At 39.6% G+C, this 72089-nt stretch overlaps 1 protein-coding gene and 1 long non-coding RNA gene across 2 annotated transcripts in view; both read right to left on the bottom strand.

The window, feature by feature from the left end:
- Positions 1–30768: 30768 nt before the first annotated feature.
- Positions 30769–37283, bottom strand: LOC139472870 (uncharacterized). Its single transcript, XR_011653907.1, has 5 exons — positions 37107–37283; positions 33157–33198; positions 32739–32768; positions 32255–32348; positions 30769–31928 (listed from the first exon to the last, which is right to left on the bottom strand). It is a non-coding gene; the product is annotated as an uncharacterized lncRNA (long non-coding RNA).
- Positions 37284–71983: 34700 nt separating this feature from the next.
- LOC139472864 (uncharacterized) overlaps positions 71984–72089 on the bottom strand; it is a 5223-nt gene continuing 5117 nt past the window's right edge. Inside the window, exon 4 of the mRNA XM_071255331.1 lies at positions 71984–72089. This exon is cut by the window's right edge and continues 2676 nt beyond it. The gene's annotated coding sequence lies outside the window, so the exon portion shown is untranslated.

Genomic DNA, 72089 nt, shown 5'->3' on the forward strand with positions numbered 1-72089 from the left:
AGACCTTGATTACTCAGTGAAACCTGTTACTTTCCTTCACATCATGGTGAGACCTTGACTACTCAGTGAAACCTGTTACTTCCCTTCACATCATGGTGAGACCTTGACTACTCAGTGAAACCTGTTATTTCCCTTCACATCATGGTTAGACCTTGACTACTCATTGAAACCTGTTACTTCCCTTCACATCATGGTGAGACCTTGACTACTCAGTGAAACCTAAAACTTCCCTACACATCATGGTGAGACCTTGACTACTCATTGAAACCTGTTACTTCCCTACACATCATGGTGAGACTTTGAGTACTCAGTGAAGCCTAATACTTCCCTACACATCATGGTGAGATATTCACTACTCAGTGAAACCTGTACCTTCCCTTCACATCATGGTTAGACCTTGACTACTCAGTAAAGCCTAAAACTTCCCTACACATCATGGTGAGACCTTGACTACTCATTGAAACCTAATACTTCCTTACACATCATGGTGAGATATTCACTACTCAGTGAAACCTGTTACTTCCCTTTATATCATGGTGAGACCTTGACTACTCAGTGAAACCTAAAACTTCCCTACAAATCATGGTGAGATATTCACTACTCAGTGAAACCTGATACTTCCCTTCACATCATGGTGAGACCTTGACTACTCAGTGCAGCCTAAAACCTATCTACACATCATGGTGAGACCTTGACTACTCATTGAAACCTGTTACTTTCCTTCACATCATGGTGAGACCTTGACTACTCAGTGAAACCTGTTCCTTCCCCAGACATCATGGTGAGACCTTGACTACTCAGTGAAACATGTTATTTCCCTACACATCATGGTGAGACCTTGACTACTCTGTGAAACCTGTTATTTCCCTTCACATCATGGTGAGACCTTGAATACTCATTGCAACCTAATACTTCCCTACACATCATGGTGAGATATTCACTACTCAGTGAAACCTGTACCTTCCTTTCACGTCATAGTAAGACCCTGTCTGCTCAGTGAAACCTGTTACTTCCCTTCACATCATGGTGAGACCTTGACTACTCAGTGAAACCTGTTATTTCCCTACACATCATGGTGAGACCTTGACTACTCATTGAAACCTGTTACTTTCCTTCACATCATGGTGAGACCTTGACAACTCAGTGAAACCTATTACTTCCCTTCACATCATGGTGAGACCTTGACTTCTCAGTGAAACCTGTTACTTCCCTACACATCATGGTGAGACCATGAGTACTCATTGAAACCTGTTACTTTCCTTCACATCATGGTGAGACCTTGACTACTCAGTGAAACCTATTACTTCCCTTCACATCATGGTGAGACCTTGACTTCTCAGTGAAACCTGTTACTTCCCTACACATCATGGTGAGACCATGATTACTCATTGAAACCTGTTACTTTCCTTCACATCATGGTTAGACCTTGACTACTCAGTGAAACCTGTTACTTTCCTTCACATCATGGTGAGACCTTGACTACTCAGTGAAACATATTACTTCCCTTCACATCATGGTGAGACCTTGACTTCTCAGTGAAACCTGTTACTTCCCTACACATCATGGTGAAACATTGACTACTCATTGAAACCTGTTACTTTCCTTCACATCATGGTGAGACCTTGACTACTCAGTGAAACCTATTACTTCCCTTCACATCATGGTGAGACCTTGACTACTCAGTGAAACCTGTTACTTCCCTTCACATCATGGTGAGACCTTGAATACTCAGTGAAACCTGTTACTTTCCTTCACATCATGGTCAGACCTTGACTACTCATTGAAACCTGTTACTTTCCTTCACATCATGGTGAGACCTTGACTACTCAGTGAAACCTATTACTTCCCTTCACATCAAGGTGAGACCTTGACTGCTCAGTGAAACCTGTTACTTCCCTACACATCATGGTGAGACCTTGAATACTCAGTGAAACCTGTTACTTTCCTTCACATCATGGTGAGACCTTGACTACTCATTGAAACCTGTTACTTTCCTTCACATCATGGTGAGACCTTGACTACTCAGTGAAACCTATTACTTCCCTTCACATCAATGTGAGACCTTGACTACTCAGTGAAACCTGTTACTTCCCTACACATCATGGTGAGACCTTGAGTACTCAGTGAAGCCTAAAACTTAACTACACATCATGGTGAGACCTTGACTACGCATTGCAACCTAATACTTCCCTACACATCATGGTGAGATATTCACTACTCAGTGAAACCTGTACCTTCCCTTCACATCATGGTTAGACTTTGACTACTCAGTGAAGCCTAAAACTTCCCTACACATCATGGTGAGACCTTGACTACTCATTGCAACCTAATACTTCCCTACACATCATGGTGAGATATTCACTACTCAGTGAAACCTGTTAATTCCCTTCACATCATGGTGAGACCTTGATTACTCATTGCAACCTAATACTTCCCTACAAATCATGGTGAGACCGCAACTACTCATTGAAACCTAATACTTCCATACACATCATGGTGAGATATTCACTACTCAGTGAAACCTGTTACTTCCCTTCACATCATGGTGAGACCTTGACTACTCAGTGCAGCCTAAAACTTATCTACACATCATGGTGAGACCTTGAGTACTCATTGAAACCTGTTACTTTCCTTCACATCATGGTGAGACCTTGACTACTCAGTGAAACCTGTTCCTTCCCCAGACATCATGGTGAGACCTTGACTACTCATTGCAACCTAATACTTCCCTACACATCATGGTGAGACCTTGACTACTCATTGCAACCTAATACTTCCCTACACATCATGGTGAGACCTTGACTATTCATTGCAACCTAATACTTCCCTTCACATCATGGTGAGATATTCACTACTCAGTGAAACCTGTACCTTCCCTTCACATCATGGTGAGACCTTGAGTACTCAGTGAAGCCTAAAACTTCCCTACACATCATGGTGAGACCTTGACTACTCATTGCAACCTAATACTTCCCTTCACATCATGGTGAGATATTCACTACTCAGTGAAACCTGTTAATTCCCTTCACATCATAGTGAGACCTTGATTACTCATTGCAACCTAATACTTCCCTACAAATCATGGTGAGACCGTAACTAGTCATTGAAACCTAATACTTCCCTTCACATCATGGTGAGATATTCACTACTCATTGAAACCTTTTACTTCCCTTCACATCATGGTGAGACCTTGACTACTCAGTGTAGCCTAAAACTTATCTACACATCATGGTGAGACCTTGACTACTCATTGAAACCTGTTACTTTCCTTCACATCATGGTGAGACCTTGACTACTCAGTGAAACCTGTTATTTCCCTACACATCATGGTGAGACCTTGACTACTCATTGAAACCTGTTACTTTCCTTCACATCATGGTGAGACCTTGACTACTCAGTGAAACCTGGTATTTCCCTACACATCATGGTGAAACCTTGACTACTCAGTGAAACCTGTTATTTCCCTACACATCATGGTGAGATATTCACTACTCAGTGAAACCTGTACCTTCCTTTCACGTCATAGTAAGACCCTGTCTGCTCAGTGAAACCTGTTACTTCCCTTCACATCATGGTGAGACCTTGACTACTCAGTGAAATCTGTTATTTCCCTACACATCATGGTGAGACCTTGACTACTCATTGAAACCTGTTACTTTCCTTCATATCATGGTGAGACCTTGACTACTCATTGAAACCTGTTACTTTCCTTCACATCATGGTGAGACCTTGACTACTCAGTGAAACCTATTACTTCCCTTCACATCATGGTGAGACCTTGACTACTCAGTGAAACCTGTTATTTCCCTTCACATCATCGTAAGACCTTGACTACTCAGTGAAACCTGTTACTTTCCTTCACATCATGGTGAGATATTCACTACTCAGTGAAACCTGTTACTTCCCTTCACATCATGGTGAAACCTTGACTACTCATTGAAACCTGTTATTTCCCTTCACATCATGGTTAGACCTTGACTACTCATTGAAACCTGTTACTTCCATTCACATCATTGTGAGACCTTGACTACTCAGTGAAACCTGTTAGTTCCCTACACATCATGGTGAGACCTTGACTACTCATTGAAACCCGTTACTTTCCTTCACATCATGGTGAGACCTTGACTACTCAGTGAAACCTGTTATTTCCCTACACATCATGGTGAGACCTTGATTAATCAGTGAAACATGTTAGTTCCCTTCACATCATGGTGAGACCTTGAGTGCATAGTGAAACTTAAAACTTCCCTACACATCATGATGACCTTGACTACTCATTGAAACCTGTTACTTCCCTACTCATCATGGTTAGACCTTGAGTACGGAGTGAAGCCTAAAACTTCACTAGACATCATGGTGAGACCTTGACTACTCATTGCAACCTAATACTTCCCTACACATCATGGTGAGATATTCACTACTCAGTGAAACCTGTACCTTCCCTTCACGTCATAGTAAGACCCTGTCTGCTCAGTGAAACCTGTTACTTCCCTTCACATCATGGTGAGACCTTGACTACTCAGTGAAACCTGTTATTTCCCTTCACATTATGGTGAGACCTTGACTACTCAGTGAAACCTGTTACTTCCCTTCACATCATGGTTAGACCTTGACTACTCATTGAAACCTGTTACTTTCCTTCACATCATGGTGAGACCTTGACTACTCATTGAAACCTAATACTTCCCTTCACATCATGGTAGGATATTTACTACTCAGTGAAACCTGTTACTTCCCTTTAAATCATGGTGAGACCTTGACTACTCAGTCAAACCTAAAACTTCCCTACACATCATGGTGAGACTTTGGCAACTCATTAAAACCTATTACTTCCCTTCACATCATGGTGAGATATTTACTACTCAGTGAAACCTGTTACTTCCCTTCGCATCATGGTGAGACCTTGACTACTCAGTGAAACCTGTTATTTCCTTTCACATCATGGTTAGACCTTGACTACTCATTGAAACCTGTTACTTCCCTTCACATCATTGTGAGACCTTGACTACTCAGTCAAACCTGTTAGTTCCCAACACATCATGGTTAGACCTTGACTACTTAGTGAAACCTGTTACTTCCCTTCACATCATGGTGAGACCTTGACTACTCAGTGAAACCTGTTATTTCCCTTCACATCATGGTTAGACCTTGACTACTCATTTAAACCTGTTACTTCCCTTCACATCATTGTGAGACCTTGACTACTCAGTCAAACCTGTTAGTTCCCAACACATCATGGTGAGACCTTGACTACTCATTGAAACCTGTAACTTTCCTTCACATCATGGTGAGACCTTGACTACTCAGTGAAACCTGTTATCTCCCTACACATCATGGTGAGACCTTGACTAATCAGTGAAACATGTTACTTCCCTTCACATCATGGTGAGACCTTGAGTACTCAGTGAAACGTAAAACTTCCCTACACATCATGATGACCTTGACTACTCATTGAAACCTGTTACTTCCCTTCACATCATAGTGAGACCTTGAGTACTCAGTGAAGCCTAAAACTTCACTACACATCATGGTGAGACCTTGACTACTCAGTGAAACCTGTTATTTCCCTTCACATCATGGTGAGACCTGGACTACTCAGTGAAACCTAATACTTCCCTACACAACATGGTGAGATATTCACTACTCAGTGAAAACTGTACCTTCCCTTTACGTCATAGTAAGACCCTGTCTGCTCAGTGAAACCTGTTACTTCCCTTCACATCATGGTGAGACCTTGACTACTCAGTGAAACCTGTTATTTCCCTACACATCATGGTGAGACCTTGACTTCTCAGTGAAACCTGTTACTTCCCTTCACATCATGGTGAGACCTGGACTATTCAGTGAAAGATGTTACTTCCCTACACATCATGGTGAGACCTTGACTACTCAGTGAAACCTGTTAATTCCCTTCAAATCATGGTGAGACCTTGACTACTCAGTGAAACCTGTTACTTCCGTACACATCATGGTTTGACCTTGACTGCTCATTGAAAACTGTTACTTCCCTTCACATCATGGTGAGACCTTGACTACTCAGTGAAACCTGTTACTTCCCTTCACATCATGGTGAGACCTTGACTACTCATTGAAACCTGTTATTTCCCTTCACATCATGGTTAGACCTTGACTAATCAGTGAAACATGTTACTTCCCTTCACATCATGGTGAGACCTTGAGTACTCAGTGAAACTTAAAACTTCCCTGCACATCATGATGACCTTGACTACTCATTGAAACCTGTTACTTTCCTTCACATCATGGTGAGACCTTGACTACTTATTGAAACCTAATACTTCCCTTCACATCATGGTAAGATATTTACTACTCAGTGAAACCTGTTACTTCCGTTTACATCATGGTGAGACCTTGACTACTCAGTGAAACCTAAAACTTCCCTACACATCATGGTGAGACTTTGGCAACTCATTAAAACGTATTACTTCCCTTCACATCATGGTGAGATATTTACTACTCAGTGAAACCTGTTACTTCCCTTCGCATCATGGTGAGACCTTGACTACTCAGTGAAACCTGTTATTTCCTTTCACATCATGGTTAGACCTTGAATACTCATTGAAACCTGTTACTTCCCTTCACATCATTGTGAGACCTTGACTACTCAGTGAAACCTGTTAGTTCCCAACACATCATGGTTAGACCTTGATTACTCAGTGAAACCTGTTACTTCCCTTCACATCATGGTGAGACCTTGACTACTCATTTAAACCTGTTACTTCCCTTCACATCATTGTGAGACCTTGACTACTCAGTCAAACCTGTTAGTTCCCAACACATCATGGTGAGACCTTGACTACTCATTGAAACCTGTTACTTTCCTTCACATCATGGTGAGACCTTGACTACTCAGTGAAACCTGTTATCTCCCTACACATCATGGTGAGACCTTGACTAATCAGTGAAACATGTTACTTCCCTTCACATCATGGTGAGACCTTGAGTACTCAGTGAAACGTTAAACTTCCCTACATATCATGATGACCTTGACTACTCATTGAAACCTGTTACTTCCCTTCACATCATGGTGAGACCTGGACTACTCAGTGAAACCTAATACTTCCCTACACAACATGGTGAGATATTCACTACTCAGTGGAAACTGTACCTTCCCTTCACGTCATAGTAAGACCCTGTCTGCTCAGTGAAACCTGTTACTTCCCTTCACATCATGGTGAGACCTTGACTACTCAGTGAAACCTGTTATTTCCCTACACATCATGGTGAGACCTTGACTTCTCAGTGAAACCTGTTACTTCCCTTCACATCATGGTGAGACCTGGACTATTCAGTGAAACATGTTACTTCCCTACACATCATGGTGAGACCTTGACTACTCAGTGAAACCTGTTAATTCCCTTCAAATCATTGTGAGACCTTGACTACTCAGTGAAACCTGTTACTTCCCTACACATCATGGTTTGACCTTGACTACTCATTGAAACCTGTTACTTTCCTTCACATCATGGTGAGACCTTGACTACTCAGTGAAACCTATTACTTCCCTTCACATCATGGTGAGACCTTGACTTCTCAGTGAAACCTGTTACTTCCCTACACATCATGATGAGACCTTGAATACTCATTGAAACCTGTTACTTTCCCTACACATCATGGTAAGACCTTGATTACTCAGTGAAATCTGTTACTTTCCTTCACATCATGGTGAGACCTTGACTACTCAGTGAAACCTGTTACTTCCCTTCACATCATGGTGAGACCTTGACTACTCAGTGAAACCTGTTATTTCCCTTCACATCATGGTTAGACCTTGACTACTCATTGAAACCTATTACTTCCCTACACATCATGGTGAGACTTCGAGTACTCAGTGAAGCCTAAAACTTCACTACACATCATGGTGAGACCTTGACTGCTCATTGCAATCTAATACTTCCCTACACATCATGGTGAGATATTCACTACTCAGTGAGACCTGTACCTTCCCTTCACATCATGGTTAGACCTTGACTACTCAGTGAAGCCTAAAACTTCCCTACACATCATGGTGAGACCTTGACTACTCAGTGAAACCTGTTCCTTCCCCAGACATCATGGTGAGATATTCACTACTCAGTGAAACCTGTTACTTCCCTTCACATCATGGTGAGACCTTGACTACTCAGTGAAACCTAATATTTCCATTAACATCATGGTTAGACCTTGACTACTCAGTGAAACCTGTTACTTCCCTAAAAATCATGTTGAGACCGTAACTACTCATTGAAACCTAATACTTCCCTACACATCATGGTGAGATATTCACTACTCAGTAAAACCTGTTACTTCCCTTCACATCATGGTGAGACCTTGACTACTCAGTGTAGCTTAAAACTTATCTACACATCATGGTGAGACCTTGACTACTCAGTGAAACCTGTTCCTTCCCCAGACATCATGGTGAGACCTTGACTACTCATTGAAACCTGTTACTTCCCTTCACATCATGGTGGTACCTTGACTACTCATTGAAACATGTTACTTTCCTTCACATCATGGTGAGACCTTGACTACTCAGTGAAACCTGTTATTTCCCTACACATCATGGTGAGACCTTGACTACTCAGTGAAACCTGTTATTTCCCTTCACATTATGGTGAGACCTTGACTACTCAGTGAAACCTGTTACTTCACTTCACATCATGGTGAGACCTTGACTACTCATTGAAACCTGTTACTTTTCTTCACATCATGGTGAGACCTTGACTACTCATTGAAACCTAATACTTCCCTTCACATCATGGTATGATATTTACTACTCAGTGAAACCTGTTACTTCCCTTTATATCATGGTGAGACCTTGACTACTCAGTGAAACCTAAAACTTCCCTATACATCATGGTGAGACTTTGGCAACTCATTAAAACCTATTACTTCCCTTCACATCATGGTGAGACCTTGACTACTCGTTGAAACCCAATGCCTATATACACATCATGGTGAGACCTTGACTACTCAGTGAAACCTGTTAATTCCCTTCAAATCATTGTGAGACCTTGACTACTCAGTGAAACCTGTTACTTCCCTACACATCATGGTTTGACCTTGACTACTCATTGAAACCTGTTACTTTCATTCACATCATGGTGAGACCTTGACTACTCAGTGAAACCTGTTAATTCCCTTCAAATCATTGTGAGACCTTGACTACTCAGTGAAACCTGTTACTTCCCTACACATCATGGTTTGACCTTGACTACTCATTGAAACCTGTTACTTTCCTTCACATCATGGTGAGACCTTGACTACTCAGTGAAACCTATTACTTCCCTTCACATCATGGTGAGACCTTGACTTCTCAGTGAAACCTGTTACTTCCCTACACATCATGATGAGACCTTGACTACTCATTGAAACCTGTTACTTTCCCTACACATCATGGTAAGACCTTGATTACTCAGTGAAATCTGTTACTTTCCTTCACATCATGGTGAGACCTTGACTACTCAGTGAAACCTGTTACTTCCCTTCACATCATGGTGAGACCTTGACTACTCAGTGAAACCTGTTATTTCCCTTCACATCATGGTTAGACCTTGACTACTCATTGAAACCTATTACTTCCCTACACATCATGGTGAGACTTTGAGTACTCAGTGAAGCCTAAAACTTCACTACACATCATGGTGAGACCTTGACTACTCATTGCAATCTAATACTTCCCTACACATCATGGTGAGATATTCACTACTCAGTGAGACCTGTACCTTCCCTTCACATCATGGTTAGACCTTGACTACTCAGTGAAGCCTAAAACTTCCCTACACATCATGGTGAGACCTTGACTACTCAGTGAAACCTGTTCCTTCCCCAGACATCATGGTGAGATATTCACTACTCAGTGAAACCTGTTACTTCCCTTCACATCATGGTGAGACCTTGACTACTCAGTGAAACCTAATATTTCCATTCACATCATGGTTAGACCTTGACTACTCTGTGAAACCTGTTACTTCCCTAAAATCATGTTGAGACCGTAACTACTCATTGAAACCTAATACTTCCCTACACATCATGGTGAGATATTCACTACTCAGTAAAACCTGTTACTTCCCTTCACATCATGGTGAGACCTTGACTACTCAGTGTAGCTTAAAACTTATCTACACATCATGGTGAGACCTTGACTACTCAGTGAAACCTGTTCCTTCCCCAGACATCATGGTGAGACCTTGACTACTGATTGAAACCTGTTACTTCCCTTCACATCATGGTGGTACCTTGACTACTCATTGAAACATGTTACTTTCCTTCACATCATGGTGAGACCTTGACTACTCAGTGAAACCTGTTATTTCCCTACACATCATGGTGAGACCTTGACTACTCAGTGAAACCTGTTATTTCCCTTCACATTATGGTGAGACCTTGACTACTCATTGAAACCTGTTACTTTTCTTCACATCATGGTGAGACCTTGACTACTCATTGAAACCTAATACTTCCCTTCACATCATGGTATGATATTTACTACTCAGTGAAACCTGTTACTTCCCTTTATATCATGGTGAGACCTTGACTACTCAGTGAAACCTAAAACTTCCCTATACATCATGGTGAGACTTTGGCAACTCATTAAAACCTATTACTTCCCTTCACATCATGGTGAGACCTTGACTACTCGTTGAAACCCAATGCCTATATACACATCATGGTGAGACCTTGACTACTCAGTGCAACCTAATACTTCTCTACACATCATGGTGAGACCTTGACTACTCATTGAAACCCAGTACTTATATACACATCATGGTGAGACCTTGACTACACTTTGAAACCCAATGCCTATATACACATCATGGTGAGACCTTGACTACTCAGTGAAACCTATTACTTCCCTTCACATCATGGTGAGACCTTGACTTCTCAGTGAAACCTGTTACTTCCCTTCACATCATGGTGAGACCTTGACTACTCAGTGAAACATGTTACTTTCCTTCACATCATGGTGAGACCTTGACTACTCATTGAAACCTGTTACTTTTCTTCACATCATGGTGAGACCTTGACTACTCATTGAAACCTAATACTTCCCTTCACATCATGGTATGATATTTACTACTCAGTGAAACCTGTTACTTCCCTTTATATCATGGTGAGACCTTGACTACTCAGTGAAACCTAAAACTTCCCTATACATCATGGTGAGACTTTGGCAACTCATTAAAACCTATTACTTCCCTTCACATCATGGTGAGACCTTGACTACTCGTTGAAACCCAATGCCTATATACACATCATGGTGAGACCTTGACTACTCAGTGAAACCTGTTAATTCCCTTCAAATCATTGTGAGACCTTGACTACTCAGTGAAACCTGTTACTTCCCTACACATCATGGTTTGACCTTGACTACTCATTGAAACCTGTTACTTTCCTTCACATCATGGTGAGACCTTGACTACTCAGTGAAACCTGTTAATTCCCTTCAAATCATTGTGAGACCTTGACTACTCAGTGAAACCTGTTACTTCCCTACACATCATGGTTTGACCTTGACTACTCATTGAAACCTGTTACTTTCCTTCACATCATGGTGAGACCTTGACTACTCAGTGAAACCTATTACTTCCCTTCACATCATGGTGAGACCTTGACTTCTCAGTGAAACCTGTTACTTCCCTACACATCATGATGAGACCTTGACTACTCATTGAAACCTGTTACTTTCCCTACACATCATGGTAAGACCTTGATTACTCAGTGAAATCTGTTACTTTCCTTCACATCATGGTGAGACCTTGACTACTCAGTGAAACCTGTTACTTCCCTTCACATCATGGTGAGACCTTGACTACTCAGTGAAACCTGTTATTTCCCTTCACATCATGGTTAGACCTTGACTACTCATTGAAACCTATTACTCCCCTACACATCATGGTGAGACTTTGAGTACTCAGTGAAGCCTAAAACTTCACTACACATCATGGTGAGACCTTGACTACTCATTGCAATCTAATACTTCCCTACACATCATGGTGAGATATTCACTACTCAGTGAGACCTGTACCTTCCCTTCACATCATGGTTAGACCTTGACTACTCAGTGAAGCCTAAAACTTCCCTACACATCATGGTGAGACCTTGACTACTCAGTGAAACCTGTTCCTTCCCCAGACATCATGGTGAGATATTCACTACTCAGTGAAACCTGTTACTTCCCTTCACATCATGGTGAGACCTTGACTACTCAGTGAAACCTAATATTTCCATTCACATCATGGTTAGACCTTGACTACTCTGTGAAACCTGTTACTTCCCTAAAAATCATGTTGAGACCGTAACTACTCATTGAAACCTAATACTTCCCTACACATCATGGTGAGATATTCACTACTCAGTAAAACCTGTTACTTCCCTTCACATCATGGTGAGACCTTGACTACTCAGTGTAGCTTAAAACTTATCTACACATCATGGTGAGACCTTGACTACTCAGTGAAACCTGTTCCTTCCCCAGACATCATGGTGAGACCTTGACTACTGATTGAAACCTGTTACTTCCCTTCACATCATGGTGGTACCTTGACTACTCATTGAAACATGTTACTTTCCTTCACATCATGGTGAGACCTTGACTACTCAGTGAAACCTGTTATTTCCCTACACATCATGGTGAGACCTTGACTACTCAGTGAAACCTGTTATTTCCCTTCACATTATGGTGAGACCTTGACTACTCATTGAAACCTGTTACTTTTCTTCACATCATGGTGAGACCTTGACTACTCATTGAAACCTAATACTTCCCTTCACATCATGGTATGATATTTACTACTCAGTGAAACCTGTTACTTCCCTTTATATCATGGTGAGACCTTGACTACTCAGTGAAACCTAAAACTTCCCTATACATCATGGTGAGACTTTGGCAACTCATTAAAACCTATTACTTCCCTTCACATCATGGTGAGACCTTGACTACTCGTTGAAACCCAATGCCTATATACACATCATGGTGAGACCTTGACTACTCAGTGCAACCTAATACTTCTCTACACATCATGGTGAGACCTTGACTACTCATTGAAACCCAGTACTTATATACACATCATGGTGAGACCTTGACTACACTTTGAAACCCAATGCCTATATACACATCATGGTGAGACCTTGACTACTCAGTGAAACCTATTACTTCCCTTCACATCATGGTGAGACCTTGACTTCTCAGTGAAACCTGTTACTTCCCTTCACATCATGGTGAGACCTTGACTACTCAGTGAAACATGTTACTTTCCTTCACATCATGGTGAGACCTTGACTACTCATTGAAACCTGTTACTTTCCCTACACATCATGGTAAGACCTTGATTACTCAGTGAAATCTGTTACTTTCCTTCACATCATGGTGAGACCTTGACTACTCAGTGAAACCTGTTACTTCCCTTCACATCATGGTGAGACCTTGACTACTCAGTGAAACCTGTTATTTCCCTTCACATCATGGTTAGACCTTGACTACTCATTGAAACCTATTACTTCCCTACACATCATGGTGAGACTTTGAGTACTCAGTGAAGCCTAAAACTTCACTACACATCATGGTGAGACCTTGACTACTCATTGCAATCTAATACTTCCCTACACATCATGGTGAGATATTCACTACTCAGTGAGACCTGTACCTTCCCTTCACATCATGGTTAGACCTTGACTACTCAGTGAAGCCTAAAACTTCCCTACACATCATGGTGAGACCTTGACTACTCAGTGAAACCTGTTCCTTCCCCAGACATCATGGTGAGATATTCACTACTCAGTGAAACCTGTTACTTCCCTTCACATCATGGTGAGACCTTGACTACTCAGTGAAACCTAATATTTCCATTCACATCATGGTTAGACCTTGACTACTCTGTGAAACCTGTTACTTCCCTAAAAATCATGTTGAGACCGTAACTACTCATTGAAACCTAATACTTCCCTACACATCATGGTGAGATATTCACTACTCAGTAAAACCTGTTACTTCCCTTCACATCATGGTGAGACCTTGACTACTCAGTGTAGCTTAAAACTTATCTACACATCATGGTGAGACCTTGACTACTCAGTGAAACCTGTTCCTTCCCCAGACATCATGGTGAGACCTTGACTACTCATTGAAACCTGTTACTTCCCTTCACATCATGGTGGTACCTTGACTACTCATTGAAACATGTTACTTTCCTTCACATCATGGTGAGACCTTGACTACTCAGTGAAACCTGTTATTTCCCTACACATCATGGTGAGACCTTGACTACTCAGTGAAACCTGTTATTTCCCTTCACATTATGGTGAGACCTTGACTACTCATTGAAACCTAATACTTCCCTTCACATCATGGTGAGACTTTGGCAACTCATTAAAACCTATTACTTCCCTTCACATCATGGTGAGACCTTGACTACTCGTTGAAACCCAATGCCTATATACACATCATGGTGAGACCTTGACTACTCAGTGCAACCTAATACTTCTCTACACATCATGGTGAGACCTTGACTACTCATTGAAACCCAGTACTTATATACACATCATGGTGAGACCTTGACTACACTTTGAAACCCAATGCCTATATACACATCATGGTGAGACCTTGACTACTCAGTGAAACCTATTACTTCCCTTCACATCATGGTGAGACCTTGACTTCTCAGTGAAACCTGTTACTTCCCTTCACATCATGGTGAGACCTTGACTACTCAGTGAAACATGTTACTTTCCTTCACATCATGGTGAGACCTTGACTACTCATTGAAACCTGTTACTTCCCTTTACATCATGGTGAGACCTTGACTACTCAGTGAAACATGTTATTTCCCTTCACATCATGGTTAGACCTTGACTACTCATTGAAACCTGTTACTTCCCTTCACATCATGGTGAGACCTTGACTACTCATTGCAACCTAAAACTTCTCTACACATCATGGTGAGACCTTGACTACTCATTGAAACCCAATACTTATATACACATCATGGTGAGACCTTGACTACTCATTGAAACCCAATACTTATCTACACATCATGGTGAGACCTTGACTACTCTATGTCACTTAATACTTCCCTACACATCATCGTGAGACCTTGTCTACTCAGTGAAACCTGTTACTTCCCCAAACATCATGGTAAGACCCTGACTGCTCAGTGAAACCTGTTACTTCCCTTCACATCATGGTGAGACCTTGACTACTCAGTGAAACCTAATACTTCCGTACACATCATGGTGAAACCTTGCCTACTCAGTGAAACATGTTACTTCCCTACACATCATGGTGAGACCTTGATTACTTGGTGAAACTTGTTACTTCCCTTCACTTCATGGTGAGACCTTGACTACTCAGTGAAACCTGTTTTTTTCCTTCACATTATGGTGAGACCTTGACTACTCAGTGAAAGCTGTTATTTCCCTACACATCATGGTGAGACCTTGACTACTCATTGAAACCTCTTACTTCCCTACACATCATGGTGAGACCTTGAGTACTCAGTGAAACCTGTTAGTTCCCTACAAATCATGGTGAGACCTTGACTACTCATTGAAACCTAATACTTCCCTACACATCATGGTGAGATATTCACTACTCAGTGAAGCCTAAAACTTCACTACACATCATGGTGAGACCTTGACTACTCATTGCAACCTAATACTTCCCTACACATCATGGTGAGATATTCACTACTCAGTGAAACCTGTACCTTCCCTTCACATCATGGTTAGACCTTGACTACTCAGTGAAGCCTAAAACTTCCCTACACATCATGGTGAGACCTTGACTACTCATTGAAACCTAATACTTCCCTACACATCATGGTGAGATATTCACTACCCAGTGAAACCTGTTACTTCCCTTCACATCATGGTGAGTCCTTGATTACTTGGTGAAACCTGTTACTCCCCTTCACATCATGGTGAGACCTTGACTACTCAGTAAAGCCTAAAACTTATCTACACATCATGGTGAGACCTTGACTATTCTATGTCACTTAATACTTCCCTACACATCATCGTGAGACCTTGTCTACTCAGTGAAACCTGTTACTTCCCCAAACATCATGGTAAGACCCTGACTGCTCAGTGAAACCTGTTACTTCCCTTCACATCATGGTGAGACCTTGACTACTCAGTGAAACCTAATACTTCCGTACACATCATGGTGAAACCTTGCCTACTCAGTGAAACATGTTACTTCCCTACACATCATGGTGAGACCTTGATTACTTGCTGAGACCTGTTACTTCCCTTCACATGATGGTGAGACCTTGACTACTCAGTGAAACATGTTACTTCCCTTCACATCATGGTGAGACCTTGACTAATCATTGAAACTTGTTACTTCCCTTCACTTCATGGTGAGACCTTGACTACTCAGTGAAACCTGTTTTTTTCCTTCACATTATGGTGAGACCTTGACTACTCAGTGAAACCTGTTATTTCCCTACACATCATGGTGAGACCTTGACTACTCAGTGAAACCTCTTACTTCCCTACACATCATGGTGAGACCTTGAGTACTCAGTGAAACCTGTTAGTTCCCTACAAATCATGGTGAGACCTTGACTACTCATTGAAACCTAATACTTCCCTACACATCATGGTGAGATATTCACTACTCAGTGAAACCTGTTACTTCCCTTCACATCATGGTGAGACCTTGATTACTTGGTGAAACCTGTTACTTCCCTTCACATCATGGTGAGACCTTGACTACTCAGTGAAACTTGTTACTTCTCTTCACATCATGGTGAGACCTTGACTACTCAGTGAAACCTGTTACTTCCCCAAACATCATGGTAAGACCCTGACTGCTCAGTGAAACCTGTTACTTCCCTTCACATCATGGTGAGACCTTGACTACTCAGTGAAACCTAATACTTCTGTAATAGTCAGGCTCGGTCGAAAACGATCAAGACCTTCGGTTTTCGACCACGTTCCCGCGATCGTTTGAAGTTTTAATAGTTATTAAATATATGATTATTTATTATTACATACACGTCTTGTGTGTAAAAACTATGTATATTGTACGTATAAGATCAATTAAATGTTTCATAGTAATATTTAACAGTTATAGTTAGCTCCAGTGATCGGCTCAAATAGTCCCGCGATCTACTGGTGCTTACGTCATCAAAAGTTGGGTAGTTCATTCCGAAATTGTTTCATGCTCTAAATACACTAAAGTAAATATATTTATTCCAAAATACTTACGTAAACACCTTCCTGGACATGTTATTGAGTAGATTACATCCATCCTAGCTAATGTCACGTCGTATATTTGGTGTTTAATCGCATTCTTCTCCCTCTAACTTTTGGCGTCTTCTGCTACATGTATTTCCGGAAGTGACGTCACAACGAATATAATCTCGTTCCAAATCAGTTGTTGCAGAAATAACAGACTCAACGTAAGTTGTAGTTTTTGGCCAGCGAGTTTTTATAAATTTTATAATGATTCCATAGACTAGTTTACAGTTTTTTTAATAACAATTACCGTGCAGCATTATTGGCTCTGCCTTTGCGCATAGTAATTATTCTTTTTCGAGTCGATTAAATAGAATTTGTAGAAATTAATTATCTAGTATCTAACTGTCAAAACTGACAAGCGTTAAAACTAGAGTACGCCTTGCAGTTAGTTTATGTACAAATTGAAATTGTAACTATCATTATTAATAACAACAACAACAAGTAAAGATTTCAATTGACTTTTATTATTTGTTATAGTTTTCTTTTACATCCGTTTTAACAATATCTCTTTGGAAACTGACGGTTGGGATGGGACTGAAAACATCCTGACAACCACGTTTTCCCCACCCCCAACCCGTTACAACTTCCCTTCACATCATGGTGAGACTTTTGCCTACTCAGTGAAATATGTTAGTTCCCTACACATCATGGTGAGACCTTGATTACTTGGTGAAACCTGTTACTTCCCTTCACATCATGGTGAGACCTTGACTACTCAGTGAAACTTGTTACTTCTCTTCACATCATGGTGAGACCTTGACTACTCATTGAAACCTAATACTTCCCTACACATCATGGTGAGATATTCACTACCCAGTGAAACCTCTTACTTCCCTTCACATCATGGTGAGTCCTTGATTACTTGGTGAAACCTGTTACTTCCCTTCACATCAAGGTGAGACCTTGACTACTCATTGAAACCTAATACTTCCCTACACATCATGGTGAGATATTCACTACCCAGTGAAACCTGTTACTTCCCTTCACATCATGGTGAGTCCTTGATTACTTTGTGAAACCTGTTACTTCCCTTCACATCATGGTGAGACCTTGACTACTCTATGTCACTTAATACTTCCCTACACATCATCGTGAGACCTTGTCTACTCAGTGAAACCTGTTACTTCCCCAAACATCATGGTAAGACCCTGACTGCTCAGTGAAACCTGTTACTTCCCTTCACATCATGGTGAGACCTTGACTACTCAGTGAAACCTAATACTTCCGTACACATCATGGTGAAACCTTGCCTACTCAGTGAAACATGTTACTTCCCTACACATCATGGTGAGACCTTGATTACTTGGTGAAACTTGTTACTTCCCTTCACTTCATGGTGAGACCTTGACTACTCAGTGAAACCTGTTTTTTTCCTTCACATTATGGTGAGACCTTGACTACTCAGTGAAACCTGTTATTTCCCTACACATCATGGTGAGACCTTGACTACTCATTGAAACCTCTTACTTCCCTACACATCATGGTGAGACCTTGAGTACTCAGTGAAACCTGTTAGTTCCCTACAAATCATGGTGAGACCTTGACTACTCATTGAAACCTAATACTTCCCTACACATCATGGTGAGATATTCACTACTCAGTGAAGCCTAAAACTTCACTACACATCATGCTGAGACCTTGACTACTCATTGCAACCTAATACTTCCCTACACATCATGGTGAGATATTCACTACTCAGTGAAACCTGTACCTTCCCTTCACATCATGGTTAGACCTTGACTACTCAGTGAAGCCTAAAACTTCCCTACAAATCATGGTGAGACCTTGACTACTCATTGCAACCTAATACTTCCCTACACATCATGGTGAGATATTCACTACTCAGTGAAACCTGTTACTTCCCTTCACATCATGGTGAGACCTTAACTACTTAGTGAAACCTAATATTTCCATTCACATCATGGTTAGACCTTGACTACTCAGTGAAACCTGTTACTTCCCTACAAATCATGGTGAGACCGTAACTACTCAGTGAAACCTGCTACTTCCCTTCACATCATGGTGAGACCTTGACTACTCATTGAAACCTGTTACTTTCCTTCACATCATGGTGAGACCTTGACTACTCAGTGAAACCTGTTCCTTCCCCAGACATCATGGTGAGACCTTGACTACTCATTAAAACCTGTTACTTACCTACACATCATGGTGAGACCTTGACTACTCATTGAAACCTGTTACTTTCCTTCACATCATGGTGAAACATTGACTACTCAGTGAAACCTGTTACTTCCCTTCACATCATGGTTAGACCTTGACTACTCAGTGAAACTTGTTACTTCTCTTGACATCATGGTGAGACCTTGACTACTCATTGAAACCTAATACTTCCCTACACATCATGGTGAGATAATCACTACCCAGTGAAACCTGTTACTTCCCTTCACATCATGGTGAGTCCTTGATTACTTGGTGAAACCTGTTACTTCCCTTCACATCATGGTGAGACCTTGACTACTCAGTGAAGCCTAAAACTTATCTACCCATCATGGTGAGACCTTGACTATTCTATGTCACTTAATACTTCCCTACACATCATCGTGAGACCTTGTCTACTCAGTGAAACCTGTTACTTCCCCAAACATCATGGTAAGACCCTGACTGCTCAGTGAAACCTGTTACTTCCCTTCACATCATGGTGAGACCTTGACTACTCAGTGAAACCTAATACTTCCGTACACATCATGGTGAAACCTTGCCTACTCAGTGAAACATGTTACTTCCCTACACATCATGGTGAGACCTTGATTACTTGGTGAAACCTGTTACTTCCCTTCACATGATGGTGAGACCTTGACTACTCAGTGAAACATGTTACTTCCCTTCACATCATGGTGAGACCTTGACTAATCATTGAAACTTGTTACTTCCCTTCACTTCATGGTGAGACCTTGACTACTCAGTGAAACCTGTTTTTTTCCTTCACATTATGGTGAGACCTTGACTACTCAGTGAAACCTGTTATTTCCCTACACATCATGGTGAGACCTTGACTACTCATTGAAACCTCTTACTTCCCTACACATCATGGTGAGACCTTGAGTACTCAGTGAAACCTGTTAGTTCCCTACAAATCATGGTGAGACCTTGACTACTCATTGAAACCTAATACTTCCCTACACATCATGGTGAGATATTCACTACTCAGTGAAACCTGTTACTTCCCTTCACATCATGGTGAGACCTTGATTACTTGGTGAAACCTGTTACTTCCCTTCACATCATGGTGAGACCTTGACTACTCAGTGCAACTTGTTACTTCTCTTCACATCATGGTGAGACCTTGACTACTCAGTGAAACCTGTTACTTCCCCAAACATCATGGTAAGACCCTGACTGCTCAGTGAAACCTGTTACTTCCCTTCACATCATGGTGAGACCTTGACTACTCAGTGAAACCTAATACTTCCCTTCACATCATGGTGAGACTTTGCCTACTCAGTGAAATATGTTAGTTCCCTACACATCATGGTGAGACCTTGATTACTTGGTGAAACCTGTTACTTCCCTTCACATCATGGTGAGACCTTGACTACTCAGTGAAACTTGTTACTTCTCTTCACATCATGGTGAGACCTTGACTACTCATTGAAACCTAATACTTCCCTACACATCATGGTGAGATATTCACTACCCAGTGAAACCTGTTACTTCCCTTCACATCATGGTGAGTCCTTGATTACTTGGTGAAACCTGTTACTTCCCTTCACATCATGGTGAGACCTTGACTACTCAGTGAAGCCTAAAACTTATCTACACATCATGGTGAGACCTTGACTACTCTATGTCACTTAATACTTCCCTACACATCATCGTGAGACCTTGTCTACTCAGTGAAACCTGTTACTTCCCCAAACATCATGGTAAGACCCTGACTGCTCAGTGAAACCTGTTACTTCCCTTCACATCATGGTGAGACCTTGACTACTCAGTGAAACCTAATACTTCCGTACACATCATGGTGAAACCTTGCTTACTCAGTGAAACATGTTACTTCCCTTCACATCATGGTGAGACCTTGATTACTTGGTGAAACTTGTTACTTCCCTTCACTTCATGGTGAGACCTTGACTACTCAGTGAAACCTGTTTTTTTCCTTCACATTATGGTGAGACCTTGACTACTCAGTGAAACCTGTTATTTCCCTACACATCATGGTGAGACCTTGACTACTCATTGAAACCTCTTACTTCCCTACACATCATGGTGAGACCTTGAGTACTCAGTGAAACCTGTTAGTTCCCTACAAATCATGGTGAGACCTTGACTACTCATTGAAACCTAATACTTCCCTACACATCATGGTGAGATATTCACTACTCAGTGAAGCCTAAAACTTCACTACACATCATGGTGAGACCTTGACTACTCATTGCAACCTAATACTTCCCTACACATCATGGTGAGATATTCACTACTCAGTGAAACCTGTACCTTCCCTTCACATCATGGTTAGACCTTGACTACTCAGTGAAGCCTAAAACTTCCCTACACATCATGGTGAGACCTTGACTACTCATTGCAACCTAATACTTCCCTACACATCATGGTGAGATATTCACTACTCAGTGAAACCTGTTACTTCCCTTCACATCATGGTGAGACCTTAACTACTTAGTGAAACCTAATATTTCCATTCACATCATGGTTAGACCTTGACTACTCAGTGAAACCTGTTACTTCCCTACAAATCATGGTGAGACCGTAACTACTCAGTGAAACCTGCTACTTCCCTTCACATCATGGTGAGACCTTGACTACTCAGTGCAGCCTAAAACTTATCTACACATCATGGTGAGACCTTGACTACTCATTGAAACCTGTTACTTTCCTTCACATCATGGTGAGACCTTGACTACTCAGTGAAACCTGTTCCTTCCCCAGACATCATGGTGAGACCTTGACTACTCATTAAAACCTTTTACTTACCTACATATCATGGTGAGACCTTGACTACTCATTGAAACCTGTTACTTTCCTTCACATCATGGTGAGACCTTGACTACTCAGTGAAACCTGTTACTTCCCTTCACATCATGGTGAGACCTTGACTACTCAGTGAAACTTGTTACTTCTCTTCACATCATGGTGAGACCTTGACTACTCGTTGAAACCTAATACTTCCCTACACATCATGGTGAGATATTCACTACCCAGTGAAACCTGTTACTTCCCTTCACATCATGGTGAGTCCTTGATTACTTGGTGAAACCTGTTACTTCCCTTCACATCATGGTGAGACCTTGACTACTCAGTGAAGCCTAAAACTTATCTACACATCATGGTGAGACTTTGACTATTCTATGTCACTTAATACTTCCCTACACATCATCGTGAGACCTTGTCTACTCAGTGAAACCTGTTACTTCCCCAAACATCATGGGAAGACCCTGACTGCTCAGTGAAACCTGTTACTTCCCTTCACATCATGGTGAGACCTTGACTACTCAGTGAAACCTAATACTTCCGTACACATCATGGTGAAACCTTGCCTACTCAGTGAAACATGTTACTTCCCTACACATCATGGTGAGACCTTGATTACTTGGTGAAACCTGTTACTTCCCTTCACATGATGGTGAGACCTTGACTACTCAGTGAAACATGTTACTTCCCTTCACATCATGGTGAGACCTTGACTAATCATTGAAACTTGTTACTTCCCTTCACTTCATGGTGAGACCTTGACTACTCAGTGAAACCTGTTTTTTTCCTTCACATTATGGTGAGACCTTGACTACTCAGTGAAACCTGTTATTTCCCTACACATCATGGTGAGACCTTGACTACTCATTGAAACCTCTTACTTCCCTACACATCATGGTGAGACCTTGAGTTCTCAGTGAAACCTGTTAGTTCCCTACAAATCATGGTGAGACCTTGACTACTCATTGAAACCTAATACTTCCCTACACATCATGGTGAGATATTCACTACTCAGTGAAGCCTAAAACTTCACTACACATCATGGTGAGACCTTGACTACTCATTGCAACCTAATACTTCCCTACACATCATGGTGAGATATTCACTACTCAGTGAAACCTGTACCTTCCCTTCACATCATGGTTAGACCTTGACTACTCAGTGAAGCCTAAAACTTCCCTACACATCATGGTGAGACCTTGACTACTCATTGCAACCTAATACTTCCCTACACATCATGGTGAGATATTCACTACTCAGTGAAACCTGTTACTTCCCTTCACATCATGGTGAGACCTTAACTACTTAGTGAAACCTAATATTTCCATTCACATCATGGTTAGACCTTGACTACTCAGTGAAACCTGTTACTTCCCTACAAATCATGGTGAGACCGTAACTACTCAGTGAAACCTGCTACTTCCCTTCACATCATGGTGAGACCTTGACTACTCAGTGCAGCCTAAAACTTATCTACACATCATGGTGAGACCTTGACTACTCATTGAAACCTGTTACTTTCCTTCACATCATGGTGAGACCTTGACTACTCAGTGAAACCTGTTCCTTCCCCAGACATCATGGTGAGACCTTGACTACTCATTAAAACCTTTTACTTACCTACACATCATGGTGAGACCTTGACTACTCATTGAAACCTGTTACTTTCCTTCACATCATGGTGAGACCTTGACTACTCAGTGAAACCTGTTACTTCCCTTCACATCATGGTGAGACCTTGACTACTCAGTGAAACTTGTTACTTCTCTTCACATCATGGTGAGACCTTGACTACTCATTGAAACCTAATACTTCCCTACACATCATGGTGAGATATTCACTACCCAGTGAAACCTGTTACTTCCCTTCACATCATGGTGAGTCCTTGATTACTTGGTGAAACCTGTTACTTCCCTTCACATCATGGTGAGACCTTGACTACTCAGTGAAGCCTAAAACTTATCTACACATCATGGTGAGACCTTGACTATTCTATGTCACTTAATACTTCCCTACACATCACCGTGAGACCTTGTCTACTCAGTGAAACCTGTTACTTCCCCAAACATCATGGTAAGACCCTGACTGCTCAGTGAAACCTGTTACTTCCCTTCACATCATGGTGAGACCTTGACTACTCAGTGAAACCTAATACTTCCGTACACATCATGGTGAAACCTTGCCTACTCAGTGAAACATGTTACTTCCCTACACATCATGGTGAGACCTTGATTACTTGGTGAAACCTGTTACTTCCCTTCACATCATGGTGAGACCTTGACTACTCAGTGAAACATGTTACTTCCCTTCACATCATGGTGAGACCTTGACTAATCATTGAAACTTGTTACTTCCCTTCACTTCATGGTGAGACCTTGACTACTCAGTGAAACCTGTTTTTTTCCTTCACATTATGGTGAGACCTTGACTACTCAGTGAAACCTGTTATTTCCCTACACATCATGGTGAGACCTTGACTACTCATTGAAACCTCTTACTTCCCTACACATCATGGTGAGACCTTGAGTACTCAGTGAAACCTGTTATTTCCCTACACATCATGGTGAGACCTTGACTACTCATTGAAACCTCTTACTTCCCTACACATCATGGTGAGACCTTGAGTACTCAGTGAAACCTGTTAGTTCCCTACAAATCATGGTGAGACCTTGACTACTCATTGAAACCTAATACTTCCCTACACATCATGGTGAGATATTCACTACTCAGTGAAGCCTAAAACTTCACTACACATCATGGTGAGACCTTGACTACTCATTGCAACCTAATACTTCCCTACACATCATGGTGAGATATTCACTACTCAGTGAAACCTGTACCTTCCCTTCACATCATGGTTAGACCTTGACTACTCAGTGAAGCCTAAAACTTCCCTACACATCATGGTGAGACCTTAACTACTTAGTGAAACCTAATATTTCCATTCACATCATGGTTAGACCTTGACTACTCAGTGAAACCTGTTACTTCCCTACAAATCATGGTGAGACCGTAACTACTCAGTGAAACCTGCTACTTCCCTTCACATCATGGTGAGACCTTGACTACTCAGTGCAGCCTAAAACTTATCTACACATCATGGTGAGACCTTGACTACTCATTGAAACCTGTTACTTTCCTTCACATCATGGTGAGACCTTGACTACTCAGTGAAACCTGTTCCTTCCCCAGACATCATGGTGAGACCTTGACTACTCATTAAAACCTGTTACTTACCTACACATGGTGAGACCTTGACTACTCATTGAAACCTGTTACTTTCCTTCACATCATGGTGAGACCTTGACTACTCAGTGAAACCTGTTACTTCCCTTCACATCATGGTGAGACCTTGACTACTCAGTGAAACTTGTTACTTCTCTTCACATCATGGTGAGACCTTGACTACTCATTGAAACCTAATACTTCCCTACACATCATGGTGAGATATTCACTACCCAGTGAAACCTGTTACTTCCCTTCACATCATGGTTAGACCTTGACTACTCAGTGAAGCCTAAAACTTCCCTACACATCATGGTGAGACCTTGACTACTCATTGCAACCTAATACTTCCCTACACATCATGGTGAGATATTCACTACTCAGTGAAACCTGTTACTTCCCTTCACATCATGGTGAGACCTTAACTACTTAGTGAAACCTAATATTTCCATTCACATCATGGTTAGACCTTGACTACTCAGTGAAACCTGTTACTTCCCTACAAATCATGGTGAGACCGTAACTACTCAGTGAAACCTGCTACTTCCCTTCACATCATGGTGAGACCTTGACTACTCAGTGCAGCCTAAAACTTATCTACACATCATGGTGAGACCTTGACTACTCATTGAAACCTGTTACTTTCCTTCACATCATGGTGAGACCTTGACTACTGAGTGAAACCTGTTCCTTCCCCAGACATCATGGTGAGACCTTGACTACTCATTAAAACCTGTTACTTACCTACACATCATGGTGAGACCTTGACTACTCATTGAAACCTGTTACTTTCCTTCACATCATGGTGAGACCTTGACTACTCAGTGAAACCTGTTATTTCCCTACACATCATGGTGAGACCTTGACAACTTAGTGAAATCTGTTAATTCCCTTCACGTCATGGTGAGACCTTGACTACTCATTGCAACCTAATACTTCCCTACACATCATGGTGAGATATTCACTACTCAGTGAAACCTGTACCTTCCCTTCACGTCATAGTAAGACCCTGTCTGCACAGTGAAACCTGTTACTTCCCTTCACATCATGGTGAGACCTTGAATTCTCAGTGAAACCTGTTATTTCCCTACACATCATGGTGAGACCTTGACTACTCATTGAAACCTAATACTTCCCTATACATCATGGTGAGATATTCACTACTCAGTGAAACCTGTTACTTCCCTTCACATCATGGTGAGACCTTGACTACTCATTAAACCGTCGTGGCCAGGTACATAAGAATCAGAGCCCTTCGCACATCTACACATCAGGTTAGCATAACGTCATGAGCAGGTATATAAATGTAGGAGCTCTTCCTACATCTTGACACCGGGTTAACATAACGACATGAGCAGGTATATACGTACAGGAGCCCTTCCTACATCTACACATCAGGTTAGCATAACGTCATCAGCAGGTATATAAGTATAGGAGCCCTTCCTACATCTACACATCAGGTTAGCATAACGTCATCAGCAGGTATATAAGTATAGGAGCCCTTCCTACATCTACACATCAGGTTAGCATAACGTCATGAACAGGTATATACGTATCAGAGCCCTTCCTACATCTACACATCAGGTTAGCATAACGTCATCAGCAGGTATATAAGTATAGGAAACCTTCCTACATCTACACACCAGGTTAGGATAACGTCATCAGCAGGTATATAAGTATAGGTGCTCCTGCTACATTTACACATCAGGTTAGCATAACGTCATGAACAGGTATATACGTATCAGAGCCCTTCCTACATCTACACATCAGGTTAGGATGACGTCATCAGCAGGTATATACGCATAGTAGCCCTTCCTACATCTACACACCAGGTTAGCATAACGTCATAAGCAGGTATATACGTATAGGAGCCCTTCCTACATCTACATATCAGGTTAGCATAACGTCATCAGCAGGTATATACGTACAGGAAAACTTCCTACATCTACACACCAGGTTAGCATAACGTCATCAGCAGGTATATACGTACAGGAAAACTTCCTACATCTACACACCAGGTTAGCATAACGTCATGAGCAGGTATATAAGTATAGGAAACCTTCCTACATCTACACACCAGGTTAACATAACGTCATGAGCAGATATATACGTACAAGAAAACTTCCTACATCTACACATCAGATTAGCATAACGTTGTGGGCAGGTACATAAGAATCAGAGCCCTTCCTACATCTACACATCAGGTTAACATAACGTCATCAGCAGGTATATACGTACAGGAAAACTTCCTACATCTTCACACCAGGTTAGCATAACGTCATGAGCAGGTATATAAGTATAGGAAACCTTCCTACATCTACACACCAGGTTAACATAACGTCATGAGCAGATATATACGTACAGGAAAACTTCCTACATCTACACATCAGGTTAGCATAACGTCACGACCAGGTATATAAGTATAGGACAACTTCCTACATCTACACACCAGGTTAGCATAACGTCACGACCAGGTATATAAGTATAGGACAACTTCCTACATCTACACACCAGGTTAGCATACCGTCATGAACAGGTATATACATATAGGAGCCCTTCCTACATCTACACACCAGGTTAGCATAACGTCACTACCAGGTATATAGGTATAGGACAACGTCCTACATCAACACACCAGGTTAACATAACATCACGACCAGGTATATAAGTATAGGACAACGTCCTACATCTACACACCAGGTTAACATAACGTCATGACCAGGTATATAAGTATAGGACAAGTATAGAGCCCTTCCTACATTTACACACCAGGTAAGCATAACGTCATTAGCAGGTATATAAGTATAGGAGTTCTTCCTACATTTACACATCAGGTTAGCATAATGTCGTGGGCAGGTACATAAGAATCAGAGCCCTCCCTACATCTACACATAAGGTAAGCATAACGTCATGAGCAGGTACATAAGAATCAGAGCCGTTCCTTCATCTACACATAAGGTTAGCATAACGTCATGAGCAGGTACATAAGAATCAGAGCCCTTCCTTCATCTACACATAAGGTTAGCATAACGTCATGAGCAGGTATATAAGAATCGGAACCCTTCTTACATCTACACATTAGATTAGCATAACGTCATGAGCAGGTATATAAGTATAGGTGCTCTTGCTACATTTACACATCAGGTAAGCATAACGTCATGAGCAGGTATATACGTATAGGAGCCCTTCCTATATCTACACACCAGGTTAGCATAACGTCATGAGCAGGTATATAAGTATAGGAGCTCTTCCTACATCTACACACCAGGTTAACAAAACGTCATCAGCAGGTATATACGTACCAGAGCCCTTCCTACAACTACACATCATGTTAGCATAACGTCATTAGCAGGTATATAGGAGCTCTTCCTACATCTACACACCAGGTTAACATAACGTCATCAGCAGGTACATACGTATCAGAGCCCTTCCTACATCTACACATCAGGTCAGCATAACGTCATTAGCAGGTATATAAGTAAAGGAGCTCTTCCTATATCTACACACCAGGTTAGCATTTAGTCATCAGCAGGTATATAAGTATAGGTGCTCTTGCTACATCTACACATAAGGTTAGCATAACGCCATGAGCAGGCATATAAGTATAGGCGCTCTTCCTGCATCTACATATCAGGTTAGCATAACGTCATCAGCAGGTACATGGGTATCGGAGCCCTTCTTAGATCTACAGATCAGGTTTAGCATATTGTCATGAGCAGGTTAATAAAGATCGTAGCCGATCCTACATCTACACATCACGTTAACATAATGTCATGAGCAGGAATATGAGTGTATGAGCCCTGATTTCATCTACATATGTTAACATAACATCATGAGAAGGTGTATCAGTATATGAACCTCGTGTTCATGTAAACAATGTAGTCTGGACCAGAAAATCCAGTGATCATTATAATGAGCATTGATACACCTCATTGGGTTAAGCCATCACGCATGATTAGAGTAATATGTTAAGTAATATGTATAAAGCTCTGACAAGTGAAATGGGGCGGGGGGTAATTGACTGAAGGAAACTTCAGAGTGAATTATGTGTACTCTTCTATAATGTAAAGTATGTTGCTGCACATACCACATGAAATTCCACAATGAAACATGTAAATAGGCATGATGATTTTAAATCATGCTGTTACAGGGGTCATCCAGGGGCATATTTATTGATATTTAATTTAATCGATTGAAACATGGAACACGATGTGTTTGTGTTAAACTGCGTGTGAATAATGTTCTTGATAAATATAGGGTCAAAACATGATCATGAGAAAAGAATCCAGCAGGACATCTCATGACAGAGATTGTTCCAGAGAATTTGCAACGTCCATAAACGTCTGAACAGTAAGTGTAGATACACCTACGTATTTGTGTGTTAGGTAAACTATGCATGTGTTCTTGTATAACTATTACAACAGACAAAATAACAAAGAAACATTAGAAATCAGATATATTCAACATTTCATTGCACAGGAACATGGTGGGACATGGTCTTAGAATTATCACATGACCAAAATTAGTTTCCCAATTATTGCACAATGCAGACAGTGAACCAGTGAACATGTAAACCCTGAAACCAGTAAACAGTTTAATGTACAACAAACACAGCTAACATATAAATGACAAGGATAAGGTACAAGGAACATGTATATTCCTAAGTTACACTTTAGCAAACATAATACATCATAATCTTGACAACAGCATGTATAGAACACTCAATATTATTAAAGGCCAGAGATGATGAAATTTAAGTACAGAAAACACTAAAGTTCCTGTGACACCAATATTTTAGTGTATTTTTCAAACAAGTAAAGTTTGGTTTTCAATATTGTAGTACATGTATGGAATCAAGTCACAAAAAACGCAACTGCTACAGAAAAAGCATGCATTCCATGCAAAAGTTGACTTAATTCAAGCCCCATGCATTTCACTACCCAAGAATGGGTAAAAAAACATGTGCCTTAACAGAATTCCATATGCATTGTTTAGCATCGTGCTGACAACCACTCAGAAAAACAACAAAATTACGCAATTATTCAACATTACGAAATGCCATGCCTGTCCGACAATGAGCGTCTGCGAGCCATTGGTATGCTTGAAGCAGGATCGAGTCAATGTGATGTTGCAAGACAATTTAATGTCCACAGAAACACTATTTGGTGTTTATGGCAACGTTGGCAACAGACGAATGCAGTCAGAGACCATCCTCGGAGTGGCAGGCCACGCGTAACCAATAATTGACAAGACAACTGGATTCGAACAACACACCTACGAAATTGATTCCAGCCAGCAACAGTGACTGTAAGGAGCATCCCTGGCCTTCGACGAATATCTTCACCAACCGTATATCGCCGTCTCAGATGTGCAGGGATTGTCGCCAGAAGACTCGCCAGACGTCCCATTTTGACAGGAAACCACCGTCAAGCACATCTACAGTGGTGCAGACAGCGTCTACGCTGGACGGCCATGCAGTGGGGACAAGTTCTATTCACTGACGAGTCTCGTTTTCACATCAGCCATTCGATGGACGGATTTGAGTGTACCAACGTTGAGGTGAACGTTACGTCAATCATTGTGTCATGGAAGAAGATCGGTTCGGGGGCGGCAGCGTTATGGTATGGGGTGGGATTACAGCAAGACTGAGGACCTGTTTGATAGTGGTAGAGGGAAATCTCAATGGACAGCGCTACCGCGACGAGATCATCGGCCCTGTTGTTCTACCGTTTTTGCGTCATCATGGCCCTGGCATTACCTAACAACATGACAACGCCCGGCCTCATATTGCTCGACGTGTTCAGGAAAAGAACGTGGATGTCATCCCCTTGCCGGCTCGCTCCCCTGATCTCTCACCCATCGAGCACATGTGGGATGAGATGGATCGACGCCTTCGACGTCAACCACATGTTCCATCACCACTCCATTAACTTCGAAACATGCTCCAGCAGATATGGACAGATATCCCACAGGACTTTGTGCGACGCCTGGTCCATTCCATGAGACGAGATGTGTTGCTTGCATCGCAGGCAGAGGTGGACACACACGCTTATGATTTGTAAATTGACATTTTGGCATGTTCATGTTTTTTTTATGAATTTTCTGAAGTCAGTATGGCAAATTAAACCATTTGAACACTTACAGGAGTCTTTTATCTTTTGCAAACCGAAATTGTTTCAGATTTGGTGAAAAACATAACTTTGCATTACACAAATTATTAAACAATTATTCAATGTCACAGGAACTTTTGTTGTTCAGTATATTAAGCGTTCCATGCATGCACAAAGTTCTGAAAGCTCAAAGGGATGATTAGGTAGGATACACAAACAGGTACCATGGTAGACACATTGAAAATAAATATCATCTAGAAAGTACTTGAATGTCAGGATCATCACCACATTAAGAAAATATAATAACACAGAAAAACGCTTTCTTCAGATCACAGTTTCTCAGTTCAAGTCAGTAGCTTGTCTGCTTGCTTTATCTTATGTTGGGGTGTTCTGAGGACCAGCCTGGAAAACAAACACAGTAACGTTCATTGTTGAATATATATCGGACAATCAATTGGTATTCTTCTTGACAATGTGTTGCCATTTACACAATAAGATAATCAAGGAAATTGTAGCTGTAATGCGTAACAAAAACTGTCAAAGACGTTATGCACCCCCTAACAGATTACAGTTATTAGGGCAAGAAACATCTCACTAACAATCTTGGATTGTGATCAAGCAATTACGCATTGCTTCATAAATTCTTGTGAAAAAAATTGATAACTGACTCAGGGACATATACAAAGAACCCACTCAGAATTACACTGAAGTAACCAATTGTGGATTACCTCTTGTATCTCCAAAATATGCAGCAAAGAACAAGGACAATAATACCACACGGTATAAGAACTCCCAATACAATGGCTAAGGTGTTTGCACCCTCTGTAAATGAAAAAAAATAAATTATCGGACATAGAGTTCACATTTTAGATATTTAGATGAACACGAAGACAAAACCATCTGCGTCCTTTTGAATATATTTATACAATCACAAAAAATAGTAAATGTGTGTTTATGTTTTTGCTAATCAAAACTGACATTAGTCCTGAAGCATCTTGTTAAAATTGAAATAATAGCATAATCAGTTTTCCATGAGCACAATAAACGCTGTGCTTCCTTTTGTGCTTGTAAATTAGCAACGGAACTTAAACAGATGGTCATTAAAGAGAACATTTCATTTAGAAGTCTTTGACTGGTAGTGTTTGATAGTCATGAGGTGCATAATAAAACAGTACACAAAGTCATACAGCATATTGTGGAAAACAAACCTACCTGTGGGAGTTGGAGTGGTTGTTCTTTCCCCTAAAATAAGCAGAAAATCAGTATACGTCATGTAATATACGTCATTTGTTACAATTCACTGATGAAGTAAGGCAAAGCAACAACATGCCCATACTTGATTCATGCTAACTGCCATTGATTGTAATGTGTGGAGGCGTGAGTACATTTATGGTGGTGGCAGGCAAACCAAAAATGGCAATCAAGGCAAGATTTGAACCCTCGATCATTGGGTTCTCGCATGGATGAGGGACGTAACTCTGTACAGTCAGCTACTATGCTAGGTGTGTCCCAAATGTGTGAACAAAACACATTAGAAAACAAACTAAATGTGATGACTGCTCAGAATTGTTTTTGATTGTGGCATTAAACAACATTCACTCACTTATACAAGATAGATGTAACCACGTACCTGGATTAGCGATTCTCGTTGACGCATCCTGTGTGTTGCAAACTGAAAAATGAATATGCAACATGTAATTTATCAAAATATGATTTCATTTATATATTTTTAATTGTGCGTTAAACTGAGGAATACATCAATTATTACTCGTAACGTAAGTGACATTTACATTTCAAACATCAAACTCATGACTAGACTTTCTGCCGAGTGCCGTATATGAGAGTATATCATGTGAGAAACTGCAAAATTAATACCATAAAGAAACTAAACATAAATACATATACTGATACATTGCCATGGCAGTGGCCCTACATTTTGACTGTAATTTAACAAATATGCATTTCATTCTAGGTACCTTCACGTCCTATCAGGTAGTCAGGTTCAGTGACGAGAATGAAAGCAGTTCATTGCACCGATGACATGTATAATCTTCCATATGTATTGAGACTGGGTTATTTTGTGTATTTACTTGCTGAAGATTATCGTTTTAATATTTCAGTAATGCAGACTGACAAACTAAATATTAGTGACTTTTGGTTGTTAGGTTGTATATATACATTGGTTGAAAGATTCCTGATAATTTGCTGCAGTTTAACATTTAGTTTAATTACTGTAAATTGAGTCACGTTATAAACAATATTTCAGTTATATCAGTCCCTTACTATCATCATCAAACAATCAACTGTCATCTAAAACCAATACCGTGGCTGTACGTGGTCGTGTGCACAGCGCGTAGGTCACAAATCAGGCAAAGTTATACAACATTAGCTATGGAAAGTAATTGGATGGATGATGGCTACAATCCTGAGAGTTTCTTGGTCTTCGGTCCTGCCAGCACATGTGGTGTTAATGTGACTGTTAACTTTTTTCTGGTGCCTCAAAGGAAGCATAGGTTGTATACTCCCAAGGGAGCTGAGAATGAAATCATGTGACCGGTGTAATAATAATGTAATAGTAATCGCTTTGAACATGGCCCTGAGTAATGTAGAAATAGAGTGCAATTTTAATGGCCTATTAATAATACAAGCATAAAGGAATCTGAATCCATCTGAGTAGATATATTATTGTTAGGTTATTGTTTTAGTTTCCTAGACTGTGCAGGGTCTATGAAGCAAAAACTTACAGATTTTTCATTTCATATTTATTTTATTTAACATGCTGGATGCTGAGTTATATTTCTGACGCACATTTTCAAAATATCTGAAAAGTGAACGTTGTGTGAGAATTGTGCTCGCGCGGCACTGAATCTACTTCCGGTTATAAAATTACGCAGAAATGAAGAGTCTTAAATTCCCTTTCTGGTGGTGTCAATTTAACTGCAAATATTTAACCTGTTTTGAAAAAAAACCTGCTAAGCAGATTTCTCCATTTTTTATCATACACAAAACACTGACTACTATGTGAACGACATAGATATATAAAGGATGTGCTTATGTATACCACGAACAAAGAAAAGGGGACATATACATATGTAAAAGATATGCAAAATCAACATCAACAGGAGACAATGATCGTGTGTACTTTTATTCACCTCAAAGAAAATACCAAATACAGTTAAACTATGATATAACGCATACGCTTATAACAAACGAACTGGCTTTATGGTCCTGGCCATTTGCTGTATATATTCTAATAAGGAACTACAGTTATAACAAACTAAAATTAGTGGTCTCTTTGGAGTTCGTTATAACCGTAGTTTACTGTATATTTAGAAAATGGCGTGTCCACTGACATGAAGTACGCGGGATTTTACGAGGGGGCTATCGTTGATTCAGGGATGTATGTATATAGGTAATGTAATAGGCGTGTCAAAGCCGGAATTCAGCAGTTAACCGACGGACAATTGGGCGACGGGCGACGGACAATGCGCCATTCCAATGTTCACATTGACCTTCGGTGCGGGTGAGCCAAATATAACAAAGTAGGAACAGGCATCAATGGTATGGCTTGAGCCAGGAAGTAAAACTTTGCTCGCATTTAATACTGATAGTAGCGGATGACTTCTCTTTGGTTAACACTATTTCTGTCACAGTCGCTAATTTCCCTATGAACGTCAGTATGTCACGTAACGTTGACTACATATTCACACGAGCAGAAAAATACAGGGATAGGGTTAGTCTTGTAATCTGAACAAATAACTTCAGTTATCTATTTAACTCTGAAAAAAGTGACAGCTATAAACTGTAAATATCACCAGGACTTCTTTATTTCCGAATGGTGCCGCCAACATCGAGCGACATCTAGTGATTATTAACATCGTAACCATGGTTCACACTGGTTCAGGACGATGATAATGCTGTGAATAACATGTTTGGTGAATTTGACGTATAATATGTAGCATAGCAGCTAACGTTTAGTTCAGAGCTCCAGATAAGCTTTTGGTGTTGTGGGTATTTTACCCATGTATTTTAAAATCATTGGGTATCAGTAATTCTATCAGGGTATTCAAATTTCTGGTACCCACTTGTTTTTACACATGTGGGTATTTAAGTTAAATATTTAAAAACACTTTTTATCTAGTCCCTGCAAACTGGTGTCGTGTGGGTTCGAGAGCTTTATAAGACTCAAAAATACCACGATACTTCCACATGAGTGTGATGGCAAATGATCATGATGTAACTGTCATCGTGGAGTTTGGCAAAGTTGACGGAATGCCCGTTTATAATTTCAAAATAAGTTGCTGATTTGCTAATCGAATACGCAGGGCTACTTCACAATTTTGATGATATGCACAAGTTGTATTTTGTAGCGTATCTGTAATGTTCATTGCGTATTTGTATTTGATACGCTTGGATTTTATTTTACTGCGTATTTCTGCATTTCTGATGCGTATTTCACGCAGATACGCAGCTTATCTGGAGCTCTGTTAGTTTCAAATCATTTATGGCTGATATGTCGAGGTATTCATGTTGGTTGAAGCTGCTTAAGAGCTATATCTATTCAGGAAATGAATTCAAGGTGAGGTAGATACTGTCAGACTTAATTATATCGTAACAGGATACAATTTCCATTTCAACTCAAGAAGACAGCTTTTGCCGAAAATAAAGCAATCATTTTGTTACGTTTCAGTCTAAAAGAGTTCACCCACGATTGAATGTAAGGGACATCATAGACAAGGTGTGCTTCATGTAGTTCCCTTAATAGTTTAACAAAGCTTCAACAAATGCCGTTAAATGGAGTACTACGAGGGACATTCTCGCATTTCTTGCACATTTCACTTTTTGTCAAAGGGCGAGAATGCGAGAATGCTACATTAGGAAATGATGTAAAATCTCGCAATCTCGACTTGTCAAATCAGGCCACAAAAACACGAAATCGAGAGATCACATTCTCTCACTTTGGGAATATTTAGCTCGTTTCCAAAGGTCGAGATCGTTAGCATGCAAGATCGTACGATCGCAAGAATGTCCCTTACAGTATTCCATATGCTTAAGTAATGTTTGTGGTGCCATTTCAGTCACTGTTAATATGGTATTTACACATCATAATTTGTGCCCACGTTATCCACTTTTCATGAGCTGATGAACATCAACAAATGCCAGTATCAGAATTGATAGGAATATATCTCTAAGTTACTGTTATTACAAACATTCCCTGTCTTTGACGTCATCAAGCCTCGGGACACATTTGTTACTGGTGAGCAATACTCTGTATAACTGTAATTCACCCTGTGTTTTTTTTAGTTGGGGATTTATGTCTGTGTCACAAATGTTTAAGCTTCTTCTGGGCACTGGTTACCCCATCATATCTTTACAAAGCATTTTAAACTGGGTGCCTGATGTTCTTTGTGGGTTCTAAACAGTTACTGTTATTGCTATTCTAAATTGCCAGATTCTTCTGTATAAACGTATTGATGATATATTTTATCGTCGATTGATATATATTGGGGGATACAGTTGAGATATTAACTCACTCAATCAATCAATTCTCAAAAAAGTGTTGTTGAAAATCAACATTACCTTTAACTTGTAACTTCTTATTCAACACCTTCAAGATACCAGTGTCCCGCAAGGTCACAAGGCATTTGTAATCTCCTTCGTCTGCTTCCGTCACATTTATAATATCAAATCCAATGGCGCCGATCTTGTGCAGGCGAAAGCGACTGGTGTAATTGTCGTTGATATGGAGGACATTCTGTAAAAGGAAGGGTTGAAGTTATTTGAAACTCACATAAATCACCCAATGAAGGACTAAAATGGATTGCCCATGGGTTTATCAATACAGTCATGAGCGCAGTGAGAGAAATGCATTTTGATTCAGAACAGGTTCCCAGTCCTAAAAGTCGACGAAAGAGGTAACCACATGTGAGCTGGCTGATTTTGTGTAATAGTAACCATGACGATGTGGAACGTTTCTCTTGCTATTTATCAATGGTTTGCATGGGCCAGGCTGTTGTGTAGCTGGAACATTGCTGGTCTTAACAACTTAAATAATCCAAGCAGTGAACCTAATGCTTGTCACATGTTTGTTTAGTTTAAGGCTTTACATATTTCAGCTATATCACGGTGGCCTGTAAACAATAGAATTTGGTAAACGCAAACCAGTGGCTGATATTATGAGCATTATGCCAAGTCCTTAGGGTACGCGGACATTCAATAATCCAAGTGACAGAGCCTTTCAAACTGGTCCTAATGGATGAATATATGTTTAGAAACTACAAATTACATCATAGAATGTCTTTGCCTTGTTTACTTTGTCGCTAACAGAACAACATCGACGAGTACATAATAATTATTATGCAAACAAAACTGTTATTCAAATTTAATTATTCTGATAAGTACAGACCACTTTCTTCAGAACACCCATGTCTGACTGCATAAAACCAACCCAGATGAAATTAGATCTTTAACTCCGATACGATACCTCTCTGCATATCAATCTGACAATTTCTTGCTGTCGTGTCAGGTGAACTTTCTAATCAACCGAAAAGCATCGAGGCTTCGAGTGACACATTCAGAGCAGCATATCTTATTTCTGTATCTCAACAACTAACAAAAACGGGAAGTTCCGAATGAAAATAATACAGGCAGCACATTTTATAGGTTGTGGTCATTTTATACCCCCTGTCGTTTCTTAATGAAGGAATAACCCATGTCGACCAATATGAATGCAAGAATTTAATTGCCCTTATGATGAATGTATAACACCATTGCCTCTCTCTGGACCGATATTCTGGAGCACCACAGGCACGACCTTCCGTGCAAGACCAATTCCACCCCACACCATGATGCTCGGACCACCCCACGGGTCTCTCTCAACAACACAAGCATCCGAATAACGTTCCCACGGTGTCTCCAGACTCTCTCTCTGCCATCTGCTGTTGAGATACAGTAACGGCTCTCGTCTGAGAAGAGGACTCTTCTCCACTGCTGGTGGCGCCAATGTCGGTTCTCTGTTGACCACTGAAGGCGTCCCGACGATGATGTGGTGTCAGAATGGGTCCTCGATGTGGCCTGTGACAGTGGAGGTGTCTGTTCTTCAATACTCGATGCACAGTGTCCGCACGAATGTGCCGCTGGTGTGTCGAGCAGTTTCCGCAGCAGTAACAAAGCGATCTTAAAGATGCTGTCGCACAATCTGACAATTCTGACGTCGGGTGGTAACCCATGGTCTTCCACTACGTGGTCGGTCATCTGTAGTGTTTGTGGTCTGGTACCGTTGCTGGAGCCTGTATATGGTCCTTACGTGGACTTGAAATGCATTGCCTACTTGCCGGGCGGTTTGTCCAGCTTGCAAACGTCCAAGGGATTGGTGTCGCTGATTTCTTGTCAATCTTGACATGTGGTATCAATTCAATAACAAATCAATGTTTTATAGGGTAAGCATGTACATTTCAATTTGCACGGAACTCACGTGCATCGGGTTACCATGGCCATTGCCGTGATGCGTTTGGGTGATTGGTTTTATCAAATTTCATTTTTCCGGACAAGGTAATGCTAAATTTTAGAAACTTTGACAAAAGTTACCTAGATATTTAAATGACAATGCAATGTTACTTGGGGTGATGTTTCTTTTGCGGTTCAGAAAATAAGTTTTAGTTTTGTATATGTTGTTTTAAGTTGGTAACAGTCCAGTTTACATACCTGTGAAAATGATGACTTGGACATCTCTGCCATTTGTGTATCATTAACATACCATTCGATTACAAAGAATGGAAGAAGTTTATAGTCCCAGGTAAACGGAGCATTGACGCCTCGGCAAAATGTCACTTTCTCTGATTGGTTGCGAGAATCTGCAAGTTATGAAAATATATAATTACAAACTTTGACATTTATTTCAAATGTTACGTGACTTTAAACCATATGCAAATGTAGTTTTGTGCTGATAAATACCAAAAACATATATTGATATCAGTGAACTAGTTTACATATGAATCGAACTGTTTGAGTACGTGAGTGATTACTTGTTTACACTGCATCATCAATTTTGCAGCTATTACGACGAGATGTATTTGAAGGCATACTCCCTGTCGCCACATGTATTTTCACACCTCTTAGGAGTTATGCAATAACTATTTCCAACAAGACGTGTTTACTCCATGGTGTTCACGCTGAAGACCCGGGTTCGTTTGCCGACATGGGTACAATGTGTGAAGCCCATTTCTGGTGACCCCCACCATGACATAGCTGGAATATTGCTAAAAGCGGCGTAAAATGAAACTCACTCACTACTCCATGGTGTCGTGGATAGTGCGTCTGCCCAGACAGCAACACTTTAGCCTGTAGTGTATAAGATATCAGCCTGAAGGCCAACTTCTTAGGTTGGGATAGTGAATAGATCATCTGTCCGAATACCGACTCCGTGGAATGGCGGGTACAGTGTCTGCCTGGCGAGCGACTCCTTAGTATAGTGGATTAAGCATCAGCCTAAAGACAAGTTCGGTGGTGTAGTGGATAGAGTGTCTGTTCGAATACTGACTCCGTGGAGTAGTGAATAGAGCATCTGTCACTGAGTGCAGAAGATCTGTGGTTTGATCCCCTGGTTGCGTCACACCAAAAGACGTTAGAGACTGGTACTTCTTATTACTCTGCCTGGCGCTTGGCATTAATGGGATAAAACAAGGCCTCAGGTCTGAGTGGTGAATTGTTGTTAAGGTTGTTATAGTATCTTAGTGAGCTAGCATCATGACACCGGCATCAGTCCGGACAAGTATAAGCTGCCATCAAACACGTGGTACATCACTACATAGATGAAATTATCTTGATCGCGACGATTATCTCCACCTTGAGATCGCATATTTTTCTTTAGAGCAGATAAAGCAATGTTTTTTAATATGCAGTCTGCGGAGAGATGGGCGAGCGGAAATTTCACAAATTTAGGAGGAGTGCATTTCTTAATATGATATATTTGGAAATAATTAAAATTCACAATGTGTACACGGTACTACTGATATAAGAACTAGAATATATTATACACAATTGATTAGAGGAGAAATATAAATATAATTCATTTCGTGACACTAGAATACCTGTCTTAAAGCAGGAAGATAGATTGCGAATAAAAAGGCAACTACTATACAACGACCACTGACACCATTGTTTGGTTTTGTGATTAGTTGGTTGGAATTTGAACTTATAACCTATAATAAATTTATAAAGTTACACATATATGGTAGTCTGGATTGACGGGAAAAATACCCACATTAAATAGCAAAAACAAAACCACAGAACGTAGCTCACCTGTGTATGATGTAAGTAGGACCACAACCAGTATGACCCGCTTCCAATCTACAAATGATAATATAACAGAAATCAGGAAAGTCAATAATGCTATAAATAATAATGACTTTTCACATCGTTTGGTATTGATGTCTCACAAGATGTAATTTATGTACATGTAGAACCCAGAGAAAAACGTTTAATACACGAGACGATTTATTAAGACGAAGGTGTTGATTGCAAACTGCTTTTTTAATATTTGACTTTGAGGTGACACATCAGACCAGATGAATAAAAGAGTAATTGCAGCTGTGTCATCAGAGATAACTTCAACTTTTGTGGTCGTCATTTTCTAATCAATGCACTTACAACAAACTTTCATTACTTACTAATTGTGACTAGCTGCTTAATATATATTCCAGTATGTAGTAAAATAAATAAAATAAAAGAAAAAAAGGAACACAAAACAGATATTTTGGGCCATAAACGAAAAATTAGCGAACCAGGAGGTGCAAAATGACATGCAAACCATCAGCTGGTAAGCACGTACGATTCGGAAAAAAACACCTAGTGCATTAACGGTTTTTGATTGACTGGCATCTGCATCAATCAAACAGAGACAGTTTTTTTCCAATGTACCGATAACTGAGATGACTACAATCACCAAGTGTTCTCTCCACAACATTTTGGCTCAATAACTTGTACGGTTCCTCGTATAAATGTATTTTCCTACCTCACACAAATCTGGCTTTGCGTTTCTTTTTTCGAAGAGTATATATTGAAAAGATGAACAAAACGATATTATCTTTTACAAAGGTACCACATATAGGCTAGTAACACAAAACAAAGTCTCACAGAACCCCTGGGTATATAGTCAACAATTTAGAAATTGCTGCCAGTATGGATATTCAACTATTTTATAATAATACTAAAATCTAACACTAAATGTAATGATTTGAACATAATATTATGCCATCATGATGAGAAACATAGATGTCACAGTTCGTTTTCCTCAGTGTGAGATAAGATGCAGCTATGTTAACTGAGCTAAAAATGCATTTGGAGAGAATGTAAGAATATGGCCAGAAGTTCAAACCGTTCCAGAAGTTAAACCACGTCTAAAAGCTGATTGGCATCATGTGAGTAACTTGAAGTTTCAAACGGATGACCATTGATTACTTTCTCAGCAAATGATCAGCTCTCTTTACGAGTTGCACCAGACTCGCCTAAAAAATCTGACCCGACTCGCCTAAAAAATATATATAATATTTTGGTATAACTTATATATAACTTAGGTTAGGCCTAATGATCACATTTACTCGTATATTCATACACAAGTATGGAAATAATAAAAAAACGTATCATCCATAGATATAATGGTAAAGTGACAACTATTTGTTATCATAGTACAGTAATCCCGTGATGAACTCTGTTGAGTTTTCTCAGGTAATCCGCTCAACTTGAAACAACAACGTTAATAGATTGGTATTTATTTTTTATCGCCCAAACTAATCAATCAGTGATGTGATGTCCCCGAGAGTGACACCGATTGTATCAAAACAACGCCATGACATCGTTCACTCAATCAGTCAGAGCCCAGTCGGTTACACTATTGGGACCACAAACACAAACAGAAAATCAAGAACCAAAATTCCGTTATAACCAAGCTAACTGGGACCAATTTCAAGTGATCTGCAATCAGGCTAATTTAAACGAATTGGAAAATAATGATCCAGAAATCTACTGTAAAAACCTAACAGATTACATAATAAAAGCAGCCAAAACCTCCATCCCTTTTAAAACAACTGAAACAGGCAAACCTACAGTACAACGGTGGAACGAGGAAATAGAACAAACTAGACGTAAACCAGCCTACAATAAAGCCAAACCCGACTATAAACATCTAAAAATAGCTCACGAACTAAACCACCAAGTTCAAAGTCTAGTCCAAATATCTAAAACCAGTAACTGGAAAAAATTCTGTGAAGAAATAAATAACCGTACAGACGCAAGAACGGTCTGGCGCAAAATCCATGCCATTAGAGGCTTAAAACGTCATTCAACAAACCCCGCTAAAAAAGGCAAATAACCTCGCCAACCACTTTTCGGCCGTAAGCAGTAACAACAACTTTAGCCAAAAATTTCAAGATAAACTTAAAACAGAAAACAAATCCACCAAAGAACCAAATAATGGCACAGCCCCAGGATTGGACCTAACTTCCTACCAAATAATTAAAAAACTCCCCCCTAAACTACTCCAAGCACTACTTAAACTATACAATCTCATCTATCAAAACGGACAAGTACCTACTCCCTGGAAACAGGCCTTAGTCACACCAATCTCTAAACCTAATAAACCAGCTTATCAGGCTAACTCCTATAGACCAATTTCCTTAACTTCAAACTTATGTAAAGTAATGGAATCTATGGCTAAAAACAGACTACAACATTACCTAACTCAAAATAACATCATAAATCCAGACCAAAGCGGTTTCACTCCTGGCCGCTCAACCTTAGATAACCTCGCCCGACTAGAGCAGGACATTAAAACAGGACAACTCAGCAAACAATATACTACAGGCATCTTCTTAGACTTCTCCAAAGCTTTAGACATGGTATGGCACGACGGGCTAATACAAAAACTACAAAAAATAGGACTCAAAGGTAAAAAAATAAACTACATCCAGGACTTCCTAAACAATCGTAAAATAACCGTGGGTATAGACCAAACGCTATCGGACCAATGTCCCCTAGAAAATGGCACTCCCCAGGGCAGTATCCTCAGCCCCACACTCTTCAATATAATGATAAATGATCTATTTGAGGGCCTATCCCCTAAAATAAACACATCTAAATTCGCGGATGATGGAGCCCTCTGGATCTGCACAAAAAGCATTAAAATGGCCCAAAACCTACTTCAAAAATCTCTAAACAAAATACAGCAATTGGCTGACAAATGGGGCTTCTCCCTTAACTCGGAAAAAACTACAGGAATAGTATTTAAACACAAAAACATCAAACCCGCCTCCCCCAAACCCCAACTAAACAACAAACCAATCCAATTCCTAAAACAAACCAAATTCTTAGGACTAATTTTCGATGAACATCTCACCTGGGATGCTCACATAAATAATCTAATAACTAAATGTAGCAAAGATCTAAATACGCTAAGGTGCCTAACTGGCTCAAACTGGGGGGCCTCCAAAGACACCCTCCTCTCACTCTATATATCACTAATTAGATCTAAAATAGACTACGGATGTGCCATATACGACACCCTAAACAACTCTCTATCTATAAAACTTGACTCAATACAATATCAGGCTCTAAAACTAATAACACGCACTCAACATGGCACCTCCTACACTTCACTCCAGGCCTTATCAGGAGAAATGCCACTAAATCTACGTAGGGAACAATTAACCCTAAATTTTATGGGCCGCGTCTCAATCCAACCCCCTAATTCAAAACCTAATAAACAAAAATATAAGCCCCAAAAACCAAGCCTTAGCTCGAAAACACCCTCTACTTACTCCAATATCCCAAAGAATAACCAATTACTTAAATGAACGCCAAATAAACAATCTTAAAAATAACTGAAAAAAATCAAATATCTTCACCCCAAACCTTAGTCACCCAAAATAGACATAACACTAGCTAGCACAATATATAAACAAACCGACCCAAACATAGCAAAAACCACCACACTAGCATACATACATGAAAATTTGCCAAATTGGTGTCACATTTACACAGACGGATCCTCCGATCCAATCTCCAAACACACAGGTTTCGGAGTCCACATCACACAACCATCTAAAGCCACACAATCCTACCGACTCCCAAACAATCAATCAATATTCACGGCCGAACTAATGGGCATGGCCTCAGCCCTTCATAATCAACAATCTAAAAACAACAAAAAATCCTAATACTTACCGACTCGCTCAGTGGACTACAAGCCCTCCAAAATAAAAACACCAAAAACCGCCCTGAACTAATAAATCAGATACTAAAAAGCTCAAACGATTTAACTAAGGCAGGCAAACAAATGCAGTGGTCCCTCGCTACAACGCTACCAATGGGGTCCAAATAATTGGTGGGCGTTATAGACGATGAGCCGTTTAACCGAGGCCAAGGCGGGGGAGCGCGCTCGGCAAATCTCAAATCATCAATATGTGTTTATCTCACGTCACGTCAAATTGGTATATATTTTAATGGACCTAGATCTAGATTTATTCGTTTATTTGTTCGCTAGAAACAAATGTTATAAACCCAATTAAGAGGAAATTAAATATTGTCTTATATATTGTGAACTATTGTTAACGAAAAACAAGTGCCCAAAGAACTGTCAGCAGGATTGATCAGGCAAGATTTTATAATATTACCAACTCAGGCAACGGATCAGCTGATTACATCTTCTCAAATCCTTCAATGGATTGTAATTTTTTTGGACGAATTTACCTCTTTAAAACTAGTTTTACAGTGAATAATTTAATGTGTAAAATGATGAATATTTCATGTCATCTTTTTTACAATTTTTTTTGTTCCTGAACATTGTGAGCCCCTGTGTTTTTATGATATAAAAAAACCCTTTTCAGTTGACAGTTTTTCTTTTGAACATAATATTTAACATCATGACACCAAATGTTACTAAATGAGTCATCTAATTTCCCCATATTTGTGAATGACAAGAAACAATGTGAATTTGACAAGCACAATAATTTTTTGTGTGTGAAACATAAATACATAGGATAGTATGTAAACAATAAATTATCATTTCAGTAGTCCTACAAATATTTGCATTTTAATACCCTTGGGCCTATTTAGTGTTGCGCATTGAAAATGATAGTCACGGCGAAATGAATGCAAATAAAGTTATGGGCCGAGAAATCCAAAACCATTAACAAATATCAAATCACATTACTAATTCTCAAAACGTTACCCCCATCAGCTTTTAATAGTTAACAAAAAACATAACACGAATGCTAACAAGTGGCTTGCCTGTCACGGAAACTTCGTGTGAGTTGTCTTCGCTAGAACCTTTTTACCTGTTTATGTTACAGTTGTCTTACTGAGAATATACGAAAACGAGGCTGGGGGGAATCCCGAGTGGTTACTAAACACAGGAAATCTTCAACTACGAGCTCGACTTTTTATGGCATATTGTTATGGGAGAAAAAGGATTAACCACTGTGTTCGGTTGTTACCGAAAAATCTACACACTCGTGATTAATCTGTCACAATTAGAACTCGGCAAAGTCTCGTTCTAATCGTGACAGATTAATCACTCGTGTGTAGATTTTTCGGTAACAACCGAACACAGCGGTTAATCCTCTATGTAATATCATACATTTATTAAATCTGTCACACTTCACAATGTCTGAAATACTTATTCCATTTCAATTTATCATTTTTTATCGATAAATCAAAAAATTATTCACTATTTCCAGCGATGTTATTAACATAAAATTCTCGGACACACATTTCGACAACGAGTCCGCATCGAACATGTCAAAGAGCAAAATAAAGACGTTTTAAGCAAATCTTTAAATATATTATACAAAGTGATAAATAAAATCAACAAAAATATATCTAAAAGTAATCAAACTTACATCTAAGTAATTATTTCCATCGTTTCGTGCGATCGCGTGTAATGTAAGTCAAATGACATCTCAGCTTTCGTCGCCTTGAATTCTCGGCTCAGACACAACGTTTAATGCAAAAATATATGCATGAAATATCTTTGTCACAGCTCGTAACCTAACACGATACATTCACGAAGTTCCATATTTTTAATGTATATCGTGATTTCCTGCTTAAAACGTTCAGAATAACACGATTTAACAAAAATCTTTCGCCAACTTCTGAAATTTATCAAACACGAGCTTGGTATCACAGCTATAATTTGATTGGCTGCCTGAGGTCACGTGCTCAAAATTGACCAATCACGAAACTTGTAGCAGATTTCGGCAAGAAAGCGTCCACATTCCGTCGCAGTGGTGACTCAGCATAACACCACTGCCACAGGCTAATTTGCATATCACGTGACCGGACTTTTCTCTTGTTTGTAAACAAACGCACTTTTTCAGAAATCAGTATAGAACGGACTAATGTAAGTATTTGGGGGCTCTTTACATATTGTTTTGTATAACTATATAGATATGCTACTACAACTGCGACAGTGAGTTGCATGACAATATATATTTATGCATCAAAGTGACCGTGCTAAAACGGCACCCCAGCAAAACGTCACCGATTTCTCTGGCGAAAACGGCAACGCATTTGGCGAAAACGGCTACTATGTGTCGGGCGAAAACGGCACCTCTATTTTTAATAAGGATAAGAACGATTTTTGTAGTATTTTATATGGTTTATTTACATGGTCACAGTTATCACAGCATGTTGTTGTTTTCTGACATTCTTCTCTCATGCAACACATCGAAAGGCCATTGTGAATAATTGTGATCTGACAGCACCATGTTAGGCCTCTTAAATACAGTTTCAGTTTAAATTGAGTAAAGGTACTTAAAACTTGAAAGCGTATAGTGTTTTCACATTAAGTTAACTGCGCCTCCCAATCAGTCGGCGAGTAAATTGAAGTAGGGGTCTAATTAGCATTAATAGCACTTATTTGACCAAGGTAAAAAAAAAATAAGATGCCGTTTTCGCCAGGCAATAGTAGCCGTTTTCGCTTGAGTCGAGGTGCCGTTTTCGCTTGAGTCGAGGTGCCGTTTTCGCTTGAGTCAAGGTGCCGTTTTCGCTTGAGTCGAGGTGCCGTTTTCGCTATAACCCGAGCCGTACAACCAATGTAAACATAGGATAACTACGCAAAACAAGTATACTTTCTCAATGAAAGTTAACCATTCTTTGACATTTGTTTATGAAAATGTGTAGACTTGTCAAACATGAAACGGATGAAAAGCATATGCAATATCTTGAATGGACTGTGAAAGATCGTCACATGGCGCTAGCCTGTGGCAGAGGTAAGTAGTATAGGTAATGATGGTTCTGGACCACTTCCACTGGAGCAGGATTCATATACCTATACTGCTACTACAGGGGGGATTTTTTATGTGTAAATGACTATGCGATTCAACGATAGTCATTAGTTGTATTAAACGAAACATCACTATTAATTAATAATGAATAAAATTTACTATAGCCCACGAGGATATTGGAAAGGTGTAGGAGCAATAAAAAAATTAGCCACCGCGGCTAAGGTATCTAAAGATGTGGCCAAGGATTGGTTAAAGAAACAAGCGTTGTGGCAAATATATTTACCAGCACCGCGTTATATACCGAGGAAGAAGTTTGATATTTCTACGACGAATGAAGTTCATCAGGCTGACCTCTTGTTTCTTCCCCACGATAAGGTAAAACGCAAAACGTATAAATACGCTTTAACAGTAGTGGATGTGGCTAGTCGATACAAAGAGGCTGAGCCATTAACCTCGAAAGATTCAACAGAAGTAGCTAATGCACTGAGTCGCATATATAAACGCGGACCACTAAAATGGCCTAAACTATTTCAAGTAGATCCCAGTCGCGAGTTTATGGGATCGGTAACTAAACTCTTAACAAAGCATGACGTCAAAATCGTCCGTGGTGAAAGAGAGGCCCACCGCAGTCAAGCTATCGTCGAAAGATTTAACAGGACATTAGCGGAACGTTTGTTTGGCTATCAGTATGGGATCGAAATGAAATCCGAGCGATTGAGATCAACCGAATGGGTGACACGATTATCAGCCGTTGTATCAGCACTGAATAATGAAGTGACGAGATTAATAGGGAAGAAACCATCCGATGCGATTAAAATTAAATCCGTGACTTCCGAATCTTCAGCACCGAGGAGAGGCAAAGAACAAAAACTTCCGGATAGAGTAAGGGTAAGATATTTATACCAGCCCGGTGAACTCGAAGGAGGCCTACGTCGTGCAACCGATCCCATATGGTCCCTTAAGACGTATAACATTAGTCGATTGGTTACGAAAGAAGGAGAGCCTATTCTTTATTATCTTCAAGATGGACCGGGTAGGGCATTTGTACGAGAAGAGTTGTTTATAGTTCCCGACGGTACGGTATTACCACCATAACCATAAGCATAGGTAGTTACACCATCCTTATCAATCCATCTCTTTGTATCTAAGGGGGATAATGATGTCTTGTTCATTCTTAATCCATATATCCTATGATCATAACTTCTTAAAGAGTTCATCTCGTGTTTGAACGTTCTACCATTGAATAATGATTCTTTATACTGTTCATGTTTGATATGCTTTTTTACCACATACTTCTTAACACCCTTAGCTTTTCTTATCTCTCCATTATCAGACTTTTTTATAGAATACACCTTAGGTCTTAATCCCACATACTCCGCTATAGGAGTCCCAGCACATTCATCCTTCATCTTACCTAACACCTTTTTATTTACAACGCTGTGCAGTGGATTATCTTTAGGATAATCGCTCGTGTCGTACATATCTATTTTTTCTGCCATATCTTTATACACATCCTCGGTTTGTATTTCCATCAACAAAGAATCTGTGTCGGTATATAACACCTCGCATCTATCGCCGTATTGCTTCTTAAGTTCGTTGTAATAAAAGTCATACATTAAGTGTTTTGACAAGTCGAGAATACTCATACCGACGTACACCGGTCTGTTGAATTTTATATTACTCTTCTGCATATGCAACACGGCTAAGTCGTTATCGAATATCTTACTTCTGTTAAAAGCCGGACTGGCTATAAGTTTCCTGAGTCTTTCTTCCTCATTAGATCTGACTAATTTAACATCAACACGCTTCCTTAGATTCTCCATAGTTTTACCGAATACCGAGTTATTCATGAGCTTATACAGATTCTTTTCGAAATCGCTGGTAGCTATCTTTCTTAAATCTGTGTTCAGTCTTATATAGGGCTCCATCCAAGGGCTTTGATCAAACTTTAGAACTCTGTGTATTTTCTTTAGTTTCATACCTAATGATAGATATAACTGGAGATTTCTGTAGTGAACTATATATTTTGTCTTATCCATCAAATTTGGTACGAGTTTTTCTACGTTAGCTAACCTACTATTACCCATCAATGAACGTTGATATTCCGACATCCAGTCTTTATTAACCATTAATCTTTCGGGAGCTAGCGGATAACTGTTATGATCTTTATGTAACGAACTTGGATATTCCAAGTCAACTTCTAGTATGTACCCTTTATTCTCATCATTATTATTGATATCATTGACCCATTCAAAACCACCCGTGGGTAAAGGTTGACTCATAGCCCATCCGTACAAATTGTTAGCGTCGAGATATAATATGTGCGTGTCAGGTTTACTAGGATCGTATCCTTCCACTAATTTATTATTAGCCTTGGAATACCTTTTTGCTGCCATCGATATACCCCCCTCTTAATCCTTTCTCAATAAACAAGTGCATATCGTAATCTGTGAGTAGTTTTAGTTCTACGCCGGTCTTCTTCAACAATGCATCCCACGATAGTCCGGGACTGGAATAGTACCATGCCGGGTCCAAGCCGTATTGTTTTAAACACGTCTTTCTAAATATCTTGAATATATCGGTGAGTAACAGTACATCGGTTTTTAAGTACAGATCGTGATAATCGCCTAAATTCTTACAACCTAATTTATCCCAGACCGTCAGAGCGTGTTCATAATCGGCATCAGTTATTCTAGATTCTGTTAAGTTACTATAGAATGATTCGAGGGGTGGTAATTCAGTTTCTTCGAATCTAGACCAATCATCCATATATTCGTATGGATATACACCTTTTCTCAGCAACAAATGACGAGTTATCTTATCGGTATATTGATTTGTTATAGCGAAGTCATCGGGATTGTTCGCTTTAGCTAAATTGTCCAGGGAAGATAACAGAAACTGTACGGAGTCTATGAATCTAAGCCCATTACTTTGCTTTATTCTAGATTTCCCATCCTTGTCCCTATAATGTATAGGTTTAGTCAACGAGAACGATATGTTTTTTTCCATGTTGTTGGGAATGCACGTTAAACCACCGTCGGTCTTTGAGATAGCTTGCATAATGAGATGTGAATCGTATCCCCTAAGGTTATGAAACACAACGGGGATGGGTATTGTTTGAGCATTCATTTTTAGTTTCAAGTTACACTCGTTATGCGCGGCTCCCCGATAATTACCCGTGACGTGACAATGATCTCTTACGGAATCCCCATCCAGGGGTTTGTTACAAACGTGACAACTCGTTGACTTCTTGTGGGCCCTCCAATCATCTATCGTCATACGCATGGGTTTCTTACACAATAATTCTTCCCTGATTATTCTCTCTTCATTTTGTAGATATTCTAGGAACTTTCCCGCTGCATCGGGACCTCTGTAAATCACGGGAGTGTTTGTTTTCCCATCATACCTGACAACTATATATCCAAACCCACAAGGAATATGTTCTTGAGTTTTGTATGTAAAACTACTCTCTTGATTATTGCGTTCGGTATTTTCTATGGGTTCGTATAATAGCCTGTTTAAACTCTTTATCTATGTATAATGATATTTTCCATCTTTTTCGATCAGAAATGAATTGATTCTGGGAATATGTTCCGGAGCGGAGCTTATCCTGTGTACAACAATTCCTTTAGAATGTCCGAAAACATTTATAGCTAAATTATTTTGCTTTTCCACCTTATCAATTTGTGATATTGGTGTAGGTTCGTCTATACCATCGAAGTTGAGTCCATCATTTTGGGGATAGCTAGAAGGTCTATCCGGATGCTTGTCTACGGGGAACAATGCAGATCTTATCATCATTCTTAAACAGTCATCGGATTTATTTTTTACGTTAATTATGGCTTTTTTCTTCTTATAATACGGGGGTAAATCTATATAAGATCCACCTTTGAAAGGCATATAATTTGCTATATCTAAATATAAACTATCGATTCTATCCACACCCCAACCCGAACCTCTATTAGTCCAACGTTCTAAAGTTTCCTGTATCCTCTGAATTGATGTATCTAATGATGCGTTTATAGTATCGGATTCGGTTATAACTTCTTGATTGCTACGGAAATATGGTTCGGTATATTCGGTACTATCGTCTGCGTTACTTTTACTCACTGTCATTTTAATCGTCAGCTGGTATTTTATACTTTGTAAATCATCTAATTCCTCGTTAATTTTACTCGATATGATGGGCTTAATATCGTTAACATCCATGTTGGAATTAATATCCATCTTCCAACCTCTTAGATATTTACCAACGCCGGCAGATGTGGGAACAAATATTAATTCTTGTTGTTGTTGATTATCATCATTATTATGTTGAATATCATCAACATCATTATTATCTAGTAAAGCGATCAATTCAGCTCTTCTCATTCGAGAATAACCTCTCAGCCCACTGTTTCTCGCTCGAACTCTGAGTTCTCTAACAGTCTGGGGTGGTTCCAAACCGAGTAAGGTAATCAATTCAGCTTTTCTCATTCGAGAATATCCACGTAGACCACGTTGCTTTGCCATAGCCTTCAACTCTCTGACAAAAACCATTGTGGTTGAATGGTATATGCAAAATGGTTCATTTGTCTAATTGGTTGTTTTCATATATCTAAATACGTATCCTCCCCAACCTATTCCTCTCATTGATGTAATCTCTCTTCCTAGCATAAATAATCTGGTTCCTGACCCTATCAGCACCGTGTTTCTTACATAAACAATAACGACCTTTGACCCCTATCCCGCATTCAGAACACGTATAGTTTATGTGTCCACGCTTGATGTAATAATTGTGTATACCGCAGTAAACATCAACACAGCGGCGGTTACATAGAGTCGTCTTCCCCATGAGTGTAAACTTGCAGTTATTCATGGTATATACATCTATCATATCATTTGTCTAAATGCAAATCACATCTAAACTATTGTATAGCTGAAAATCAATACAGCAGATAACCCCATAATAACAAATGCGACCTCTCGGTCTTTCTGAGCCTCTGACGGTGTATAAAACTGACTCATTGTTGGTCTAGGTATTGGGTCAAGTTTTTTCCCATAAACGAGGTAGTATTCGTGCATGGCGGATTCGACATCCTTAAACGTTTGAATTGAATGTCCTTCCTTAATCAGTTTTTCATGAATAAAGTCTAATCTCTTCATTCTCTGCTGCGTATATTGTAACTGAGCTGCTTGGTATTGTTCTAATGCTTTATTATGTCGTTTACGCTCCTCTTCAACTTCTTAAGCGTTTGATTCCCTCATACTGGAAAATAAATAATTACTCCCCGAAAAAGCTAGAGCATTAACAACAGCTCCACCGACCATCATCGCAATTGATGCCATATGAATATAAATATTCAAATGTTTAATTACTTCATTATGTCTTCCGGGATAAGTCCTTGTTTGATGAGCATATCCTTCGTTGCCATTGCTAATCCAATATCCAGAACCATCATACCTATATCAAATCTATTAAAATCTAGCTTGGGAGGTGTGGCTTTAGTAATCATTTTAGCCATACGGGCATAGCCAATGGCCAAGCCGGTGACCACCGCTGAATGATACGTCGCGTTTACCAACATTTTACCGTCTGTAACTGGAGTAGTCATGCTTCTTATAGCATTATATGAGGACTAACCTCTAATTGAACTTCTTGTTGCGGCGGGGGTGACGTTTTCTCTTCTCCGGTCTTATAAAAGAACCATACAGCCGCTATACCAGCAACTCCTACTAGTGCCCATGTTTTAATCGGATTTGAATTATTTATTAATTTTGCTTTGCGCGCCAGTCCTCCCTTTCTTCCTGCAGCTATTTTTTGGGGGTTCTTAGTAACTCTGGGTTTCTCATTCACTTGTGGTGCATCCTCATTCTGTTCCGTTTCCGCAATCTGTTGTGGTGTCACCTGTTGTGTTTCCGCAATCTGTTGTGTCTCCATTTATATTATTAAGTGGGCACGTATGTTTAAATTGACAATACCTAGCCGTTATTAAAGCTGTGGTGAACGGAGCTAAGAACATTCCGAATCTATGATAAAACTCACAGCTCACTGAGCTTATAGCGTGTTCGATGAATGGGTCTTTCTCTAGAGATTCGCATAAATACATGCGATGTTCTGCCGGGATGGGGAGAAACGTACTAGCTACGACTGTGTATAGTTGTAATATAGAAGACCCTATCGTTTTAGTCATGGTAGCTCCCAGTCTAGACTCGTAACGCGCGTACAGTTTTTTAATCTCTTCGTCGGTCATGTTATCAATTTTTTCGATGGTATAATTTTCTCCCAAATATTGGGAACATTTTCCACCGGCTACCAAAGCCGCGAGTCTTTCTCTGTGTTTATCTAAAGATTTATCTACATTTTGATCAGATTCTTTGAGCATTTGTTCGATGAGTTCGTCGCATTCCATAATGTAATACCTAAGGAGATATTTAAGTCTAACATAATATAATATGACGTATCCAATACATCCCGTAATAATGAACTGTTGCGAAAGAATGATGATTTCGAACCACATTTTATGTGATATTAACCTCTAATGTTCAATTTGCTACATTTTGCTACAATTTTGCTATAATTTTGCCATATTTTTGCTACTTTTTGCTACATTTTGCTAAGCAATTGCATAAGCAGCTGGTTGATCGGTTTTTAATACGAGTTTACAGTGCTTCGTTGCCGCTAACACTTTTCTGACTTTGTCACGTTCATTCTTGGTATAAATGACATCATTTTCGCGTAAACATTCCTCGAATGAATCTCGATCTTTGCAATGAAACAGCGCTACCCATTTGGTCTGCTCTCTGAGATCTTTCAGGACAGAGTTGTATTTTTGAGTAAGTACCCAAACGCTATGTTGAGTATGCCGACTGGAGAATGCTAAATACGAAAGCATATCTTTCTTTTTTGTGAGTTCTTTACTCGCGCTGCAGTCGTCTATTACGAAAAGGGTTGATTCTCCTTTGTATTTTTCGTGACATACTCGGAGACAGTCTTGTAAACGATCGCCCGGATCGACTCATCCATCGTCATTCATTACCCAATCTCTCGATAAGTATGTTTTATTAACGCTTATAGTCGGGCACAGAATAATAATATGATCGAAAACGTCCCGATAATGACTTTCTAAAATATCTAGAATAAAAGCTGTTTTTCCGCAGCCCGTTTGCCCGCATATGATAGCGCAGTGCGGATCTTTAGGTAAAAGATTATCAATAGATTGCTTGCACGAATCTCCCATTTTGTATATTAAGTTGCGCATCCATAATCACGTACAAATATATGTTTAATTTACCAGCCGATTCCTGGAGCTTCGTTATCTGTATGGTGACACCCTCGCTAGCATTTTCTATTCTCCTCCCACTGCCGTGTAATTGGTCATCGTCCGTTGTTCGCATGTCGAGCCATAGCGCGTACTTCGAGGTGAGGTATTCACCCATCGATACACTCCCGAGAGACAGATCTTTCACGACCGCGTTAACTTCCGGGGAGCGTTTTATAGAAGGAAGTTTTTTAATCTCATCCCACTGGTGATACGCTAGCATTCCTTGACTATATAGTTGATTAGGAACGCCCTCGATAGTCAATTCTACTTTCGTAATCTTGGGATTGTAGAACTTCTCGGTATTTCTTTTAAACGCATCGGAGGGGTCCTCGAACAACATTAAAATACCCTTCAACGACCTCGTGGGGACGTTTAGATTGATATTCCACATCGTATCTTTTTTGTCCCTCGTGATCTTTCGATGTCTCAGCACGCGATCTTACAAAATGGCTAAACTTCCCGAATACTGGTTACGAATTTGTCTGGCTAATTCAGGATCCGTTATCATATCGTACTCGAGCGAGATATTGTCAATGGAATAGCTAGCATCTTCAGCAGCTCTGATTACTCTACCGTAGTCGTTAAAAGTGAGTTCGTATTCTAACCTATCGCCTAGGGATGCTTGATAAAAGGGCATGTGGGAATCTAGTAATTCAAAGTCTAGGGGAATATAGAATCTGTTACCTAATGCGTCGGCAACGGCCTGATCTTTTACGACGGTACCATCACCACTAGAAGCATCTACTCGCAGTCTCAATGTGTTCTTATTACAAATACCTTGGTACTGTAAGTTTTCCCGCTCTTTATCTGTTCTCCAGAGATCCATGTAACAATAGTATACATCGCTATCGTCGATACTCAAAACCTCATTACCGCTAATTTTAATAGCTATTTTCTTAACGATAGCACGACCTAAGTTCTGAACGGGCTCCCTGTTAACGTCGGCAGAAGTCAAAACAATCGTAAATGCTAGTCGGACAGTTCCCGGAACTAACACATCGTGTGCGCCGAGATTAGGAAAGCTAACCAGAAGCGTTTGATTCTGATCGATGGTACTAGGGTTATTAGTTATAGTAACAGACTGATGAATTGCCTTGACCCCTAATGGATCTCGAAGTCTGCGTTGTGGGTTTAACTTGCGTCCGTATTGCGAAGACATTGTTATATTGAAAACATGTACCCTATGTTTAATATAAAAATGACTGATTTTGATATTAATGACTTAGATCTAAGTACCTTTGGTGACCCAATCGAAGATACTGATGAAACCAGGTTTGGTGACACAAATCTTAATGATGAAATTTTACAATCAACCGTCAATGATTATTATGATGCATTAAAAGATGATAAAAATTATGTTACTCCAATAGGTCGTGAATATTCAAAGTTTGAGATAGATAGTAAAGGAATATTGCGACTGCGTGGCGCTCCGGATATTGATCTTATGCATTCTCGTACTCGTAAGCCCCTAGCCTTGTCTACTATAGCCGCTAAAAAAGGCATCGGCTTTGTTCGTGATGAATTAGGTTTTGTAGACTACCGACGACTTCCCGCGAAGACTACTAAGGCTCTTCAGACTATGAGGAAAGAACTCGTTAATACAGATGATTTGGAAGCAGCCTCGATGGTGGCCTCGGACGGACTCGGAGAAATCTTAGATACCTACTACGATAATTCCACGGTCAGTGTACCACATTCGGAGTTTAGTATTCGGGAATTACGAGGTCTTGACAAGGCAATGCAAACTATGCGGGGAGAACTCATCAATAATACAGCAAAGCTATCCGAAATCGACAAACATATAGCTCAAGAGAAAACAAAACTCGAACAGGCGGGCGATGAATTCAGTAGACGCCGCGTTGCTGAAAGATTGCGTAACCTAGAAGAGGAAAGATTGGCCCGCCTCGAAGCAGCTTCCAGTAATAGAAAGGCACTTCGTTCGCAAATCAGTCGTATTCGAGAAACTATCGATCAAGTCCTAAACGATGACACTACACTGGCCGATAAAATTAAAACATTGTTCAGAGAACAGGGACTAACAATTGCCAGTATTTTAACCGCGTTGGGATTTATTATATCGACTTTGGCTCTCTCATTAACAGGTGGTGGAGGCGGAGGCGGATCACCGCCTAACGATAAAAACGGGATAAGAGAGTGGATAAAAAAGCATTTAAAAGCATTAGGTTCAGCACTGGGAAAGCTAGCTGAGAAAGCCGCGGCCGCACTTCCCGGTATAATAGGGAGTGTTGTTTCCTGGCTATTGAATTTATTAGCTAAGACCACCACTTGGCTTAGTCAAAACTTGTGGGGGTTGATCGTAGCAATTGCAGGGCTGTTGTACGTATTCGCTAAGAACTATTTAACCACCAAATCATGAGTAAACCAACCGAGACTCCACCCACTACAAGCGCTGTTTTTTCATCGACATGTTGTTGATTTTTAGCCGCAATATGCGGTGACACTTGTGCGTCAATAGATGTTTGTGCATTATTAGATGGTTGCACGATAGTTGGTGTTTGTGGCTTGACTATTCCCTTTTCACCCGTGATCGTTTGAGTTATAAATTCGACGTTAATATCTGAATTTATACCTGGTTTTTGTTGATCGGTAGCGATAACAATTTTATTATTATAGCCTATCACTCCATATTACTCGGAGACATGTATAGTCCTGGCGCATAAACGTAGTCCACTTTGGATTGAGCGTACTGTAATGCATCTTGAAGTTATGATATAGTATCATTGTATATTTGATATGTATGTTACACTCCTGGGAATAACAAATGGTCAGTCTATTCAACTGCTTCGTACTATCGATAACTCGGATGGACAACTCGAAGTCGCTCTATGCGATGTAACGTATTACCCACGGTGGACCAATATAAGTGCTGCGAGAGGAAATAATGAGATAATATTAACACATGAAAGAGATAGAATTATTACTATACCTGATGGGTATTACAGCGTATGCTCACTCAATGATGAATTTTTTAAGCCTTATGGAGCTAGTCTCACACAAAATGAGGCGACTGGGAGACTGAAATTATCCCCTGGAATAATGGGTGTAATTCCTTACAGGAACTTAAGAATTACAATTGGATTTGCAACCAATTATACTATAATAGTCGATTCATCAAATGAGGGAAATACATTACCCGATTTAGTTCCCTCTAAAGAGCTGTGCATCCATCTTGATCAAATCAGTACAACGGATAATATTCAACAAGAAAGTCCTTCAACTTTGCTCAGAAGTGTTCCAGTGAAAAATGAAAAATACAATAGCGGTAGAACAGAATCTTTCTCATCATTACAATATAAAAAATTGAAGCGGGGTATTATTTCAGACCTTAAAATTTCTGTATTAGATGTAAAACACCAACCTGTACATATAGGATACTTAAGTGTAACACTCCATATTATAAATAATGGTTGATGCATCAGGCCCTGGAACGATAAGACAATGTAATACAATTGCGCTTTCCGATCTCGGAGACACAGAAGGATTCGATAAACCCGGTACCAATGGTAAGTTATACGCTTTACACTTACACGATAATGTATACAAGCGGAAAGAAGTTACATTCGCGGGTAATCTAGAAGATTTAAGCGATGTCGACGTTAGTAGACTCCTTAAAACCACTCCGTACAATATTATTTACAACAGTGAGAATAAATGGACTATGGTCGAGGCAAACATCAAGTGGCTACTGAATATCGTCATTACCCCACCTTATGCGATGATGGGTAAGGGACATAATTTAACTAAGATAATAAATAGTGGTATCGTACTCGCGGCCTATATCCCGTCAAAACGAAAAAGTGTGTTAGTCACTCCCCTGCCAGAAAAACCAGGTCATATGTTATATAGTCGTCCGGCAATCCAAAATGTTAGTTTAAATTTGGTTACAGAATTCGATAATATTAAAGTTAACTTGAGTGCAATACCTAATATTTCTACGCTTATTATTGAAGTCTTGTTCGGAGATGCACCGGTAGATGCCTTCGAAATATTACCAGGTCTATCGATTAAATGGCTCAAGAAACACGAGCGTCAACGTTGCAGTATTATTCATGTCGGTGCATCACCCGTTACATCCCTCGAGGGGGTTCAAATTATTAAAAGTGGTAGTATTTCTCTTTCTAAGATATTCTTGCCGTATAATATACATTTGATAAGGTTGATGTATACTCTCAAAACATTTAAGCAAGACCAATTAAAGACTATTATATATTCGTAATATACACTATGAGTTTATATCCAGCGCTCGATGAAATGATGGAAACTGTTGATGGATTTCGATTACATCAAATAAGCGACATAAAACATCGAATAGAAAAGGATAGGGAGTTGAGACTTGGATTGTATAAAAAGTATCGCAGAGCCGTGAATGCTCTGGACGGAGTTGACACCGCTCTTGTAGTAGCTGGCATGGGACTCGGTGTAGCCGGTGTCGGTTTACTATCAACTATAATCGCCGCGCCTATCGTGCTTGGCATGGAAATAACCGCCGGAGTCTCGGGACTGGCAGGAATAGCTATAAAATTCATTTCTCGTAGGTTGCAAAAGAAAGCATTAAAACACGATAGTATTCGGATACTCGCCGATGCAAAGTTGAACAGCATCGAGGATCATATTTCGACAGCAGTGGCCGATTGTAAGATATCCGAGGATGAGTTTCGTTTAGTGCTGTCGGAACTCACCAAATACAATGAAATGAAGCAGGAGATTCGATCAAATTCTCGTAAGACCAGTGGTATTAGCGAAGACGATAAAAAAAAGTTCATAGAACAGGGGAGGCAACAAGCGCGTCAATTATTCCGTGTCAAAACCAAAGAACTGGTTGGAGATTAAAAATGAATTGCTTACTATCGTGTGATTACATTTAGACAAATGCTTACATAAATATATATAATAATGGAAAAAACTATTAAATGGAGAGAATTACCACAAGGGTTTTATTATATCAGTGATGTCAAACCAACCAAATACGGTAATCAATTGTTTCTTATCAATTTACAAAAAGAGTGTAGTTATATAGTCTGGTCTCCTAGTAAAATGAAGGAAGAACTTAATAAAAATGTTGAATATCGCTTTATCGATAAAAATAATGAAGAATATTTTTATTACCATTTAGACTCATCTAAAGCAATGATTGGCCCCAGGTATTGGTGAGCTGGAGTCAATTTAACTTAATCTAATGACTATCGTTGAATCGCATAGTCATTTACACATAAAAAATCCCCCCTGTAGTAGCAGAATAAGTATATGAATCCTGCTCCAGTGGAAGTGGTCCAGAACCATCATTACCTATACTACTGAGGTACTATGCTAGCTGGCTGCCGGCCGCATGGAACTCTGGGTAGGAGAGTGGAAAGCGTCATTAGTAACAAATTTTAATCCAATGAAATCGCTTGTTATAACTACGGAAAAAAACCAGGCGATGTCACGAAAGCGCGATTACGAAATTTCTCTCAGCTAATTTACTGTACCATTTTACCAGTAGTTAGACATGTAGACAGTGATAGTAATTAATTGGTTTGATACTGTTACTTGATCCGAATCAAAAGGAATGACCGCCGTGTTGTGACAGCAACTACATGCGAGTTGACAGTGTCGCCTCAAATTGGATTGCCCACTAATTAAGAATATAAACTTCGCTTGTGGTTCTCTTTTATTGCATGCATGCGCTTCTAAGATCAAAGGATGTATAGTGTGAAAAGTTAACTAGTTGAACAATCGTATTTCCGGGACTTGCCGCGGATGTTTTCAAACAGATTATTAGAACTCCATTCAGCGATAAACGGTTGATTATGCAATGAGAAGCGTTATGTGCAAATGAACAACGAACAACAATACAATTATGTCTATGTAAAACTCTCAGTATTAATGTAGCAGTGACATTTTGAGGGTATTTTAATGTCATAATTTGGTTTCATTGTATATATCTATTTTACAATTATTGGATGTAACATGGTGTTTTATATTTTATGGTTTAAAGGTAAAATATGAATAAAAATAATGTATAAGTCATAAAAAGGTTGTTAAAAATATTGATGGTTGGTGGCAGTATTCTAATGTTTGTGGTTTTAAGCGAAATGTCAATTAGATTGACATTTGATTTTGTTTAGCATTAGTTCCTATGAATTTCATTCATCTGAATGGTTATGACGTCAGTGTTATGTAAAGTATAATGCTGGATCAAGAGTATTGCCTCATTCTGGATCCAGGATGAAAGTTGTTTATCACCTGACCCTAATTCTTAACTTCTCATTGGCTAATTTAAAAAACTAAGATAGTCTTCTTTGCACCAATCTAACCAAGTCACAATCACAGCACCGCACAGGCAACAACAAGGTGGCAGTAGGATTCAACAGGTCAGTTAAATACTTAAACACTAAATTATGTTTAGATTTATTATGTCTTTTACATGTTCATTAAGTATGTTGTTTCTTAGAAATAAATGTCATTTTGTATCTTGTTAAAACTGATAAGGTTAAAAAATGTATTTAAGTATCTAAAGTATCTGATGTTTTGTCAACTAAGTCAAACCTAAAGTCCATGTGGTTGTGTAGAAAGTTGCAACAAATGTTCTGATTAGAGTTATAGATAGTTATTAAACGTCTGCTTTTGTCAGTTGGTTGTGTGTGTGTATATATATATAAAAATGGTTTTGTTTGAATTGTGTGAGCGGAGACCCTGAGTGATGGTGAATGCATTGTCACAATGTTGTATGATTGTGTTTATGAATTACAGGCAATCTATGGTCATCGGATGTGAGTCACCACGTTCAATTACATGGCTCATTCCACAAATAGGTAAGGCTCATTAGCACGTTTAAATATATTTTATCTTCATGTACACTTTGTATGTAGCTTTTGATGGTTACTACGTGCTCATTTAAATGTACGTCAGCTTACTTGTGGAATTATGTGTATATTAGGTATATGTGTAAATATTGTTTTAATTTTGAGTATGTGGGCAAAATGTTGTATTTGGCGTGAAATTGTCTCCCTTGGCGTGATAATGTAATTAATTGTAACAATTTACAATGTATTATGAGATACCATAGTATTAATATATTCTTTATATAAGCTATTTGTGATATGAATGTATAACTGATATAATGTATGGCCGTTTCTATTCTGTTGTAATTGTTTCAGGGCCATTTTCTCCATTTTCTCCCTTTCTCCATTCCGTCATTGCAACGTTTCTTCATCTGAATAAAAACCGATCACAACCCCACAGCGAGTCATATCTTGGCGTCAAACCAGCTGTAACATTAAAAGTGTACATAAATTTTGGGAGCCATGCGTTACCGCGCGTAGTAACCGAGGTAGCGCTTTATCGAAGAGCACAATAGCGAGGGATCACTGTAGTATTCATTTGTAGTATTCACAAACTTCCATACTCAGGTCCCTTAGTTCGTTCCCCAAACCCGCTTGGCATTGTTTCCAAATTTCAAAATTCTATATAAGCAACCACTAAAACACCCCTACTGGATTGCCAAACAACTTTTTCCCCTTTTCGGAACACATTAAATGGCTTGGGCGGGCCCGTGTGCGAAATACGCTGCAGTCGGAAAGCGTACGCAAAATCTCCAATATAAGTAAGTAAGTAAGTAACACTAACATTTAGGTACATTATGTGTATAAAATGCATTACTATGTATTTCTGATAGTTACATACTTATTCTAAAATACAAAAACCGACCTTAGTTCGCTCAAAAACATTTTAGGCGAGTCGGGTGAAAATCTTTACTTGCCTGACACCTGCGTCAGAAGTATCCATTTGGGGATCATCCTCATCCCAGTTTTTCCGAACTTTTTCAGATCCAATAGCGCTGTGGGGGCTCGAAATTAGCCTACGCTCTACCACTGGACCACAGGCGCTATCACATGTAATCAGTGCTCGTTTAACAGGTTTAACAGTACCCACTGACATGCATGCGATATTCGGTGAAGAATGAGGTCCGCTCTCCCATTTTCCCGCACAGTGTTTACGAGTGAATGTGCGTCTATTTATTGGTTGGAATATACTTTGCCTCTACAATCGCAGAGCATGGATTGGTCGTCTATAGGGGTTGTAGGTCACGCCTGGTGTCGCTGCACTTCCGTTCGTTCCGTAAAACATTTTTTTTCGATAACTAGCTCCACTATCTGAATGCGCGGTTACTTGTGCGCCTAACATACATATTATAGACATAGAGAATACTACACTCATTCTCGTAAGATACCATTTTTACGAAACGAGTGGTATTTCTATGGTATCTGACCGAGCGAAAGCGAGGTCAGATACCATAGAAAGTTCACGAGTTTCGTAAAAATGGTATCTAACGAGAATGAGTGTGGTATTTTATTTATTACCCACGTTAAATATATATTTAAGTGTAAATACATAACAACTTTCGTTCGTTGACAGACCAAACTGAAACCGGTTGCAAAATCTGGTTGCGCATGAATATTAATATATGACCAAATATGGGCATTGTTGACATGTTTATGCATACGCATTAACAACATGCGCCTGCTGTTCTGTTTGCAAACAAACCAGCACCGACGCTCAAGATCCTTTTGGAAGAAAGTCTTCAACTTATGGTAATTCAAGCGCCATGTTGTAAGTACGCAGGACACCGATAAGAAAATTTGAAATGTCACATTAGCGCCGCGCTTTGAATATCGGACCAACAGTCGGTCACACTGCCGGGGTCCTGTCTGTGCAATCAAAATGGTTCGGTTTCCTTGATCTATCAGCTGAATTTATATCATGTTCGTACCATTTTGGAAGAGGGAAATCAGACTGTTCGCCAAAGACATTCATGTTAACTGTACCACCCTTTACTGAAGACGTGAAAATCAACAAACTCCAGTCTGCTTGCATGATAGTGACAGCTTCGAAGGGCAAGGTCGCCACCGGAATAAGAAAAGACAACCGCGATCCACTCACAGCGTTTTACGCTAGAGATAGGGAATGTTACTGTTCACATTTGGGATGTTTGGGGCCACAAAATCAGAAGTCAGGCACACTTCCACGGAGTTTTCGAATGATTTTTATCGGAACTGTGAACTTTAAGTGATCTGGTCGTGCTGTCGTGTTCGTTCATTCATGAACAACACCTACCGAAACAGCGCCACAAAATACGCTTCAAAGGGGACACCGATGGCACAACCGGATCATCCCAAGTAAGTCTAGATATCTGTCCAGATAGTTTAAACAGACTTCATTTCACCACGCTTATCCTTTTACGTTAAATCAAATTGAAAGTTGCGAAAATGGTCGGGTGCGTCACGCTCAAGGGACGCGCTCGATCGGCAGTCGTACATTGTAAATCGATTTATAGATCTAGCTCGATTATACGTCTGTAGGAGCTCTATGCATAACTTATATTGAATGCAAACCGAATTTGATGCGTGTGACTATCTTGTTTGGTTTAATAAAGTGTTTGTAAATATCTCTCGTTCTCATGAATTTCTTCAGTTCTGCCTTGTAATCGCAAAATGAATGACGTCTCGCGATTTTTTATGAATGAAAAAAGTAGTCCCGGTGGGACAGAGGTCACGGTTATCCAATCAAAACGAATAAAACAAGGTCAACCTTGTACGACACACGTGTGACGTACGGATTTAGTATCTTACCACCTGTATCTTCACCACGTGGGTAATAAAACATCCTAGTCCATCGGTTTGACAGCGATTTGACAGCTCGGCGGTATGGTACTGTGTTTCGTGTTCGGCTGTAACCACCGTAGTGGTCGTGAATTATGCAATTTCTTTCGCTTTCCAAAGGAAAAGAGAAGCTTATGGGGTCGTTTGTCAAGGTAATTTGTCTAAGACGTATGAAATAAAGTAATAAAGACTACGAGAAATCATGTGTACATGTTGCATTGCTGCTCTCGCAGTACACGATACATAACCTATTCCTCTCCCTTGTGTAATCGCTGTTAAAAGATACAATATCTAAAAAATAAATAAATATATAACTATATGTAACTATACGTTACAACTTCATATCCGTTATTCAGTTATGGGCTGATGAGATGCGGTACGAGTTGAAAGCGCTAGCCAATTAAAACTGAGTTCAATCATACTCCACTTATAGAGAATACTACACTCATTCTCGTTAGATACCATTTTTACGACACGAGTGGACTTTCTATGGTATCTGACCGAGCGAAAGCGAGGTCAGATACCATAGAAAGTTCACGAGTTTCGTAAAAATGGTATCTAACGAGAATGAGTGTGGTATTTTATTTATTACCCACGTTAAATATATATTTAAGTGTAAATACATAACAACTTTCGTTCGTTGACAGACCAAACTGAAACCGGTTGCAAAATCTGGTTGCGCATGAATATTGATATATGACCAAATATGGGCATTGTTGACATGTTTATGCATACGCATTAACAACATGCGCCTGCTGTTCTGTTTGCAAACAAACCAGCACCGACGCTCAAGATCCTTTTGGAAGAAAGTCTTCAACTTATGGTAATTCAAGCGCCATGTTGTAAGTACGCAGGACACCGATAAGAAAATTTGAAATGTCACATTAGCGCCGCGCTTTGAATATCGGACCAACAGTCGGTCACACTGCCGGGGTCCTGTCTGTGCAATCAAAATGGTTCGGTTTCCTTGATCTATCAGGTGAATTTATATCATGTTCGTACCATTTTGGAAGAGGGAAATCAGACTGTTCGCCAAAGACATTCATGTTAACTGTACCACCCTTCACTGAAGACGTGAAAATCAACAAACTCAAGTCTGCTTGCATGGTAGTGACAGCTTCGAAGGGCAAGGTCGCCACCGGAATAAGAAAAGACAACCGCAATCCACTCACAGCGTTTTACGCTAGAGATAGGGAATTTTACTGTTCACATTTGGGATGTTTGGGGCCACAAAATCAGAAGTCAGGCACACTTCCACGGAGTTTTCGAATGATTTTTATCGGAACTGTGAACTTTAAGTGATCTGGTCGTGCTGTCGTGTTCGTTCATTCATGAACAACACCTACCGAAACAGCGCCACAAAATACGCTTCAAAGGGGACACCGATGGCACAACCGGATCATCCCAAGTAAGTCTAGATATCTGTCCAGATAGTTTAAACAGACTTTATTTCACCACGCTTACCCTTTTACGTTAAATCAAATTGAAAGTTGCGAAAATGGTCGGGTGCGTCACGCTCAAGGGACGCGCTCGATCGGCAGTCGTACATTGTTAATCGATTTATAGATCTAGCTCGATTATACGTCTGTAGGAGCTCTATGCATAACTTATATTGAATGCAAACCGAATTTGATGCGTGTGACTATCTTGTTTGGTTTAATAAAGTGTTTGTAAATATCTCTCGTTCTCATGAATTTCTTCAGTTCTGCCTTGTAATCGCAAAATGAATGACGTCTCGCGATTTTTTATGAATGAAAAAAGTAGTCCCGGTGTGACAGAGGTCACGGTTATCCAATCAAAACGAATAAAACAAGGTCAACCTTGTACGACACACGTGTGACGTACGGATTTAGTATCTTACCACCTGTATCTTCACCACGTGGGTAATAAATTTAATTATTACTTTAATGTGCCTGTGTACTTTTTCTCCCTATATATATAGGTAGTTAGATCTATATAAGCACAGGTAAAATACTCTTTGGTTTTAAAAAAATATCCCAAATATAGCTTGAAAACATTATGTATCCACCCTCACAAAATGCCAATACATGCAATATATGTTGTTTTAATGAAATATCCCCCCTCCTACCCCCAATGTATGATGTTTATTAATGAAGTCAATGCATATGTAAGAATTGTAGCCTCAGCAGCAAAAAACAATAAGAAAGGCAACAACCAGTCCCGGGGAATTGCGTTAGATCAGTGCCCCTTTAAACCGAATCCGGAAATTGGAGTTAAAGGGGCACATTTCTAACGAAATTCCCCGGGACTGGTTGTTGCCTTTCTTATTGTTTTTTCCCAGTGAGTACCCGGATGTAGAGCAGAAATCTAGACTAGCTCGCGACCTCTGTTGCGCCATTCGTAAGCGCATTAGTCACTTTTATGGATACCGGTAGTAATAAGAGCGTATGGTCACAATGATCAACAAAATGAAATACAGTTTTCGAGATAATAAGGAAATGTAGGTATCTTTGTGGGTAGCATCGGTAATGGTGACGAAGTTTTGATAAGTCACTTGCTTGGTAATTTTGCGATTTTCGTTTACACTATTTTGACTTGCAACACAAAGTAAATATTTCACCTGAGCATTGCTTTTTTTATAGTGTGTATATTTTTTTTACTGTCAAAATGTGTAACATATTTATTAAACGTCTAAATATTCAGTTATTTTACAAAGTGACTGAAACACATTTCCATCTGTATTATCATGATATCGTATTCCAAACATTTTGATGTTTAATGTCATCACCAAGAGACTGAAAATGTTACGTTGAAAAGTACATTTCAATGTTGTTTGGCTTCTAATCCTACATAACAATCTGTTGTGATGTTTGTAGGCCCTTTTGATCGTCTTAATCAATCTGGACAGATTTTTTAGTAAAAATGACTGAAATATTTACACATTTTATAAATTGCCTGAGAGAATCACATTTTACAAATTGACGGTAATCTATACACGCTTACAAAGGAAATGACCTGTGAAAACAACGTCTATCGCGCATTGAAGAATTTCCCAACCAAGACGTAGAGAAACAAGAACGAATCGGTTCAAATGAAGGAAAACAAAATGCAAATACCATAATTACAACTTACCAAATTTATGTGTATAAATAGGCAGCTTCCTTGTTCGAGGAATGTATCCGTGAATATCCACACAAAGGAATAATATCCCACTCGTCTGCAGCTATACAAAATAACTTATTCGATGTCACGTGTCTTTGTAACTATCAAATATTCTAAAAGATATATATCGTTTCGGGATATTATAACCAGTGTTCGTTTCTCAACTGATCACTTGGATTGTTTCAGGTGTTTCACATAGGTGTCAAGTCTCAAGGGTTGGCTGAGAAAGGCCACGTGACAACTATTTTCATTACGTCCACGGTTCCTAAAAAATCCATTGAGTTTGATAACAATGAGCAACCAATCCACGTATTATTAGTTAACCCTTTGAACAAAGTATGTTGTTTTTACATCGGCACTTCACGCCATGATATGAGTGTATTCCCTTTGTTTTAGTAAACCTAGACATGTAAACACTCACTTTTGACATATCCACTGTGCAAGATAACAGTGATTAATCAATCAACGTATTTTCCGTTAATCCTTTGATGTCTAGGAACGATCCGTTGATTTACCAAACAAAAGTAAATCAACTGATCATTCATCTCTTGCTGGGCTGCCACGTGCATATTACATAACGCACATTTTACCTCACTTCAAACCTGGATTTTGATTGAATAATTGCCCCAGACACAATAAATGCCAAATGAGAACCTTTGTAAGGTAATCTAAGTGGCGCTACCACTAATTGTACCTGTAATAAATTCATTAACTGAGCATCAAGTGAATGACGACAAATACACAAGTGTAGGGTTATACGAGAAAACGTGATTGACAACAAGGGAGTAGTAATCGTATTATCGACGCAATCCGAAATCAGAAAATGCTTTCACTGCATGGATACTTTTTATAGTATTAAAGGGGCACTGATCTAACGCAATTCCCCGGGACTGGTTGTTGCCTTTGTTATTGTTTTTTCCCAGTGAGTACCCGGATGTAGAGCAGAAATCTAGACTAGCTCGCGACCTCTGTTGCGCCATTCGTAAGCGCATTAGTCACTTTTATGGATACCGGTAGTAATAAGAGCGTATGGTCACATTGATCAGCAAAATGGAATACAGTTTTCGAGATAATAAGGAAATGTAGGTATCTTTGTGGGTAGCATCGGTAATGGTGACGAAGTTTTGATAAGTCACTTGCTTGGTAATTTTGCGATTTTCGTTTACACTATTTTGACTTGCAACACAAAGTAAATATTTCATCTGAGCATTGCTTTTTTTATAGTGTGTATATTTTTTTACTGTCAGAATGTGTAACATATTTATTAAACGTCTAAATATTCAGTTATTTCACAAAGTGACTGAACAACATTTCCATCTGTATTATTATGATAACGAATTCCAAACATTTTGATGTTTAATGTCATCACCGAGAGACTGAAAATGTAACGTTGAAAAGTACATTTCTATGTTGTTTGGCTTCTAATCCTACATAATAATCTGTTGTGATGTTTGTAGGCCCTTTTGATCGTCTTAATCAATCTGGACAGATTTTTAGTCAAAATGACATTTTACATTTTACACATTTTATAAATTGCCTGAGAGAATCACATTTTACAAATTGACGGTAATCTATACACGCTTACAAAGGAAATGACCTGTGAAAACAACGTCTATGGCGCATTGAAGAATTTCCCAACCAAGACGTAGAGAAACAAGAACGAATCGGTTCAAATGAAGGAAAACAAAATGCAAATACCATAATTACAACTTACCAAATTTATGTGTATAAATAGGCAGCTTCCTTGTTCGAGTAATGTATCCGTGAATATCCACTCAAAGGAATAATATCCCACTCATCTGCAGCTATACAAAATAACTTATTCGATGTCACGTGTTTCTGTAACTATCAAATATTCTAAAAGATATATATCGTTTCGGGATATTATAACCAGTGTTCGTTTCTCAACTGATCACTTGGATTGTTTCAGGTGTTTCACATAGGTGTCAAGTCTCAAGGGTTGGCTGAGAAAGGCCACGTGACAACTATTTTCATTACGTCCACGGTTCCTAAAAAATCCACTGAGTTTGATAACAATGAGCAACCAATCAACGTATTATCAGTTAACCCTTTGAACAAAGTATGTTGTTTTTACATCGGCACTTCACGCCATGATATGAGTGTATTCCCTTTGTTTTAGTAAACCTAGACATGTAAACACTCACTTTTGACATATCCACTGTGCAAGATAACAGTGATTAATCAATCAACGTATTTTCTGTTAATCCTTTGATGACTAGGAACGATCCGTTGATTTACCAAAAAAAGTAAATCAACTGATCATTCATCTCTTGCTGGGCTGCCACGTGCATATTACATAACGCACATTTCACCTCACTTTAAACCTGCATTTAGATTGAATAATTACCCCAGACACAATAAATGCCAAATGAGAACCTTTGTCAGGTAATCTAAGTGGTGCTAACACTAATTGTACCTGTAATAAATTCATTAACTGAGCATCAAGTGAATGACGACAAATACACAAGTGTAGGGTTATACGAGAAAACGTGGATGACAACAAGGGAGTAGTAATCGTATTATGGACGCAATCCGAAAACCGAAAATGCTTTCACTGCATGGATACTTTTTTTTAGTATTAAACTATAACCATCTGGGGTATTTCCAAATGACGACTTCCGATGAGCTCCGCCGTTCTTTTTGTCTGTTTGTTTAGGCTGAAGAAATTAATTAACATGCACCCTTTGTCGAATCTTTATAGATCACATTTAACCAATCAGTGTTTATTCAAAAATGCGTAAAACAAATATTGCCTCCAGCCTCCAAGTGTATTTAGCTGTCCTTGCAGACGGTAGCCCAGTCTCTGGTCACGCTCAGTTGCGTTGCGTATCATCCGGGTACTCACGGGGGAAAAAACAATAACAAAGGCAACAACCAGTCTAAGCTGGTTCCCGGCTCCCTGTGCGCGTCGTCAACTTGCGTCAACTTGGAGACGGGGCCCAGCTTACAACCAGTCCGGGGAATGGCGTTAGATCAGTGCCCCTTTAAACTATAACCATCTGGGGTATTTCCAAATGACGACTTCCGATGAGCTCCGCCGTTCTTTTTGTCTGTTTGTTTAGGCTGAAGAAATTAATTGACACAGTTAACCAATCAGTGTTTATGCTAAAAGCGTAAAACAAATATTGCCTCCAGCCTCCAAGTTTATTTAGCTGTCCTTGCAGACGGTAGCCCAGTCTCTGGTCACGCTCAGTTGCGTTGCGTATCATCCGGGTACTCACGGGGGAAAAACAATAACAAAGGCAACAACCAGTCCGGGGAATGGCGTTAGATCAGTGCCCCTTTAACCATAGTCCTTTTCATGTTTCAGGCGACTTGACAGGTGTCCATCATCTGAAAATGACAGAATTTGCTCCTGTCATTTTCAAGATGGTGATAAATCTAACAATCCATCCTTCTTCCCTCATAATAAAGGGAAACTTTTCCAGTTTGAGGATCTTACAGCTAAAAGGTGTGTAGTATTTGGAGCGTGGTCAGTAATCAGGAAACAAGAATATTGAACCAAATAGGGATAAATAAAGCAAATAGCACTGAAATTTAAAAATTGTATAGTGCATAAAATAAACCAACCATGAGTGGTTGAGGTTTATAGAAATATTTTAGTCCGCAAAATGAAATGGTATCACATATTCAACAACATTTTACTGAAAGTGGGTGAATGAGGTGAAATTTACATGAAGGTGGGGGTCCAAAAATGTGCTTCACACCATGTACCTATGTGGGGAATCAAACCCAGGTCTTTTGAATGACGAGTAAATGCTTTAACACGAGGCTCCCCACCGCCCACTTTTCCTGAAGTCATCTTGTCTGTCTGACAATATAATTTAATTTTCAAAACAAACATATCAGATAATGATAATAATATCCACATAAAACCTAGTAAAACGAAGATGTTTTTCTCAGAAGTAAAAGGCAGCATGGCCCACTTGAGGATGCAGCCACGTCTATTCTAAATGAAGATGGTGACACACAAACATCACAGGCTGACTCTCACGTAAGCTGTTTGAATCTGTACAAAAATATGCATGAGAAAATAACACATAAAAAGATTTTAAGAACACTGGATATTTTTTTATTTGGTTACAATTTCTCCTCAACAGAGCAATCATTATCTATTTAAAAGATGTTAATGTCACAGGTTGAAAAGGAGCATGGGTACGCCATAACATGCAC

Source organism: Haliotis cracherodii, unplaced genomic scaffold (genome assembly GCF_022045235.1).
Source record: "Haliotis cracherodii isolate W230 unplaced genomic scaffold, xgHalCrac1.p SCAF_25, whole genome shotgun sequence".
NCBI lineage: Eukaryota > Metazoa > Mollusca > Gastropoda > Lepetellida > Haliotidae > Haliotis > Haliotis cracherodii.